The sequence below is a fragment of the Syzygium oleosum genome, unplaced genomic scaffold (genome assembly GCF_021117445.2).
Source record: "Syzygium oleosum isolate NSW1041296 unplaced genomic scaffold, Sole_v2.1 Sole_v2.11, whole genome shotgun sequence".
Classification (NCBI taxonomy): Eukaryota; Viridiplantae; Streptophyta; class Magnoliopsida; order Myrtales; family Myrtaceae; genus Syzygium; species Syzygium oleosum.
The window spans coordinates 11001950-11071359 of NW_026607495.1; the positions used below are offsets into that span (position 1 = coordinate 11001950).

The 69410-nt window shown below is 40.5% G+C and overlaps 8 protein-coding genes and 1 non-coding gene across 11 annotated transcripts in view; 3 read left to right on the plus strand and 6 right to left on the minus strand.

Annotated features, from left to right (window-relative positions):
* The window catches only part of LOC115680538 (ras-related protein RABA1f-like), a 3299-nt gene extending 726 nt beyond the window's left edge, over positions 1–2573 (minus strand). Inside the window, exons 1-2 of the mRNA XM_030604353.2 lie at positions 2059–2573; positions 1–1297 (exon numbers count right to left, since the gene is read on the minus strand). The exon at positions 1–1297 is cut by the window's left edge and continues 726 nt beyond it. Coding sequence (XP_030460213.1) covers positions 865–1297; positions 2059–2279 — 654 coding nt within the window. The 5' untranslated portion in view covers positions 2280–2573 and the 3' untranslated portion in view covers positions 1–864. The remainder of the gene's footprint in view (positions 1298–2058) is intronic.
* Positions 2574–11146: 8573 nt separating this feature from the next.
* Positions 11147–12350, plus strand: LOC115680541 (pathogenesis-related genes transcriptional activator PTI5-like). The gene has a single exon (XM_030604355.2). The coding sequence runs from the start codon at positions 11191–11193 to the stop codon at positions 11740–11742; it is 552 nt and encodes a 183-aa protein (XP_030460215.1). The 5' UTR covers positions 11147–11190; the 3' UTR covers positions 11743–12350.
* Positions 12351–18134: 5784 nt separating this feature from the next.
* On the minus strand, positions 18135–19199 carry LOC115680537 (ethylene-response factor C3). Its single transcript, XM_030604352.2, has one exon. The coding sequence runs from the start codon at positions 19080–19082 to the stop codon at positions 18288–18290; it is 795 nt and encodes a 264-aa protein (XP_030460212.1). The 5' UTR covers positions 19083–19199; the 3' UTR covers positions 18135–18287.
* Positions 19200–22761: 3562 nt separating this feature from the next.
* Positions 22762–22834, plus strand: TRNAE-CUC (transfer RNA glutamic acid (anticodon CUC)). The gene has a single exon. It is a non-coding gene; the product is annotated as a tRNA-Glu (tRNA).
* A 244-nt stretch (positions 22835–23078) lies between these two features.
* Positions 23079–29046, plus strand: LOC115680536 (negative regulator of systemic acquired resistance SNI1). 2 transcript variants are annotated; one of them, XM_056316217.1, is made up of 16 exons: positions 23079–23242; positions 23433–23499; positions 23794–23887; positions 23962–24045; positions 24113–24202; positions 24886–24957; positions 25750–25831; positions 25918–25967; positions 26179–26391; positions 26490–26560; positions 26656–26725; positions 27002–27067; positions 27236–27388; positions 27488–27624; positions 28029–28159; positions 28789–29046. In XM_056316217.1, the coding sequence occupies exons 1-15, from the start codon at positions 23086–23088 to the stop codon at positions 28099–28101; spliced, it is 1479 nt and encodes a 492-aa protein (XP_056172192.1). In that variant the 5' UTR covers positions 23079–23085; the 3' UTR covers positions 28102–28159; positions 28789–29046. The 2 variants fall into 2 exon arrangements, with proteins under 2 accessions (XP_056172192.1, XP_056172193.1); XM_056316218.1 differs by having other exon boundaries at positions 28803–29046.
* A 403-nt stretch (positions 29047–29449) lies between these two features.
* On the minus strand, positions 29450–31648 carry LOC115680540 (uncharacterized). The gene is made up of 8 exons (XM_030604354.2): positions 31493–31648; positions 31314–31405; positions 31079–31145; positions 30950–30980; positions 30663–30803; positions 29841–29866; positions 29676–29734; positions 29450–29568 (listed from the first exon to the last, which is right to left on the minus strand). The coding sequence occupies exons 1-8, from the start codon at positions 31532–31534 to the stop codon at positions 29532–29534; spliced, it is 495 nt and encodes a 164-aa protein (XP_030460214.2). The 5' UTR covers positions 31535–31648; the 3' UTR covers positions 29450–29531.
* Positions 31649–33119: 1471 nt separating this feature from the next.
* On the minus strand, positions 33120–35966 carry LOC115680462 (peroxidase 19). The gene is made up of 3 exons (XM_030604275.2): positions 35535–35966; positions 34852–35052; positions 33120–33751 (listed from the first exon to the last, which is right to left on the minus strand). Exons 1-3 carry the CDS (start codon positions 35940–35942, stop codon positions 33173–33175), a joined length of 1188 nt encoding a protein of 395 aa, XP_030460135.2. The 5' UTR covers positions 35943–35966; the 3' UTR covers positions 33120–33172.
* A 4698-nt stretch (positions 35967–40664) lies between these two features.
* Positions 40665–44613, minus strand: LOC115680567 (glutamate receptor 2.9-like). The gene is made up of 5 exons (XM_030604385.2): positions 44203–44613; positions 42721–43988; positions 42113–42422; positions 41624–42021; positions 40665–41065 (listed from the first exon to the last, which is right to left on the minus strand). The coding sequence occupies exons 1-5, from the start codon at positions 44507–44509 to the stop codon at positions 40763–40765; spliced, it is 2586 nt and encodes an 861-aa protein (XP_030460245.1). The 5' UTR covers positions 44510–44613; the 3' UTR covers positions 40665–40762.
* Positions 44614–50720: 6107 nt separating this feature from the next.
* Positions 50721–55158, minus strand: LOC115680568 (glutamate receptor 2.9-like). 2 transcript variants are annotated; one of them, XM_030604387.2, is made up of 5 exons: positions 54784–55158; positions 52830–54097; positions 52220–52529; positions 51730–52127; positions 50721–51176 (listed from the first exon to the last, which is right to left on the minus strand). In XM_030604387.2, exons 1-5 carry the CDS (start codon positions 55088–55090, stop codon positions 50874–50876), a joined length of 2586 nt encoding a protein of 861 aa, XP_030460247.2. In that variant the 5' UTR covers positions 55091–55158; the 3' UTR covers positions 50721–50873. The 2 variants fall into 2 exon arrangements, with proteins under 2 accessions (XP_030460247.2, XP_056171698.1); XM_056315723.1 differs by having other exon boundaries at positions 52830–53999; positions 54784–54958.
* Between the last annotated feature and the right edge of the window lie 14252 nt (positions 55159–69410).

Consider the following 69410-nt stretch of genomic DNA (forward strand, 5'->3'; position numbering starts at 1 on the left):
GTCCTCTGCACCAACTGTCATAAGGAGTCCTGAGAATCGAGATCCTGTTTTGCTGTCTTCTTTGAATGGTATTTGCGTGGAAGAGCTTTTCCCAACACAACGGATCAATTCAAGCCCTCATGCCTCAATACATTTCCTGTTGGCGCCACATTTCTCCTTCCGAGATTAAGTTAAGCTTTCCAGTTCCTATCATGCATAACTCCATTGCTATTTATTATTTGCTGTAACTCAGAACTGAGGGCCTCCACTGAACGTCTTGTATTAGACAATTTTGTTATACTCCAACTAGCTAATATCTCTTAGACATGTTCTATTATTCCAAACAAAGTTTTTCCACTGCAATAGCCAGAATTCCAGGCTTCACAAACTAATTTCTGACAATCTTCAGAATTTGTTATATCAGTTAATAGAACTAGTGCTAATTCAGGCTGTACACATAACAAAGTGTCCTATAAATGCACTTAGAATAATCACTGATCATGATGATACTTTTAGTAACTGCAGATGATGAACCATACTTAGATTATGAAAAATAGGTAATGCTTTTGAGAAACATGTGTAGAAACCCAACAGAACAAGTTCAAAAGGGAAAAAAACAGGAAGCAAACGATGAGGAAAGAGTATCTGCCATTTTTATTTTTTTTTTGGTTGAAGTATCTGCCAATTTCATTTGTTTTTAAATGCAATCAATTCAGCTAACATTAATATGCTATAAGAGTGTCTAATTTTTTTGTGTACATGATGACTGATGAAATCCATTTTCAGTGTCGCTCCCTCTATTGGAAACACAATGCTATGAAGAGCAAAGCGCGGAAACACAATGCTATGAAGAGCAAAGCACTTTCGCACCCGACCCATGATTTCTCATGACGAGCAACAACCGGCCTTCTTGACAGCCGAGACATCGTCCCTGTTCCCGACGTTGATCGTCTGTCCCTTTGGCAGGGCTGCAGGGTCGTCGCCGACGTCGAGAGCCTTCCTGCTGACCACACGGTAGATCTGAGTCAACACTTCTGTGAAGGCGTTCTCGACATTGAGCGCCTCCAACGCAGATGTCTCCATGAAGAAGGTGTGCTCTTGCTCGGCAAATGCTTTGGCATCATCGAGGGAGACCGCACGGAGATGGCGCAGGTCCGCCTTGTTCCCAACGAGCATGATCACAATGTTGGCCTCAGTGTGGTCTCGGAGTTCCTTTAGCCACCTCTCCACATTCTCGAACGTGACGTGCCGAGTGATATCATAGACTAGTAAAGCGCCCACAGCGCCTCGATAATACGCACTTGTGATCGCACGGTATCTATGTTAAACACAACAGATTATCAGACAAATATTTATCGCCTCAAAAGAAGATTAGATATAATTAAGAACAGAACATGAACAACTTCCTATTCCCAAGCAGACCTCTACTCGCTGTAATGTTACATTAGCCAATAATGATCTCTACCAAACACACAAATATAAAATGCAGAATGTTTCTTAGTTCATGTAAATTCATGCCTGATCAGAAATTCAATCCAACTCTTTGAATGACAAATTTGGGAAGAACCAAACTCTGAATAAACCGCAATTGACCGCACAATGTATGCAGACCGCAAGTTAGCCATTGAGACAGAACTGCTTGCCCGTGACGTGCAATCAACAATGCTAGTGTAAATGATTTCTTCACCCGTTAGGAACTTAAATTCATTGATGACATGTATTAGCTTGCGTCTCAAGATCTGTAATATCCAAATTCTCTTCTCAGCATATACACGAATCAAGGTGGGTTATTCCGTCCAAACATTGTCAATCTTACCTACCAGACATCCACACAAATCCGACATAAACCAGGTTTAAGAAAATCAAATCATTTGTAAACAGAGTTCATAATAAGGATTACATGAGGTTTGCCTAAGATCTGATTAGCAGATTCTGATTTCGAAAAGATAGTTCTTAGAAAACACGACATCCATCTAAGAATGTTAGTCCCAATCAAAAGCAGTCGAATCTATAATTCGTAATGAATGGCAATCCATAAAATGGAGGAGTAGATGTAGATATTGTGAGAATGGCTCAAACCTTTCTTGGCCTGCAGTGTCCCAAATCTGCGCCTTGACAACCTTATCATCGACCCGAATGCAACGAGTCCCGAACTCGACCCCGATCGTGGATTTGGATTCCATGCTGAACTCGTTCCTCGAAAACCTTGACAGCAGGTTCGATTTGCCGACGCCGGAGTCCCCGATCAGCACTACCTTGAACAAATAGTCGTAGTCGTCGTCCGACCGATACGTCCCCATCGAAAACCACAAATCCCAGTAACCAAAAAAGATTGAGGAATTTCTCTCTTGAGTTTGTCAATAACTCGGTTGAGAATTGTCAACCCTTTCTTGGTTGAGATGGAGAATGCCCGGTGAGATTCGAGGAAGCATGAGAAAGAGAGAGGGAGCCAAAGAAAGACAAACCTAGAATTATGGAGGGAAATATATACTAAAGTTGGAAATTACCGAGACGATTAGTTTTGATGGAAGCTATTCTTGGAAGGTGGCCTAAAACGACTAACGAGAATGAAGGGTGATCTTCGTGGCTCGTGATTAGAGACGTGATGCGTTCCCCACTAAGTCATTGAGACGACCAAGAACAGGTCTTCTCGCTTTCTCTCCTGCATGTCTGTCTGAACACTTGACTCAGACAAACAAACGAGTAAAATTACTAGATTATGCGTGGACATCATAGTATATTAGTTAGGTTTCGCTTCGATTTAGTACTCGAGTTTTGATCTCTCTTAGGTCATTTTTTCACCCTCTTTTCTACGTTCAAATCTCCTAAAGCATGATGTCACTGGAAGGTCAATCGAAATCGAGGTGACATTTGGTGAAAGAGGAGCTAGAGTTGAAGTGGTCACGAAGAAAGTTCTTAACATGCTTTTTTCCTTTTTAATGGGTTGTTAGGGATAGCAAAGCCGAATAGAACTCGGTTCTTGACTGGTCTAACTTATACAGGATACAAATTTATTTTTGATTGTCCGTGGCGGGTTTAGGCAGTTGAATGCAATCGGGTTCTTGATTTATCTAACTTATCTAGGATCCATTCTAGCTGAAGCAGTTATCTTGAAACGACTTATTCTCGATCAAGATCTTTTCTTTCGTGACCCAACAATCACCAGTCTCCGAGGAACAGATCCTAGGGATTTCTAGAAATACCCATCCTCAATATATTAAAGTTGAACAGGGTTATTTAGGCAGTTGAATCTAGACCTAATTATATAACTTTAAAATATTAAGTCCCTGGAAGTTGCAATGGCCCAATTCCCTAAAAAACCCCTAACTTTAGCCTTTGTCCCAATTATATCCCAAACTTTTTTTGTCTCATAAAAAACCCCAAACTTTACTTTTGTCCCAAATCTACCCCGTTTACTATTTATCCAATTTTTAATATTATTTTCATTTTTTCGAATTTTTTTTTCTTTTTCTTTTCTTTTTTTTTTTCACCTTCAACCTCCGGCGGTCGCCGGTCCGGCGACTGCCGAGGCGAGGGCCGGCGAGGTCGGCCCGCCGCCGCCGGGCGAGGTCGGCCTCGCCGTTCTGCCGGGCGAGGTCGGCCGAGGCCGAACCTCGGATTCTTTGCCGGGCGAGGCCGACCTCGCCGGTGCCGGCGTGAGCCGAGCCTCGCAGATCTGGCGAGGCTCGGCCTCGCCCTTGCCGGGCGAGGCCGACCTCGCCGGCGGCCGAGGGGGCCGAGCCTCGCGCCAGATCGTGAGGTCCGCCCGCCGGCACTGGCGACGCTCGGCGCCCGCCAGCCGGCGAGGCCGACCTCGCCGGCGGCGGCGAGGTCGGCCGAGGCCGAACCTCGCCGTTCTTGCCGGGCGAGGCCGCCTCGCCAGCCTCGGCCGGAGGCCGAGCCTCAGATCCGGCGAGGCTCGGCCTCGGCTGCGGGCGAGGCGGCCGACCTCGCCGCGGCCGGCGGGCCGAGCCTCGCCCAGATCTCAGTGAGGGTCGCCGGCCGGCGGTAGACGGCTCGGCCTCGCCCGGCAACGGCCGAGGCCGACCTCGCCATCGGCCCTGCTCGGCGGCGAGGTCGGCCGAGGCCGAACCTCGCGATTCGTTGCCGGGCGAGGCCCGACCGCGGCGGCCGGCGGGGCCGATGGCGAGGTCGGCCTCGCCGGCCGCGGGACCGACCTCGCCGGTCCTCGCCTCACGGCCGTCGCCGGCGACCGGCGGAGGTTGAAGGTGAAACAAAAAAAAAAGAAAAGAAAAGAAAAAAATTCGAAAAAATGAAAATAATATTAAATATTGGATGAATAGTAAACGGTAGATTTGGGACAAAAATAAAGTTGAGGTTTTATGAGACAAAAAAGTTGGGATATAATTGGGACAAAGGCTAAAGTTAGGGATTTTTTAGGGAATTGGGAAGTTGCAATAGGTATTGTAGTGCCAGTTTGGCATTGGTTCTAAATCTAGAAAAAAGGAGGATTTGTCACTCTTTCTAGACTTCATCGTTACATTCTCTTCCCAAACTGTAAATTAGGGAAAGCAAATTTCGAGCTGATAAATTTGTTATTAGACTTAAAACGAGGTATAAATCACATCTACATAAAAAGGATTAACGTTCCAAAGCAAGCGTCGCATCCACTCATTGGAGATGGGGCCAAAAAAGACTTGAAGATTGACACACGTGAACAAGGAAACTTCAGGCATGTGCAAACCCTACCAAATTGAGAGTCAAATTCGATTGAGGGTATGATTGTGGATTTGATTGAAAGAAATAGTGAATGTTTGGTCTCTTTTGGAGTGGGTTCATGACCTTATCTAGACATTCTTTATCAAGAAAGAGATTTTCCTTTTTCTTTCTTTTCTTCTTTTTTGGCAACTAAGAAAGTGCTTCATTCGGTAGCAGGAATCCCTGCAGGGAGGATCAGGCTTTGAATTCTCAAATTAAAGCAGAACAGAGAAGATGGAGGACAAGAGCCTAGTCAATGGGCAAATGCCCAGTCGCTCCTGCATCCGAGCAAGCCTTGCTTCATCTGCGGCATTGATTCGATTTGCGCCAGGCGTTGGAGAACCACGGCTCTTCTCCGACTAATGAGTAGAGGCGAGGATGTTGAGTACGCACTAATGAGTAGTTGCTTTAAGCCGAACATTCTGTTATGGATATGAAACTGTCTATGCTAATACCAAGATGATTATAGATGTTGATCGCCTTTTTTAAAAAAAAAATTCTTATCTAGAAAGAAGGGTAAATGATACTAATAGATTCTGAACTTTGGCCCAATATGCAATATGGTCCCTGAACTTTAAATTGATTCAATGCGATTCTTAAACTTTAGCCCAATGTGTAATGTCATCCCTGAACTTTTAATTTATTCAATGTAGTCCATGGACTTTTGGTACATATTCAATTTAGTCTCTAAAATATATGAAAATGTTCAGTGTCGTCCCTGAACTTGAATTAATGGAAGGATAACATTGAACATTTTCATACAGTCTAAGGACTAAATTGAACATATACCAAAAATTCAAAGACCACATTGAACAAATTCAAAGTTCATGGACGATATTGCACATTGAGCTAAAGTTCAGGGACCGCATTAAACAAATTTAAAGTTCGGGGACCACATTTCACATTAGGCCAACGTTTAGGGACTATATGTGTCATTATCCCCTTAAAGGAACCAAGATACGGGTGAGTGCACCCATTCCGGAAGGCACATCTTCATGGGTTGTATAGCTAACTAAGTTAACAAGTACCAAACTTTGCCTAACATTTCCATTGATCGCACAATGGCAGGCGGAGAAACTTTGCTTCGGCAAGACGAGATGAGAAAAATTTGCAATACCAAGCTCAAAGGTGAGATTCAAGAATTTTTAATGAAATTTGATAGGTTATAATACTCATTTCGAGATGAAGACCGTTGCATATTGCTAATCCCTTCCCTTACGTAACCGAATTACTTATGCTCCATTTATTTTGCGAAAAATGAATGATTTGAAAAATATTTTCTTAAAATTAATCGCTTGTATTGCTTGAAATAATTAATCAATTGAAGATGTTTCATTGTCGACAATAATTTATGTCTAAACATTCTCATGTACATGATATAAGTGATCATTTTTAAGAAAATATTTTCTCAAATCATTTATTTTTTGCTAAACAAACAATGCCTTAACAATTATCTTGATTATCATAGACAGCAATTATATCCATCCATGAATTATGCAGGGACTTTTCGTGAATTTTTCTTTTTAGATAGGTTGAAGATGTTAATTTTTCCTTATGAATAGTACCCTTACGTTGCACAGCTGAAAATAATATGTTTTTGGAATAAGTGAATTAGAAGTCCTAAAATTTGTTATGAAAATGTAATTAAGTTCTAAAACTTTCAAAAAGTGCAATTGAGTCCTAAAACTTATCACAAAAGTGCAATTGAGTCTTGTAAATTTTAAAAAGTGCAATCAAGTCTTAAAACTTGTCAAGTTGATGCAATCAAATCCTAAAATTTGTTAAGTTTGTGCAATCAAATCCATCATTCCATTAACTCCATCCAACTTGATAAACGAAAAATACTAACAAGTTTTAGGACTTCCAGTACACTTATCCATAAATAAAATACAAATCTTCATATATCTAAAATATGCGTAAAATATATAAACGATAAGTATTTGAGAAGTAAATTGTTACTTCCAATTAGAGTCAATATCAGTTATTTTTATTCAATATTATATCACTCTAAAGCCATTAAAAGATTGGGCTAAAGAAAGCAATTTCAAATGGAATTGCTTTTCTCACGTGAACAAAGCTTAACATACTTTTATCGTTTCACACTTAAAAAGAATTTACTTATGGTTAATCGATAGAATTTTTCTTCTAAGATCCATTAGTTTTCACCGGTGCTTGAGGATCCAACAATTAGACGCCAACGACATATTATACACATACGTGAGTATTCCCATATATCTCATTAAATAAGATTAAAATTGTCCAAACGAGTGGGCATATTGATTATATAGTAGATATATCCATTTTGTTTCAAATTGGAAAAATAACACAAATAACCCCTAAAATTGGCCCAATGTGTAAGGTCATCTCTGATTTTCTAATTCGTCCGATGAAATATTTGAATTATTCCTAAATGCTCAATCTAAATCATCAACTTTCCATAAAAAAAAAAGTGAAAATTTTTCATAATTATACTATTGCTCGGATTTTAGAATATCTTTTCATTTCAATTCATTTCCAAAATCAACAAAAAATATGGCTGTCTTTTTATTAATTTTTTGGTCTTTACAAATATAACGATAGTTCCATTTAAGTATATTTTAACTTATAATTTAGTAAAAGTAAAACCTCTTTTAGAGTTATATCAAGTTGATACTTGTATTGTAGTAAAACTTATAAAGACCGAAAAGATAAACGGTTAATACCACGAAAAACCTCAAACTAGTACACTTGTAACAAATTTACCCCAAACTATTTTTTTGACCACATAAAACCCCAAACTTGTACACTTGTGACAATTTTATCCCGAACTATTTTTTTGATCACCAAAAACCCCAAACTAGTACACCTGTAACAGATTTACCTCTGTTAGTTTTCGTTAAATTTTACTGTTAAATTGCTAAATTTGATGACACGTGGTAATTGACGTGTACCGGTTTGAGGTTTTACCCTCTATTTATCACAAGTTTACCAATTTGTGATTTTTTATGATATTAATCCAATTTAACGAATACTAACATAGGGTAAATTTGTCACAAATGTACCAGTTTAGAGTTTTTAGTGGTCAAAAAATTAGTTCATGGTAAAATTATCACAGGTATAGCAGTTTGGGGTTTTTGGTAGTCAAAAAATTAGTGTAGTAAAACTTATAAAGACCAAAAAAAAAAAAAAAAAAAAAAATAACCCAAAGATAAAAAGGTAAACAAAAAATGGTATTTTTTTTGTTGATTTAGGAAATGAATGAAATGAAAAGATTCTAAAATATGGGTAATATTGTAATTATTAAAAATTGTTAATAGTATCGAATGACTGATTTGACTTTATTATGGAAAGTTAAAACACTAGATTGAACAAATTATTGAAGGTTTAGGAATTAGATTGAACATTTATGAATAGTTAAAATATCACATTGAACAAATTAAAAGTTCAATTTATAACATTGCTCATTGGATCAAAATTTAAGGATCATTAGTGTTATTATCCCTTCAAATTAGTCTCACTACGATGAAAACTTGTCAGTGGAATGGGCTATGGGGCAAACATATAAGTGAATCAAGAATGGGCCTTCAATGACCTAATGACCGTGTGTGCTCCCCGTTGTTACATAGGAGAAAATTTCACGTATATTTTCACAATTAAAAATTTCCCCAAAAATTTCTATTCATTTTCATTTTAATCTTTTTCTTTAATCTGGTGTTTATATTTGGACCTAATGACCGCCGTGTGTTAATGGTTTTCTTTGTTTAATCCCACCATTTCGATTTTTGTTTTTTTGTAATTTTATGAAAATTGATATCCGTTTTAGCCTATCTCTCTCCTTTCTTTTTCTTTCATATTTGTCTAATTAACATGCTAGTCTTCTCTTGGAAATTGTCAATTTGTCCCCCGAAATGAACAATGAATGCCGAAAAGACCCGTCACCTAGAACTTGCGTTCAATCTACCTCCCGAATCAATTAATATTGCTTGATGCTACCCAACTTGATAATACAACCCGGCGAATCATAGCTCTGCCAAAGCTACAAATTCTCAGATCTGCTCTTGCTATTGAACACGTCAAATGCTTGTGACAACGAGACACTTTTTTTCCTCCAGACGAGGACCGGATCGAGTCATACTTGAGGTAATTTAAGCAAATTCAAGGGGGCAAATTGACATATATTTAGGGGGCACGAGGGATTAAAATAGCATTTTCTGTCCTTTTCGAGGGGTGAATTTGAATTCAACCATCTCTTCATGGCTCCAAAACCCCTCAGCTTCGTTTCAGACACCGTGAACGCGACGCACTGCCTCCTTAAAACGCACCGGATTTCGACCATCTCTTTCTCTTTCTCTCTGCTTTTTGTTTCCATAAAGTCAAACCTCGTGGGGTTTGAATCTTTTCGGACGAACCCTCTTCTGGATTTACGCTAACTTGCGGATGCAAGCCGTTGAAAAAGTCAAAGGTAAAGGACAATGTTGATGGAAGAATTGTCTACAAAACGACAGCTCAACCGACGATGCGAGTGGGGATTATGTCACGAGGGCAAGAAAAATGTGTGACCAGACCAGTCGTATTTCAAATTATGGGTGAAGAAACAAGAGCCCTTATTGCATTATGTATAAAAAAAACCGATGGATTAATCCATAAACATAAGTTTCTAAATTTTGCCACGTGGGACATTAATATCCGTACTTTTTTTCTCCTCTCATCAATATCTTCAAATATGTACTCGCGACTTGAAAAAACATTATGTCACGATTCTGGCCATAACATCCATTTCAAATCGTAGATGACGTTTTTCACGTGCCGTCGCGTCGAAATTCTAACGATCATTAATACTAGAATCGTATCGTCGAGTGCTTTAAGGACGCTTATGAAGCATATTTCACAAGAAACTGTTCGATTTTTATAGTGATTATCACTTCACGATTGAAATTAGTGTACTGAAAAATCTCATCTTCCATCACTCAGCAAGATCTAATTACAAAAGGAAAAAACCACCAGAAAGCCTATAAAAAATTCCAAACTTGTACCTATATAATACATTTACCCTTCATCAAGATTTCGTCAATGAGCATCGTTAAAAATTTGCCTACATGAAAACCGGAATGCTAACTATAATATTGGCATGGCACCCACATGACTTAAATGAAATAAAATAATAATGTTTTGGCTAGAAAAACTTATCTGACTAAATTTTAAATTAAGAATATATGTATCACACAGATATAAGTTCGGGATTTTTTATTAACGGTGGCGTAGTTCAGAATTTTTTGTGACTTTTTTCGTGATACAAATGCTTAATTTTCGAAGGGAGAAAAATCATGTATCGGGTGAAATGGACGTTTCACGACATACTTTCTCTCCAAGGACGAAGAATAGTCTGCTCCTGATTTTCGTGTGCTTAGTAAGTTCACTGCATCGAGACAAGTCGCCCGGTCTCTTTAGCTGGTCAACACCATGACGTCACTTATTCAATGACAGGAAGCCACCTCGAAGATGGGGCGACAACATAAATTGCAAGGTTGCCCAATTGACAATTCCTTTGTTCTTTCCTCCAAGTTTTGTTCATATGCATCAAGATTGTGATGCTTACTTAGCAAAAAGAATAGCCCCACGATGTCAAAATCATCTCTCCTTTGTATAAAGTTTCTCGCCATAATGCTATAATGGATAGTGTAAAGTATTAATGATGTACCAAGTACTTAAGATGTAAAGTGTAACATCAGGGGTTTTGAATCGAATCGGAGACGGACCGAGGAGGCGGGTGTCGTCGCGTCCTTGACTCTAGCTATTCGGTGCTTGATGTGATTGTCGATTATAACTTACAAAATTAATTTCATATAAATTATTATATTCTCGTCGAGGTACGGAAACCGTACCATTCATCTAATATAAGTTTCAGCATATTTCACCAAATACGATGACGTGATTATCAGATGTATTGCTCGCCTTTCTGAATATACCCTTCGCCTAATTTAAGTTTCCGCATGTTCCACTGAATACGATTTACGAGAATCTGCGTGAGCATTTAATTTGAAAAACATATTGGCGTGAAGAAAATTTCACGGAAAGGACCTTAATTTAGTTATCTTTAATTGTCAGCAATTGTAACTACTTGCTTTCTTAAACCAATAGCTTCTAAAATTGTCTTGTGGAATGGATGCTATCAAGATTGTACTTGTCCAAATAACTAGTGTTGTCCTCAAGACGCCTTATAGCAAGATAAAGAAAGAAAGAAAAAGTAGGCAGACTTCCTAAAAACCCTACCAGCCGGTAAGTATCCAAATCCATTCCATCTCCTTATCTGTCTCTCTCTCTCTCTCTGGTTCCTCTCACCTTCCTCTTCCAATCTGTCCCCACAAAGATAAAAAAAAAACCCTTTTGCTCAAAATGAATTTATAGTCATTAAGGCCAACTTGGACACAAACTCTCCCCACACTTCTTTCATCAAACATATATAGACCCACACACACACACAGAGACACACACACAGCCTCCTTGTTGTCTTCCATGGTTCCACCATTCCAGACTGAAGAACTGCCTCTCAACGAGAATGATTCACAGGACATGGTCATCTACCACGTCCTGAACGAGGCCATGTCCCAAAACAACTCGTCCCTCCCGCATCCGAACCGATCCGGGCCCGTGCCGGGCGGCGGCTCCCTCTCGCCGTCCCGGGGCATCGCGAAGAAGCACTACCGAGGGGTCCGGCGCCGCCCGTGGGGGAAGTACGCGGCCGAGATCCGCGACTCGGCGCGCCACGGGGCCCGGGTGTGGCTCGGGACGTTCGAGACGGCGGAGGAGGCGGCGCTGGCTTATGACCGGGCGGCGTTCCAGATGCGCGGCGCCAAGGCCCTGCTCAATTTCCCGGCGGAAGTGGTGGCCGGGTCGATGCCGATGGAGAGGTACCACCCGAGCCAGAGCCGGACCTCCTCCGGCTCAGCCAATTCGGACAGGAGAGGCGAGGCGCATCCGTCGGATTCGGAGGTTGGCGTCGCCGCCGGAGGAGCATCCCGGGATGTGGCCACGGACCACCTTGAGAAGGTGCTGGATGTGTTCTGAGAGGTTGAGCGTCTCTGGTCACTCGCGACTCTTGCGTGTAACCTGTGCCAGGGACTATGGGAGAAAAGGTTTAATTTATTTTCTTGCGACTTAGGATCATTTTTTTTTTTTTGGTGTCGCAGAAGTTTTTCATGAACATTTTTTTGGTCATCTTTATTTTCAATGTGGCCCAATGCGTGGTCCATTTTGTCTAAATGGTGAGCAAATCGGGGCGTCTCTCTCGGGATCATTATATCTCTATCGGTCCCTTTTACGACAACAATCGGAAGGACCCTATTGAACAACTTCGCAAATACAAGGAGCAGCGCAGCTACCTGGAGGTATAGACATTACAAAGACAAAATGCATTTTGGTCCATGCAAGGGTTTTTGGTTTGCTGATTCATATGTTGTAGTTTTAGGTTATTGCACTTTGGCTACATAGTATTGTCAAAGTAATGCGAACAAGTCCAGGTGTAAGCTTTTAATTGGGCTATATATCTTCATGCTCTTCAATTTTTTTGAGCAATTTCTCTTGAATGTACTTCAATGGGTACATCTGATTATCATGTATTTAAGGGGCTTTGATTGTGAAAAAGGAGAAATGGGGATGATATGAATATTTCTCTATATTTGAGTACAAAATCACTTCATTCAGAGGAAAAGTCCTTTTTCTTTTATGATATTCAAAGAGAAAAAGTCTCGTTCTAGATGATGGCAACGCTTCTAAGTGGACCAAACTCGTGACACTCCTAATAGAGAACTATTTTCTCATGAAAATTTAAATAATTTATTTTGGGTATATCTTTTTGCCCTTGAATATTAACTCCATTGTCAGAAACTTCAAATTGTAAAAACAAAGTTAAGAGAAAGAATTATCATTTCTCTATTGATACAATTCGTCTATCATGATCGAGCCGATTTCATTTCATCCTCTACCTCACTGTATCACCTGCTATAAATTTTTTATTAGCCGATATTATTACATTTATCGCATTTAAAAAAGCCGTAATTAGGTTGATTCTCCCCGAAAGGTGGCTGAAAATACCCTTGTGAATTGACCCAAATCGACATCACTTGGGAGATTTTTCTTCACCTCGTGCAGGAATTGGTTCGTGGAGGGGGAAACTGAGAGGGAGGTTCGCACAACCAACATTTAACTGTTCATGTAATTAAAATACAAAGCATAATCCAATTAGATCTTAATTAGATCTTTGTGGGGCACACCCACTACGGTCAAAATCCAATGCCAGCCACATGAATTTTCAACGTTAGCGATGATATATCGATATTGATGGAAGACAAACCTCTCACGGTACTTCTTAATTTGGGTGATGTAACTTAATTAATTAGGATTAACTGGTAGAAAAAAGTATGTTGACGTTGACCGACGGCCCTTTGGCTTTCGTCCCTCTTTGCCCATTTGTTTCGTGGACTCGCGCTATGCAAGTTGGTCTAGGCGGGGTCTAAGTCCGGGTCTAAAATTTTCTATGAAGATCGATCGGGTTTAGACGAATCTCGTTGAAGGGATCGTGTTGGAAAATGTAACGTTCAACCCAAACCGAATTCACTTTTACACTTCGAGCCTCGTGAGCCGGAGTGGTCCGGCGGGCTACGAGGTCCATTGTTGGCTCGGCGTACGAGAGGCCTATTTAATTTAATGGACCCTATTAATTTGATGGACCATTTGGTTTGGTAGGTTTGTCACATATTTAATTTGATGGACCCTATTAAATTAACTATGGTCTGAACTTTTTTTAGATGCGAGCAAAACGGCCTCCGTTGCTATGGACGATGCTCGTATCATGATCGTTGTATGTTCGATTTGTGCAATGAAGAAGAGTTGGTTCTATTTCGTTAGGCCTTGAAAGTAGAAGAGATGGTGTGATCATCATGAATTCAATTATTGAATTTGCCTGAGAATTCAGTCTCAAATTTAATGCATGAATGCAATTCTCAACTTTCAAACTTTGAGAATGTAATCCTAAACCTTTGTGTGAAATTCCGAAGTAGTCTTTTTGATCAATTGCCGTCGGAAATATCTAACATAGCGTGAGTAAACTTGTCCATGTAGTGTGCCATGTAAGATGGCCAACAATGACTGGACGCCACATTAGCAAATTTCCGATGGCAATTCATCGAAAAGACTGCATTGAAATTTCGAGCAAAAGTTTAAAATTGTATTGATAAAATTAAAAAGGTCAGGACTGAATTAATATCAGTACAATAAATTTAGATGAAGGAATATCGTATGTATATAAATAGCATATAAATTCCGTAAATAAGGCCTACTGCAAATTTATTGAGCTTCTCTTTTTGACTTGGCCGCCTTCTTCTTTCTTTTTCATTTTTTATTTGTGACTCTAGATTTTATGCTAGAGTCATTTAAAAGAGATTTTTTTAACTCTAACTTTTGTCCGAAAGTCAATTTTGAGATCGTTGGACATCCACCTAGACATGAAAATCATGTTAGATCTTTTATGTGCACGATCAGAGCTTATAATTGGCGAGCCCCACCGACGTGGTTTTGATGATGTGCACGTTTTCATTTCAACCACATGTTTTTGGGCCATGTTATTTCGTCTCATTCCGACCTCGTTGAGACATCCATCTCTAATCGTGACTATGACTCGTGTTTTATTTTGTCGGGCGATGTAACATAAGCACGATATTTTTCATTCAGGGAAATCGCTGAAGAAGCATTTATGTCCATGCACGTCACACGTATTTAGTTGGACCTATTTTTACTGCAAAAAAAAAAAAAAACATAAGCCAATGAATTGGGTACCGATTGAGTTAGAGTAACAACAAAATGTTTGTGCATCGAGCATAAGAATGCCTAATTGGAATAAGAGTACAACAAGACACGACATCAACTAGCTTGACCTGTTGGTTGGTAATGTCTCGTGTATTTCTTTCAGTGCTTTAAAGCGAGTTATCGGATTGCATTTTGTTTGGAAATTGTTCTAACAAAATATTGATCTTTTCACGGACTTTGCCCTAAAGAGGTCAATTGCCAACTTGTTTATTTAAAAAAAAAATGTGATTTTATGAGAATACTGCTATTTATTCTAAAAACTTAAATCATTAGAGGAAAGCAGAATTTGATAGTTACATATTCTAACAGAAGCATCTCCTTGTGTTTTTTGTCCTTCGACAACTCATCCTTCCTAATCATCGACACTAAGCTTTTGGATTATCTCTTACACGTCTCTGTCTATTCCAACTACTGTTTCTAGTCGCGTCTTGCTTATCCATTCTCAAGAGTTGCGAAAGTTTGAAAACGACATTCTTTAGAAGTTTGCATACCTACAAAATGAAAACGGACGGACAGACATAAATTTGTTCTCGTTATATACTTAGGTCCCGTTCGTTTCACGAAAAATGTGAAAGAAGCTATTTTTCAGGAAAATAACATAATTTTTCAATATTCAGCTGAAATCTGAAAGAGATCCAGAAAATATTTTCCGCCATTTAGTATGAAAAATATGATTTGATTTTCCTCCATGCACTACTTTTAATACTTTTTTATTCTTTTAAAATTGATTTTTAAATTTTTTATTTTTCCTTCTTCTCCGGCCAGTCGCTGGCCATAGGCGAACTCGAGCCTCGTCATAGGTTGGCAAACTTGAGCCTCACCACAAGTTGGTGAGGCGCGAGGCTTGGGCCTCGCCAGACCGCAACTCACGAGGCCTCGAGCTCGCCGATCTAGCAAGGCCCGGGCCTCGCCACCCTCTAGCGACGCTCGGGCTCGCCTTTTGCCAATCGGCAGCCTTCGTCGTGACCAGTGACCAAATAAAGAAGAAGAAAAAAGAAAAAGGGAAAAAACAAAAAAAAATAAAAATTTTAAATAAAATTTTAAATTTTAAAAAAAGTAAAAATGAAAATAATTAAAATGAATGGTGAAAGGAGGAGGAGGGAAAATGATTCCTCTATTTGAAAAGAGGAAATCATTTTCCAACTTTTGAAAGTGTTTTTTTCCATTGAGAGGAAATGTTTTACTTGACTAATTTATAAATGAACGCCGGAAAATTCAGAAAACATTTTCATGGAATTTGTTTTCCGGGAAACGAACAAAGCTTTATTTTCATATAGAGTTACACTTATCGTCAGGGTGTCTATAGTCGAAAAGGCCGTCCCAAAACTTCGGTGCCGCCGCTTGTTCCACAACCACCGGGCTCACGTATGATCCATTTTTCCATTTCATGTACCTGAGAGAGAAATGAGAACGTGACGACTGTTTTTCTCAATTAAGAAATATATACACAAGAAGAAGATGGATGGAGGAATTTTCTAACAAAGAGGAAAACTAGTATATTAACCTGTGCATTTGCATTGAAAGTTCTTACGTACATATTTGATGAAGACAAAGATTTTTATCTGTATAACATCACATCTCTTTGTTTTCACCTGATTATTGTTAGATTTACCCGTTTAAGTTATTCTTATTTTTGTTTCCTATCCGTACCGCCAACATAAGCGTACTTTCGAAATTATAGATATCCCAATTCCGAATTACTCTCGTCCATTCATAAAATTTCGAAGATTTTAACTTCACGATCACTTTTATTTATAATGATTTAGTAAACATTGCACGTGCATTTTACGTGCAACGAATGTGAAATGAGAAATATTTTCCAATTTCTTATGGGCAACCAGAAAATTATTGAGTTATAGTGAGTTATTAACGTGTTTTGAAGTGTTCATGATAAGAGTTTGATCTTTATCCAAAGAAGGAACTTCAACATAGGGAGATTTGTTTATGCATAAAGTTGTTGAAGTTCGAGTGCACCGGGGGATTCCACTTTGAGATGGTCTCCTCTCTTGAGGTCTCGAATTGACTTCTTCTATTGAAATATCACTTTTTTCTGTTCAATCTCATGCCGAACATCTTTAAGAAAACTGCAACCATGGATGGAACTATGAATGACCACCTCATACACTCAGATCGACACAATCTTCTCATCCTCAAAGAGCATGAAGAATCTATCTATCTAATATATATAGAAGAAGAAGGAAATGCCAGCTTCCGAATGAATCTACACTCAGTTTGTTTCGCGAAAGATAAATGGTTTGAAAAAAATATTTTCTTAAAAACGATCATTTATATCGCTTACAAAAATGAATAAACGAAAAATATTATCATTGTCCACGAAAATGTTTAAATATGTATTATTGTCGATAATGAAAACATTTCTTATTGATTAATTATTTGAAACGATACAAGTGATCATTTTTAAGAAAATGCTTTCCAATTCATTCATTTTTCGTTAAACAAATAGAGCCCTAGAGACAAGTAATTTTATAAAAATTACTAAGTTCATATGGCTATGCCACCAAAGCTTTTTTAAGCTTTTGCATCCAATCCACTTTCATTGTGTTCAAGAATCAACCATGTAACACTACCATGTAACACTAAGGGCACTATCATTTGATCATCCTCCGATTAATGATCATTTGATCCGAGTATTCCGGTAGCAGATCGGATAAGTCCCAACTCTGCCCATACTCTTTTTGGTGAGCAAAACCCTGTAAAATAGTTTGTAATAGTTGTAAACTCCGATTTTATCACCTAACAGGAAATATATTGTAAAATTTCAAGGACGGAAAATTCTCAAATTTTAGAGATTAAGGGCACGATAAAAGGACTATGATACTTTAAGATAAACCAAAAGTTATATGACGATTTTTGCTTCGTCGTTACTACAGGTAATTCCGCTACTTGTACCATACAAAAGGGGAAGAAAAAGAAAGTACGACGACCGACTTTCTAGCATTCATAGTTTACTTTTTGTTTTGGTCGAATTTAGCATTCATTGTTCAAGGGCCACGAAATTTATGAAATCGTCGATAATAGATAGCAATAGTTCCTCTACCCTAGTCCGCAACCTCTTGCCCCGATTATCATTCTCCACCTTTATAAAATTGGGTATGGACTAAGGGTGCGTTTGATTTGGCCTTGAAAGTACAAATTCTATCCCATCGACTTGTTTGCTTAAAATTGATACTCAGACTGAGCTCGAGTCAAGATAATATTGTCTAATTTCAAGGTTGAACGTTAGCAAGATTCTATTCTATTTAAGCTTGAACTTAGAAGCCAGGTATAAGATGGAAAACAGATTATACTATCTTATATATATTCCACTTTATTGGGCTTCAAATAGCTTTAGTAAAGTATTTATCAAAGTTGTGATCGAGTTAATAGAGTGCTCAAATTACTCGAGCTTGAAATTAATCGAATCGAGCTGAAGTAATTTACTAACCGAGCTTTACGATCTCCCAAAGAGTTAAGTTCCATCTTTACTATAACACACCATCAGTCCTTTCAAAGTAGTGATTAGTTTTGATCATCAACGTTAGGAATGTAATGCAAGTGAATCAGAAGAACAATTTATAGTAAATATAGCAACAGAGACAATAAAATCTTACAAACATCTCCACCATACAAACTTCCAACTACAACATGGTGCTACTTCAAAAGAATCTGTCTCAATGATGACTAAATTCACCATCTGCTCGTGTACTTTCATCCTACTAGTTTTTTTTTTCCTTTTTATGGCCACCAGTTTATAAACAAGAGAGCAAGCTATCCAACAAATCATTCCCCAAATCTTCAAATTCCACCACATCAAGTTCATCAATCCAGCGACTCTCTTCCATGCTCTCAATCCTCTTCAATGGAGGTCCCTCTTTCATCATCACCCCATCAAATCCCTCCCACTCCCTCGCCCTCTTTCTCGGGTTGATGATTTTCTCTTCGCGACTTGGTAACGCGTGATCACGGCCCCTTCCGGGAGAAATCGTGGCCAAGCCACCCGGAACTCTGTAACGGCAATCCTCGGGTATAGCCTGCGCAACTTGCTCAATTGGGAAGTTTAGATATGCCTTAGGCCCTCTAATACTTAGTGCTGCCTTGTCGTAAGCCAGAGCAGCTTCCTCTGCCGTGTCGAACGTCCCAAGCCAAACGCGGGCCCCGTTTCTCGATGAGTCCCGTATCTCAGCCGCATACTTCCCCCATGGCCGCCTCCTCACTCCCCGGTAGTGTCGCGCAATCGCCACCTTGCCCTCTGAGGAATTCACTTCAGCTTCGGAGCATGAGCCGCTTGTCCTGTCTTTAACATCTGATTGAGCCATTCCAGGGATGATTTCACTTAGGATCTCTTCCCAGGCTTCGGACCCCATTGACACCCACCTGCCTAAACTAGGCAGCCTTTGCAACATCCCCACCGACCCGGTTCTCGCGTCGAGACCAGGCAATCGTTCCCATGCTTCGGGCGGTTCTGATGAACTTTGGCCGATGAAACTCGCCCAGACATTTTCTAGGATTGCTTCGGATGCTGCGCAGTTTAGGTTTTTATCCATTTTTCAAGTCGGGTATCAAATCGCAAGCATTTGTATCTAGGATTGAGAAATGTAGAGCTTTTGAAATATGATATGGACGGCTTAAATATGTTCGATTTTTGGGATTGACTAACGGAGGATCCAGCTGGAAAAGCTTGTGCATCAATTTATTGATCTGCTAAAGTCATGGGGATTATGAGTACTGGGACACTACAGCAATGAAGGTTTACAATTTCTTTACAAGCACGGATCATTCCTTTGACTTGTGTGGTCTATTTAATCATATCTGATGCTCAATGTACGTGCAGATATCATCTTTTGTGTGGAGTGTAGAATATTATTATGCTAGTTCATGATTCAAACTACAAGGAAGGGAGTATCAGAAGGTATTGAAATCTGGGGTTGAGTAAGAGATCAGTCAGTCTGAATTGTTCAAACCTAGGTTTTGCCTCCTCATGCTAGCCAATGGGTTATGATTAAGTTGACTGGATAATTTTTCTTATCTTAGGTTGTGATTGTGTAATCCTGAAAAAGAGAGAGAGAGATGAGTGATAAGCATGTTTTGTGGTCTCTTCAGAGGTACTTTTCTTCACAGGGGCTTTGATTAATGTTATCCTGAGGTCAGGTTTCTTGTTAAGGTTCCAATATCTTATGATGTGCTTCCTTTGATATTTAATTAAACAGACATTCTAAGCTAGTTTTGGTTTTCCTAATTTCAACAATCAAGAAAGGGTGCATGAAACACCATGAAGATATGTTTAAGCCGTCGGTGTAATGCTGGAATAAAAATTAAATATAGCATGAGAGGAAAATTCTACTATTCGGTTTAATAAAAAGACGAATTTTCTTTCCGTGCTAGTAAATCTCTGAAGAAGTTAGGAAGTGTCAGGAAAATTTATGGTAAAACAAGGTATCAGTTACCAAATTTTATAGTAACTTGTTGGTAATTTACCGACACTTTTACAAAATTACAAAGTCTTTTTTATAGTATGCAAATTACAGATTTTTTTGTTATTATTTTACAAACTTTTTATCTGTCCTTCTTATCTACGTTTTAAATTTATCAACTCTTTCTTGAACTTACCAATCTTTATTGAAGTGATTAATGCTTTTTTTCCAAATAAATTACCGACTAATTCCAAGTTACCTAGATTTTTGACACTATAAAATGTCAAGCATGGCTGTGAGCAATCAACACCTCAACTCTTTTGTTAACATGTCACTCACTGTAATGTAACAAGCCAATCATTAATCAATCGAATATTCGCGTGTTACAGTAAATAAGCAATTACTATTTTTGAGTTTCAATATATTTGAACTTTAACGAGCAACACGTGGTATATCCGGGATGCCCACGAAGGTGTAGGTCCCATTTTTGCACGATATCAATTTTTTGAGAGTGCCCACTACTGTCCCATGGACAGGGTAAGACTAAGAGGTGAATGGACACCACATTTGTAACAATTACTGACTCCTCGATTTGAGTTAATTAAGAAACATCGAACATAGATTTCCTAGTACATAGAATAAGCGCACACGCTTTGATGATACCTTAAACAGTGGAATCGCCGGGAAAAATGGTTGGAGTCCGCTTGCTTGTTGCTCAAGAAGAAGTCATCGCAATCCATATATGCGGCGACACACATATTCAATGCATATTGGATTGGGATGAAAGGAAACGTTTGGCCATCGAGCCGGAAGCTATCATCCGAATTTAAGCATGTCAACGTTGTGACCGCGAAAAGTTTGCGGACTTTTACGTGTTCGATTTCTCCTTAAGCACCAGGACGAGATCAGATCCTTGCAAGTCGGAGATGTTTTTGACTTGTACCCCGAGGTTGGCTTAGTGGTTAGGGAGCCTGTATTGGAATGAGGAATACGCTTGGCGCGAAAGAATTAATTTTCTATATCGTCAAATGCCAAATTGAGAGGGGGATAATGACATAAATGATCATTGAACTTTTAGCTCAATGTGTAATGTAGTCTCTGAACTTTAAATTTGTTCAATATGATCCCTAAACTTTAATCCAATGTGCAATATTATTCATGGACTTTTAATTTGTTCAATGTGATTCCTGGATTTTTTGTACATGTTCAATTTAATCCCGGAATCATATGAAAATGTTCAATATTGTTCTTCCATTTAAGTTCAGTGACAACATTGAATATTTTCATACGGTTTAAGGATTAAATTGAACATGGACTAAATGTCTAAGGATCATATTGAACAAATTAAAAGTTCGGGGACGACATTGCATATTGAGTTAAAATACATGGATCACACTGAATAAATTTAAAGTTTAAACACCACATTGCATATTTATACAAAGTTCATGGATCATTTATGTCATTTATCCCAATGAAGAGGATCTGGTCCTTACTCACAGAAGAAACGTGTCTTCTGAGAAATGATGACCTATTTTTGAACACTTGACATTTGCTGGAAATTAACAATTACTGCCAACTTGTAGGAGGTGTTCTTTCAACTTCAATTGCTCATGGCACTAAATGATAATAAGATAGCTCTTAGGCCCAATGGCCAAGTGGGCTCCTTTCTTGGACTAATAGCCTAGGCATTGGCATGGGATTGTGTAAAGAGAAAATAAGAAGAAGAACAACACATAATAACGAGAAACTATTGCATTATCAAGAAACATATAGATCAAGTCCATCTCCATCATTAATTGTGTGGGTCTTATCGCGTTGTCTACATGATGAAACTTTTACATCAGAATTCAAATAATTCTTGTGCATCGGTATGAATCCGTCACAAACGCAATCGTTTCTTACGTGCAAGAGCCTATCGAAGTGCAAGTTAATTAGAACAGCCCGTAACAAGGAACATTAAACTCTTTTGCATTGTTCGACCAAAACAAAAAAACTCTTTTGGATTGAATGTTCAATAAGGGATGTGATAACTGACGAACATCACAGTACACTCTTTTCAACTCAATAAAACAACGAAGTCCGCAAGACAGTAGACATCACAACATAATGTAAACAACGTTTGACATTGCAAGCTTGCTCTTTCACCTCAAGACAGTCACGTGGTTTTTATCTTTCTTTTTCTCAAGACACAGACACACAAGGACTAGTGGACCGCATTAAACCATTCTGCTGGAGAGTTTCTCTTGCTTGCACATGACTAGAAATTCCAGGAGGGGTGTTTATAGACTTCTCTACACCTTAAACAACCAAGTTGTTCTTTCGCACATGAATAGACGAGTATCCACAAATCGACCGGTGCCGGCATTGATTTGCTTCCAAGACTATCTTCGACCTCGACGCCTATTCCTCTGAAGCTTTGCCATCTTGTCTCCGGAAAAATAACTGCCCGTCGATCGGTTCTGTCCATGACATCAAGAATATGCTCGCCCGCTCATTGACTCTCAATGATTCGAGCACGACATTCCATCGAAGCATAGGGAAACTGTTCATCTCCGGATGTGCTAGACCTTCGAGACCACGGTGGTTTTCATTTTGGTCGATCCCCGTGTCTCTAGGCCCGTAAGGACCCCTTGCGTCGTGGCACCAAAGCAGCGATAAAAGCTTTCAGGAGGCATCCCACCATCTCTCCACAAACTTGTCGAGCCAGTCAGATGACGACGCTCCGAGACCTCTTCGTTCTGCAGAAATCTTGGTCACTCTGGGTCCTTTCTTAAGCTGACATATAATACTGATATGACAATCACTTGCGAAATCCGTTGTAGTCTAGTTGGTTAGGATACTCGGCTCTCACCCGAGAGACCCGGGTTCAAGTCCCGGCAACGGAATTCCCTTTTTCTTTTTATTTTTTTATTTTTTTGGTGAAATTCGGGTCGCCAAGCTGGTTCGATCGGGTCGACCCGATTCCATCCCCTTCCGCGCCCCACGCTACGCAAAGCAATGGCGGGAAAACCACGACAAAGCTTCTTCCCTCATTCTTCGCTTTCAGTCCCATCTCTCGTCTCTCTCTCTCTCCCCCGCAATTCTAGGGTTTCAGTCGGAGTCTCTGCAAGCAAGCGAGAAGACCGGAGAACGACCGATGGCGAGAGACGACGACGCCGCCGCAGCCGCAGCCGACGGCGGCAGCGGCAGTAGCGCCAAGAGGAGCGGCAGAACGAGGGCGGGCGTCGAGGAGAACACCCTGGCGATCCTCGACGCCTTCGAGTCCAGCGACCCTCGCTACTCCCACGACGACCGTACGTCTTCCCCTTCCCACCCGGCCCGGAAAGTTCGCGCCTCTGCTTTTTGTTGGATCGACGATGCCGCCGGCGTGTCTTTGAAATCGGCGAAGTTTCTTTTTTTGTTGTTTCGACTTCTTGGCGCACAACGAGGTTCGGTGCTGATGACTGTGGTTGTTCGTTTTCTGGGAATTGGAAATTTTGATAGGGATTGCTTTCCTCGAAGCGGTTCGCGGCGCCTCGGTCGTCGCAGAAAACGGAACTCCTCCGACCAAGTAATCCCCCTCATTGACCCCTCTCTCTCTGCGATTGTCGTTGTGCTGGATGTTGAAATTGAGATGTGGAACGTGTTAATGTTAAGCTAAGCTCGACTGTCAATACTTTCAGTTCTTCGTAATCACCTTTCGGTTCTGTCTGGTGTCGTTCAGCTTGGTATCTTTCTCCGCACGACATTCGCGCTGCTCGTTACTTTTCATGAGTACCAGAAGTTTTGTGTCGATTTAATGGTTTGTTTTTGGCTTCCCTTTAAGTTGATTGTGAGTTTCTTTTTTGTTCGGGGGCGGCAACAGCAAGATGTTGGAGGCTGTCTTTCGGATTCTCAGGACGGGGGAATCGCTGCAATCTGTCATGGCGAGTTTCCAACTTCTTAATGAGTTGGACGAGGTAAGTGGGCGGCTCTCTGTATCGATGTGCTCGTTTTGGGATGACCCAAAGTTCTGATTTTGCTCTGTTTGCAGCGGTATCCTCGCGTGTGCTTGTCTGCTGGAGGTACGTCCGAATCATCTTCGGCTGCTCAACCTGAGCTTGAAGTGCTAGAGGAGGTATTAGTACTCTCTCTCTCTCTCTCTCTCTCTCTCCTCAATTGCTAAGGCTACACTTCTGTAACAGGCTTGGTCTCCCTTGTCTCTCGGTTCAGACAGTGCTTATAGTGGGAGAGCAGCAGTTAACGAAAACCCTTGTGGACCAGTTGACCCCTCCGTGAGTTGAATTTCATACATACTTCGTGACATTCATGTTATAGTACTTTAAAATGATTGGCTTTGTGTATGCTGGCTAATCTGTTCCCTTTTCATTTCTCTGGAATTGATTGATTTGAAAGTTATGCAATGTCTTCGCTTGCAGTAGTAACAATCCTTTTGTTTTGTTGCTCTCAATACTTTCTGTAGGTTTGAGGCGCTAATAATGATTAGTCATGCAACCCGCTTGTGAACTGAAATGCATTTAATGGTAGATATTTCTAGACTTGAATCGTGTAAACGTACATATGAATGTGATAGTTTAAAGCTGCTAGCCGGCTACAGATGGACATAATGGTTATGTTCCAATTTCTCATAATAACGAGGTTCTGGTTGGATGGACATAATGGCAATCTTTCCTTCTGTTTTTCTTTTCTTTCTAAAGCCTAGGGCGAACTAAGAAGAAGAAAGCATTTTTTTCATACTTTATGTAGATATGATAGAAAGTGCTGTTGCACTTACATGTTAGCAAATGTGAGTTCTTTTATCATGATTCCTGGAGGTGATTGAGCTTGTTTCCTGTTAACCTTCCTGGTATTTGTTCAAAGTTTTTTTTTTTTGGTAAAGTGGTATTTGTTCAAAGTTTCTTCTTAAGTGGTCCATAAACCTTGCAATTAGTCAAAGCTCTTCGATCCATCACTGCAGGGTTTTGATCTTCTGATACAAATCCTTTTTACACTGGTGGACGGGACAAATCATCAAGTATTTGATATTGAGGTCTGCTTATCTATTTCTTTTTCAGTGCTATGTTGACTAAACAGAACTTTCTTGCGTTGGTGAATAGATGGTACGCCATGTTGGTAAAGCTAAAGCATGCTTACAAAATTCCATTTGCTGACATGTCTACCGATCATTTCATGTTGGGAAGAGTATGAACTGTGAAGTATATCCATCTGCTGCTCATATTAAATTGACTTAGTTCGATAAAGCTGGAAACCAAACGGAACAAAAAGGAAAAGCTTGATCTATTTTACATCATGTATCTATCTGTTGTTAACTCTTTGGGCTTTTTACTTCCTAAAACCCTCTTTCTGGTGGAATTTTTGTGTGCGAAATTAAAAGCTGAAGCAGTTTGTCAAGCTGAAGATAAATTTACAGATGATCAAGAACTTCTTTCCTCTTCCATCGTCAGAAAATTATGCTAGTTACTGTTAAGAAACTCTGGTTAAAAAGGAAAAATGAAGGTAATTAGTCCAATACGATTTTTAATGACACGCTACACTCTTTCTGGTTAATGTCTCCTATTTTAGAATTTATTTGGTAACAGTCACACTACACTGTAATTTGACCTTAACTACTTATATGTGTTCCAGTTTCCTGACTCCTCAATCCTCTTTGCTGTTTATGCCAGACAACAATTTATTTTTGTTCTCTATGGCTCTACTCCGAGTGTATTTTCTGTATAGAAGACTATCCTTGCATGTTGCATATATCTAACGTGATAACAGCTTCACGATAGCTTGAATGACATCTTGAAATATTCGTTTTCCTTGTCTTATTTGACTGCAGTCTCTGAGAAATATGTTATTGCTCCAATATCTAATCAATTTTCTTGAAGGAGATTTTTCATCTCGCAGCAATTTTTATAAAGGTAAGACATCACGTCTCATCCTAATGCTATTAATTTGTGCATTTGTGCCCCACAATGAAGGTTTAAGAGACTACACGGTTTTGCAGAAACCATGGATTGGACTGTCATAAGGGAGTCTTTGCTGAGCATGCTTTTGGTACTCTCTTTATCTGCTAAATTACTAATTTTCATGGCAAGAATAGCAATGTCTTCATTTGCACATATTCTAAATTGTCTTTTAGAGAGAACAAAAATAGAAAAAAAAAAATCCTCTGTTCAACAATGCAGTATTGGAAAGGGAAGGGATGTTATCTTGTAAAATCTTGTACAAGGATGGTCAAGGTTATTATACATTGTTATCTGTGTAGTGCTCGAGAAGATTCAGCTACAAGAACTTGATGAAGGATTGCCCATCTGTTTTGTGTGGATTGCGGCAACTTTGCACTGGATTTGGAAATGATCTTACACTTCCAGAGTTTTCAGAGGCCAAGTCATCCAAAGTTTGTGACACTTCGTTGGTAATTGCTTCACTTGAAGTTGTGGACAATACTTGCACGGCTCTGCAGAAACTTATGACAATGGTAAATTTGTCTTTATTATGTGGGTACTTAGACCAATGACAATGGTAAATTTGTCTTTACTATGTCTCTACTTGAGGTGCTGACTTGCATTCCTTTAGATTATGGAGCTTGATGCGTTGAAAAACCAAGCAGATAAACAAGGCTGTACTACAAGAGCTGACGGTTTTAGGTACATGTTTCCCATTTTCAATCACCTTATAAACCCCCTTGGTTAGTGAATGCCTTTACCTGTTGAATATGCATTAATCATTGGATTCAGTGCAGAACTCCATTGCTGGAGATAATACTAGATGAACTGACATACAATAAAGAGATCCTGTCACCATATCTTCAGGTACCAATTAGGACTGTCTCTACCTCTCTAATAGGGATGGACATATGGTATTGTGGGTGTTGATTGTGCATAAGCAAATGTAAGGTGTAGAGTAGGTTTGTTTGAAACTTTGAAATGCAAAGTGGAAGGTCTTAAAACTAAGGTGCAGTATATATATTTTGAAACTAGAGGAGGCAAAGTATGGTTAAAGAAACTACAATTCATATGTCTATATAGTGACGTTTTAAATTTAGTGGTTGTTAGAAGATTGTGATTAATCTCATGAATTGATTTCAGGTTTTTAATCAACCAAAGTGGAATCTGGAGCTTATCTTGCAGTATCTCTCTAAGTACACTGCCAAGGTTTGATTTCGACCATAGGATTGCTGCAAATTGTTTGATGAAGTGTTTCTATCTCCCCTCAACGGAAGTTTTCATTTAGATATGCTTTATACATGGAAAAGTTAAGGGGTGAATTACTCTTGTTATCCATGATAGCTGCATGCCCTTTTTCTTTCCCCTGAACAACAGCCTTCTGTTCGTACTCGAAGATCAAGTGATTCTACTGATGACCCAACATTTGGTGGAGTTTTGAAGTGCCTCTCAAACGGGAGTAGCTTGAGAAGCATTATGAAGAAGATTGGTGCAGAAGCAGTCCAGTTGCTCCTGGCTCATGCTTTCCAGGTGAAGGATGTGATCTAAATATGCACTACATGCACTACAGATGTCTTGGGGTCTGCATTATATTGTTTATTTTTCTTTCTTTTCATGGATTTCCTTCAGGCCCAGTTGGCTCTTTCATGCAAATCTCATTCTAGTGAAGGTGTTTTGAAGTCCAACGGAAACGCCGTAGACCACTCCTTGATGGAAATATGCAAGCATATGATCTCTGCTTTTGATGGTTTAAAAAAAGTGGATGAGTAAGCATCTCCTTGGATTTAGTCGCATAAATCCCAATGTGCATGCTTTATTGTATTTGAGTATTTTTCTTTTATTTACTATAGTGCTTTAAAGTGTACTGGATCCACTTTTCCTCCAAAATTTACCGAGTGCGAAAGATCACAAGAGGAGGCCACTTGTTATATGATGAAAATTTGGTGGTTAATCGAAAAGCAATGTTTGAAACAGAGAGAGTGCTGTTTGCCATAGGTTTATGCTTCTTAGGTTCACTAACTTAGTTGAAATAGTTTCCATTTCAATTTTCATCTGCATGCATCTCATGATAAATGAACAGAGGCAAAGTTAAATGACAATAGCACCACAGTTTTTGCTCTCTAAATGCTACAGTCATCCTCATTATCGACTACACATCTTTCATGGACAGGCGGATGGACATCTTACCAATTGGGAAAGAAGCCTTGTTTGTAGCCGCGACCATCCTGTCAACCAAGTCGTAGCAATGAACGGAATTGCCCTGTATCACCCCTTGGACTTTCTGAAGAGTTCCATCAACAGGTGATCTCGCCATTTTTTACCGTGTTCTCGACTCGGAGAAATTCATACAAATAACCTCTCATGTTGTCATGTTGCCTTCTATTTGTGCCCGAATAGTCTATTCCTTATCTTTTTTTTTTCTTTGCATTGTCGGGATTAAAGTTACCGCATACAGCTATATTAATCGCATGCCCAGGTTTGAAGAGACCGATCTTTAACATCCCCTTGAATTGCCCCCTTGTCTCAGTTTAGAGAAGAATCTTGATCGATGGTTTTTGCATTTCAGTCAAAATACATTTTCAGTGTCGAAAGTTTTAAGGATGAAGTAACAAATTGGTCTCTTAAGTAGCAACAATTTAGAATATGGTCCTCAAACTAAATTTTCGTACCCTCACTCAAGCTTATTAATTTTCCTTTCTTTCCCCCCTAATCCAGTCCTTCCATTACATGTCCTAAAAATCTAAAATTCCTGAAATAGGTGTACAAAATTGAAACGCAATCTCGGTGATATTGCTTTATTGTTTCCATAAAATTTCTTTCTAATGAAAAAACATTCTCATCGAACAAATTTCTTTATGGAAAATAAGTCACTACATAAGTCTGTTCATTGGCATATATAGCTGAGAAATCTCATGATATGCTTTTAAAAGGGGATCAACCTCAGGTGTACAGGTCCACATGCAAGTCTCCGGTCCGGCGAGTTGTGACCCAGGTCCAGCCGATAGGCACCGCAATCCAGCAGCCAAGACCCAGGTCTGGCTATGGGGTACTCATGGTCAAGCAACGGGGAAGGCAGATACTGTACCTTGTTATGATTTATGAGTGTGTCCTACGAACTATACAACTAGTAAGTCCTGTTTCAAGAAATGAAAAGCATCACTTTGATGCCTGGGTTTGTCCTTCTCAAACCTTTTGAGTCAACAAACAAGTATACTACAGAAAATATAAATTACATTTTGAGGACTCCCCAACCGGGGGCACCTGCGTCCAGCAGCCAGGACCCTGGCACAGAGGAATCGAATCTTGGTAAACTGAACCGCGGGTACCATACAATATTATGGGGGTGCATGCACCCGAAACACATCACTTTAATGCCTGCGCACGCATCTTAAACTTTTGAGTCGAGAAAGCTACAGAATACAGAATTTACGTGGTACAGCGATTGCCAAGAATGAAGCTTATTGTATTATTGAGTGCATCATGCACTCCACCTATTCTACCAGATAATACAGAGAGAGTTCACGTAATGCCAGACAAAACCCCAGCAACTTCAGCGAGGGTATAGTTTTCATGTGCCAATTGATCACATCGTTACTGCAAATCAATGCGTTACATCCAAATAAGTATACAATTTGAGATTTGTGAGGTTCATAGATATCATGCTCCAACATAACTACTTTCCTGAATCTTCGGCTACTGTCTGAGCATTTCTGAAAATGATCAACAATGACAATGTTTTGTCAGCTTTAACAGCAGATCCTTTTAAGGGGGAATGTACTAATGTCGCTTAAATCACCAATAATTATGTCACATTCACCTCGTTGATTGTAATGAATCGAGCTGCATGGTGACTGGTCCATCGTTAACTAGGTTGACCTTCAAATCATAAGGAGAAACAATACTTAAAAAGAAGCATCCTCCGAAACTAAACAACAATTGGAACGAGGAACCAAAAAAGGAAGAGGAATGCATGCAAAGATACCTTCATCATTGCCCCAAAGACGCCGTCTGTTCAAATCATGGGAGATGGTGAAGATAAATCAGCACGTGAATGGGAAAAAGAGATGGCAGAATATGTGACATCCAACAGCGAGTATACATAGCATACTAAGTGAACAAGAATAACAGTTACATGATAGCATTCAATAGTATGCCCATGAAATGTAGCAAAGGTCCACTGAAATATTGATTAGCTCTCTTTGATCTTAAACATGAGCAGATTTGCCAAGCCAAAAAGTACAATAGCCAAAAAATTAGCCAGCAAATGTCTCACTTTATATATGCTATTGCAATTTATATTAGAACACACCCAAAGTTCTCTGGAGCAGATACAATAGCTGAATGGGGCTGCCCTAGTCAAGAAAAACAAATGAAAAAAAGAGCCTCACATTATTCTTCGGAGATCTGATGGCAACACTACAGTTTAAAAAAAGATACAAGAAAACCAGAGCAACAACCATGAGTAACTTTCGCGGTGAAACATTGCTGTAGACTCATAGACATACATATTTCCTATTCTGATGCAAAGGACATTAACTGTTTTCTTGACACCGAGATGTACATTTACTGGTTGTTTGAATCCCCTTTCATACTTTCATTGATCCATATTATGAAATGGTGCATCCGAGGATGCCCCATTCTCTCAACTTAAGAATTGGCTATTATTCACAGAATTTACCCCCATCAATGCACCGGTCCATCCAGCAATGAAGCAAACAAGTGATTACTCAAATAGAATGAAAGAAGAATGTAGTCCTAATTATTGAAGCTAAGCAAGACAACTAAAGAATCGAAAAGTATTTACCTTTAACGGCATCGGGGCTGTAAGCCTTTTGAAATCTCTCGACCAGAGACTCGTAGAAGGGCTTCGCCTTCTGAGGTGGCATTGCAACATGAAAGTCTGGCTTGTTACCCTTCAAGAACCCATACAACGTAAATTGACTGACTGTAGCATCCACAAGTTACCCAACATGAGATTACTTGCTAATTCTACCTCAGTTGCAGAAAACCCCTAAAAAACCTCAGAATTTTATCTGCAACTAGATATGATATCGGTTAAGCAGAGAACAACGAAATGCGCCGATTGCTTACCTAAAAGAACCCCATAATTCTTCTGCATTACCTGCAATGCAACATCATTGGAAGCACAAATTAGAAGGAAACACAGTCAAATTCATTCCTCTAGGGTTTAAGCGAAAGCAGGATGAGTGAAGAACTTACATTTTGGTCCCACCCTCTCCCTGTACTCTCATTCGTGAACAGTCTCATGTTCAAGACCTTCCGACATCTGCAAAACCCATTTCGTAAAAACCAAGAAAAGACCCTCGAATTGTCATCTCTCGAGCTCGCAATCTCTTAAAAGTTTAACAATTCAATCACCAACAGAGCAAGACAAACGACGATCAGCGAAGTAAAAAGAACGGTTCTTTGGATTAAGGAGACGAGCATTCCGTACATGTAATCGGCATCGGAGTCGGTGTCTGACTCGTGGATTCCGACGAGGACGAGGAGGCCGGGGCCAATCTCCGACACTGTGCGGCCTTCGACCTGCGATGACGCAGCTCACATGAGCCCATGAAGCGCTGAGAGAGAGAGAGAGAGAGAGAGAGAGAGAGAGAGAGAGAGAGAGAAGACCTCGACGCTGGCGGAGGCGACCCTTTGGACGACGGCTCTCATGGCTCTGATTTGGAGGCGCCGCCGCTTCGTGGTTGTGGAACGCGGCGGGTGAACGAAGCGGACGCGACCAGGGAGAGTGGCGGAAGAGCGGAAGGGGAGGGTGGGGAGAGAGGGCATTGCTTCACGTTTTACAATTCTTTTTTTCTTTTCTTTTTCTTTTAAATTTTCTATAGGGCTAATACCACGAAAAATCTCAAACTGATACACCTATGATAATTTTACCCTGAACTAATTTTTTGACTACAAAAAATCCCAAATTGATACACGTGTGACGATTTTACCCCAAATTAAATTTTTAACCACCAAAAACCCCAAACTGGTATATTTGTGACAAATTTACCCTCCGTTAGTGTTCGTTAAATTGGATTAATATCACGAAAAATTACAAATTGGTAAACTTATGTTAAAATCCCAAACTGGTACACCCGCCAACTATCACGTGTCATCAAACTTAGCAATTTGACAGTAAAATTTAACGGAAACTAACGAAGGGTAAATTTGTCACAGGTGTATCAGTTTAGGGTTTTTCGTGATATTAACCCTTTTCTATATTGTCATTGGTTAATTGCAGAGCAGTTCTAAATTTTCTACTTCTTTCAATATAATATCATCACATTTTCTGGCAAATATTGATTTTTGCAATTAAATCTTTCCATAAGTTATTAACTTATTATCAATGGCCGGATCGCACCAATAATCTCTTACAATCTACAAACACATTTCACTTTATAGTCTTTTAAAGATTGAATATTTCGACACATTAGCTGTCGAATTATTCCTATTTTGTGCTAGAAAATCTTAATTAATCAACGTTAGTCCACTCAACCTCGTTGTTTTGGATCATATTCTATTTTTCAACACCCTTTATCTTATACAAAGCATACATAAAACATACCGTCACTTTCTATCATATCCACTTAACTAGCCCATTTGTAATGCATCACCAGTACGGAATAATGAGGCTAACGTTCACCTAAACGAGAACTGGATGTTGATGTTAAATCTGTGGAGTCTTAAAGTCCAAATTTGAATAATGTGAGGAATTTAACAATTGAATGATCTTATCCCTTAGGATTAAATGAAGTTAATCCCAATTAGTTGCAAGAACAAAGTCAAAGTCAACAATCAACAAGTGAATGTGCACAAAGAATGCACAAACTCTCCTAAATTCTGACAACTCTCATCCATTCACAAGGCCTCACCTACAACTCTACAACAACTCCAAACCATCACACTCAACAAATCCCAAAACCCAAATCCCCCCCTCACAAAAATGAGAGATAAATACATTAGAAATCCTAAAACTTATGACGAAAGTGCAATTTAGTTCTAAAACTTTCAAAAAGTGCAATTAAACCTTAAAACTTTATCACGAGTGCAATCGAGTTTTAAAACTTTCAAAAACTTCAATCAAGTCCTAAAACTTGTTAAATTGGTACAATCAAATCATCCCGTTGATTATATTTTTTGAAAGTTTTAGTACTCGATTGTACTTTTGTGACAAATTGTAGGACTTGATTGTACTTATTGAAAGTTTTGAGACTTAATTGCACTTTTGTGATAAGTTTTAGGATTTAATTGCACTCTTTCGAATCAATAATAAGAGATTTGAAAACAAAGATAGAAAAGCATTAACATTCACCCATGGAAGTTACAATCTCTCCTCTTCTCCCCATGCTTCCTCCCCCTCTTGACCCCAATCAACCCCATCTTCTCCATCGCAGCTCCAAAAGCTTGAAAGAACTTCTGCTTATCCTTGGCCAAGTCCTGCACCACGGGCCTTGTCCTCGGGTCTGAGAACAAGGCCTGGTCCGAGGCTAGCAGGCCTAGCTTGGCCTCGAGGTTCGCATAGTACGCATGGTCGAACACGAACGGCGTGGTCACATCGAATGGCGCGATGATGTCCTTGTTCCCCCCGAAGTGCGGGCACAACATCGTCAAGGCCTTCAGGAGCCTTGGGTCGATCATCGGGTCGGGTTGCTTTGTGCCCTTGTAGTCGTAGAGGCGGCTCAAGAATTGCTCGCAATGCGCGAACCCAATCGTGTGCGCACCGGAGAGGACCACCATGTCCTCTAGGGTTAGGCCCTTGGAGTTGAAGAGCTTGAGGAGCTTATCGATGGTCGAGTTTGCTCGCGGGAGGTTAGGTGGCACTTTTGTGGCCATTGAGATCCTCCCGTCCCACCTCCCTTTCTTCACTTGGTAATACGGACCGCCAGACTGCAATCCATGCAATATCAAATTATCTTCTATGCATATATTATACTAAATATTTATCGGCTCTAACGATTAATCTTATATATATATAAGATTTGTATGTGCAATTTGTATTTTTTAAAGCTTAAATTATTAAAAAAATGAAATTAGGAAAAAAGATTCTGATGGGTCTTGTCAAAGAGCAATTAAATTAGCTGGTCTTGTCTTTATGATGCCCTTTCTATGGTTTTTTTTTAAGTGTAAAAAAAAAACCACCTTCTGTCATTATGATGATGCCTAGCTCCTAAACTTTTGGATCCATCCAAATTGGACACAAAAGCCAAGTTAACAAGACGACAACCTACTAATCATAGTCTTGGCTGTTAAGCAAAGTTACAGATTAATAATGACAAAGTTAGGTTCGTATCAATTTAATATCACTCCAACCGTGTTCCTTGGAAAAACATTTATCTAAAATTGCAAGTGAGTCCTTTTCTATATTTTGTCAAATCCTAAGTTAGGTTGAACATAAATTTCGTATGAAAGTGACAGACTACATGCGTTTTGAAATTGAATATTTTCTCAAATTTAAAAATAGAAATATTATGATTGTCCTTTTAGATTGGATAATATTGGGGGGGACCCATATTTAGGAAATTGGATCCGAAATTTCCAAATGGATAGTCCAATGGGGACGAGCATGTGGGGACTGATTCTGGTTCTCCTACCACGAACCTTTAGGATATAAAATCATCGGATTAATTAAAAAAAATCATTAATTTTACTTTGAGTGACAATGTTGGCCTGAACTTTTTTTTATCTCAATAAAAGCACAAACTTTTACTCGAGTTCCAAATCTAGCCCTCATGATGTGAAATTTTCAAATTGTTTAGGCTAGATTTGAGATTTAAATGAAACTTGGTGATTTTTTATGAAATAAAAAAAGTTTGAATAAGAATTGTCATTCAAGATAAAGTTAGCGTTTTTTTTGCTGCTGAAATTAGGCCTAAAACATCACATATTCACAACTTATGGAAGAGTCATCACTTAAAAAAATAAAATAAAATATTAAACAAACAAATAAATAAATAAATAAGCTAAGAAAGAGAGGTCGATGGAAGTACCAGGTGGACGAAGTCTCTGGCAGCGATTGCAAGAATATCAGCACAAGAAACGACCCCGGGGCACTTGTTTTCCACCAAGGACTTGGCTTTCGCGATTGTCTCGAATCCCTCCGCCCTCAAATCTTTGTTGTCAATCGCGTCCTTCTCGGCGAGCTCCTTGCTTCCCGGCTCGCTCGATATCAATATCGACGCGTCGCATCCCTTCAACATCGGCCGTAACTCATGCAGGGTCAGTAGTTTCGACACCGAGAATTCTCGCTATGCTCTAATCGATTAAACGAACGAATGGCGTTCGCCGATAGTAATTTCTCTCGCGAGTTGATAGTAGTTTCTACACTGAGAATTGTCGACTTGTAACTCATTCCCGGCATGACTTTGATAGACAGTGTTGGTGGGCTCGGGGAATGCAGCGATAACGGAACAGGAGATGCTGGCCGGGGGGTTGAATTGAATTTTTCTTAAGCTTAGGGGATGAAAACTGTAATTTCTTATCATTGAGGTTGTACACAGACTCGTTAGTGTGGAAACAAGAATATGCAAGGATTCGGTCACTATATATTATAAAACTTGTTCATAATGTAGGAGTTGCTCAACTGCTACTAGCATTTGCCTAGATCTTAGCTTCGTCTCCTGCTATTGCATGCACGTGAAAGTAAGTTCAGAGAGAGAGAGAGAGAGATAACCTCAACGAAGCAGTCATGGAAGAAGAGCCGGATGGTGGCCGGCCCGGAGACCGGCGATTCCTTGAACTGTTGGCTCGTGACCGCCCCGACGAGTTGCTCGACCTGGGGGCACGACTTGGCATAGTAGCCAAACGACATCTGGCGGTGGCGGCTCGTGGCATTGGCGGCGGCTGTGGCTGCTGCGGCTGCGGCAGAGCGATTTAGCTGGCTGCATATGAGTATGAGGGCGATGAAAAGGGTCAATGAGCAAGTTAGAGGAGAAGAATGAGAAGTGAGGTGAGGCATTGTTTGTTGCCAAGGCGCGGCAGCTTGAGGACAAATCAGTGAGAACAGTGCTGGAGGGACATTGAAGTTATTGATAAAGGTGCAGTGTGAAGGGTTGTTGTCTTGTGGGACAGATTGCCCCATGGGAGAGAGAGAGAGAGACAGAGGGAGAGAATCAAGACCCGTGAAGCACAGACAAAAAGTAAAAGAGCTTCTGCTCAAATTATTATATGAATGAAAGTCATGAGGGATGGATGGAGAGACACAAGAGGAAAAAGTTCATGATGTAGTGCTTGATCATACAGCACATGCTAATCCTAACATAGTACCACTTTGTTTTTTTGGATCGTATGTACGGTATATATTTGAAGTGCTCAAGGGCGAAGTACCCGAAATCGCTCCGTCTACGTGCATCGGGTTCCGGCTAAAAGGTAGTTGACATGATATTTAAGGGTTTGTTTTAGGAGGAAGACGTAATTCCGACCGGGAAATAACTATCTCATTTGCACGAAGCATGTCTAACTGTTCGGCCAACTCTTTGATACGTAATTTATTAAGTATATTCGAATGCAACATATTGAGTGATTATATATGAATTCACTCTTACTAAGAGGAATAACACTTGGTAATATCCTAGTGTGAACGTTACAAGGTGTATCTTCCCTACCAAAACTTACCTGCATGGAGAGAAATTACACATGAAGGTGCTGCCCTCTCCATTTATAATTTTTGAATTTGATAAAAACGTGATATTGTTGAATTCAATCACGGCGATAAGAGAACCATCATATATCAGAGAAACTATTACTGTTCAAGAAGCGATTGTGATCAAAAGCGAGACTCCAGCAAGAATCCAGTCACGGGAAAGGAGCAATCATCGTACCATCATGATTGAGGATCCAGCACATTCTTTGCTGCATTGATTATTTTGCGCTCTTATAAATGATAGGATGTCCGAGACTATTTAAGCAACCATAGCGATTAAACTCGTTCCCTGTCCCACATGTCGCCGAAGTCCGCAGGTCCATTCTCGTAAAACCCGAGAGGACGATCCCGGAAGAATTCACATCGATTCGAACTTAGGTCTTTGCAAAGAAGACAATCACCAAAGGAAATTTCTAATGTACTAGAATATACTGCACACGGCTGTCGCTCAGTGGCTGGGATTTGTGGATTAGTCGATTTTTTTTCTCTTGTCAAACAGTGTCATCCAACGATTGATAGTTAATGACGCACGATACAAATGTCAAATAAGATGGTGGTTTGTACAACTTTGGTTGGCTATCTTGATGAAGTTTGGTGGTGTTTCTAAAATAGAAGGCTGCAGCAGCTGATTGGTGGGCAATGGAATCACAGACAAAAGGGCCATACAAAGCGTGAAGCTTCTTAAATGCAGGACATGTGCAAAGGAAGGACATCACGCAGATCGCGAGATTCTCTTCAATAGTCTTCAAATGGTTAAAGGCCATTTGACTCCATCTCTTTCCCACTGTGCTTCTCTGCCTCTGGTCTGTCTTTAGTGTAAAGTGAGCCTTTCTGTCGTGTGAGTGCAGTTAAAAGCTGAGGAGGAGGACCACCCTTCACATTTTACGATAATATTTGTTCTCTTATGTAAAAAACTGAAATCCCTTTCGAAAGGTAGGTACTCCATGGAAAGTGGAAGTCCACTTACGTATATTAACATTAGCAACCAATACGTTCAAAGAAAAGTTGCAAATTCACGTCGCGTTTGGCTGCCCGGACATGGATTGGGATATGATAGGAAAATGTTGAATTAGAAATTGTTCAAATCGTGGATAATCTCATCCTTTATTTGGTGCCTGTAAGATAAGATTGAAAATCGCATCAAAATGGAAAGGGTATCAGTGGGGAAGCTTACCGACGAAGGCGTTCATGTCAAGGACGACTCAATCTACTAAACTAAATGTAAGACTCCGTTTGTTTCGCAGAAAATGAATGATTTGGTAAATATTTTTCTAAAAATGATTGCTCGTATCGCTTAAAATAATTAGTCAATGAAAAATGTTTTCATTGTCTATAATAATTTATTTCTAAATTTTTTCGTGGACGATAAAAATATTTTTCGTTCATTCATTTTTGTAAGCCATGTAAACGATCATTTTTAGGAAAACGTTTTTCAAATCATTCATTTTTTACGAAACAGACGGAGCCTAAGCCATAGTGCACGCCTGCATATTCCTTTCAACTGCCAATTTTTTTTCCGAAATTCGTGTCTTCATCGTGAAATACCAATGAATATTATCTTCCGTTTATAAACTTAATTTGAAAATTGTTCTTAATTAAATGTTCATTTTCTTTTTTGGTAACTTACAAGTCTGTAGTACCTTGAAGTCTGTCCAGTAGCATGCTCTCGCTTACAACTGTGTTAGAAGTGCTTGTGTTTAGAGATACCCCGCATGTTGGCATGTTAATACGATATCTCTAATCAATAGAATGATCTCATTTAGGAGGATAAATTAGTTCGATGGTACTTGTGATTTGCCATATATACACACGCATTGCACACAAGAGATTTTGTCGGGTGTGCACCAACACAGAGTATAACCAACATGTGTCCCGATCTCGCAACGTGCACGATCTTAACACAACCATAGGAGAGGATCCTACTCTTTTGTTACATTCATTGTCTTGCTTTCTCGTGAATCATTACAGCAAAAGAGTTGAAGGTATTAGGGGTGAGCATCGGTCCAGGGTTGACCCTAGACTGACCCTAGACCGGCCCAACCCTACCGGTCCTGGTCCGGTTCCCAGGGAGACTGGGTCGGTCCTTGGTCCTGGGATCCCTGGACCAGCACTGTGTGGGTTGGTCCTTGGTCCATATAGTTTAGGGTCGGTCCAACCCGGACCAACCCGGACTATATATATTATATATAATATATCTGAAATATATTATATATATTATATATTTAATATATTATTTATAATTTTTTTATGTAGAGAATCCAATTGAAATTGTGAAATGCTGTGAAAAACTGACCAAAAAAGAAAAGGTGGGAAACAACTCTCAACCTCTCACGTGTCCAAAACGGTGTTACACTGTTACTCACGGCGTCATCCTCGACAACTTCTCTCTTTAGTCTTTTTTGTACAGTCTCAGAGTCTCTCTTTAGTCTTTTTTCACGCCTCTCATGCGTCCAAAACCCTCGGTCCTCCTCTGGTAGTGGTACTGACAACATCTTCTTATCTTCTCTTTAGTCTTTAGAGTTCAGACTCTCCATTTTGCCAAAATCGAAGAAAAAAACTTCACACTCACCCTGTTTGGCGCTCGCCTCTGGCCTCTCGACGCTCGCCGCTCGCCGCTCGTCGCTCGAGCAGGTGAGTCTTGACTCAAAGGGTGAGTCTGGAGTTTATGGGTTGAAGCGCTCGCCGCTCGTCGCTCGAGCGGGTGAGTCTTGACTCAAAGAGTGAGTCTGGAGTTTATGGGTTGAAGCTGGTTATTTTTGAGTTGATTGTTGGGGTCATTGATTGTTGTTAAATATGTAATGGTATTTATAGTTTGGTTGCACAGCGCTGCATTGTCAATGATATGTAATTTGAAATAGTAAGTTTTCCTTTTCAAGGAGTACAAAAAATAAAACAAAAAAATTACCGGTTGGTCCCGGGTTGACCCTGGAACCGGACCGAACCTATTGGGTCGGTCCGGTCCTTAGTCCCAGGCTCAATATGGTCGATCCTCGGTCCCAAAAATTGAGGACCAACACTGTGTAGGTTGGTCCTACGGTTAGGGGGTGGACCGGCCCAACCTGGACCATGCTCACCCCTAGAAGGTATACTTTTCGTAGGTGATATCTGATGATTATTCATAATCATAGACATATCTTGAAGAGAATCTAGAACACCAGCATCCAGTCACATGGCGTAAACGATCCATTTACGTGTAATTTGTCATTTTGGACAATACAAAAACCTAGAAACTGCAAAACGCTTGTTTGGCCATTTCACATGCCTCCTTTGCGCTTTGTTTATCAACGGAAAAATGGATTTTGTACGTCTCTTGAAGACGCAGCTAAAGAAAGTCAAAGGTGATGGGCCGTCGATTCGAAATGATAAATTATTTCTTGTTTTGATCTTTTACAACCAAGGAAGAACAAAGTACAGCAGAACCAAATCCCACTTATCTTATGTAGCCATAACAAAGACAAGTGTACGTCCGTACCAGAGAGAAGCTTTAAAATGACTTTGATTTGTTTCTCATTAGCACCAATTTTGCACAAAACCCAACAATAGTGAGCCCGTTCATGTGACTCATTAAAAGCCTCGTGGCGAAGAAGGTTGATTCCTAAATCAAAGATTGCTAAGTTACTAACAAATTACCTAGAAAAAGGTCTCTAATCATTCTTTTATCACTAGTTTTTTGACACTCACAGGCGCTGATTAAAAATTGACCAGCACGAGAAAAAAAAGTCCGCATCTGTGGGCACAAAACACTAGAATTATGCTATTTTAACACTCTCTAATTGTACCAAGTACTATGAGTACCTTGCTTATTTCGAATCGCTATCAGCTCCCATGCTATGAAGCTGTTGTTGATGTTCTGGTGTGTATTTTATGAGTCTATCTTCGATAGCTTATGCAATAGCCTAAAGTCCCAAAAGCTAATTTGAACATGATTTTTTGTTGTATGTTCAATAACTTAAGCCTCAAAGCGAGGACCAACAGGCTCGTTTGCGTCAGTTTCCCCCTTAGCTGCTGTAACCGATCCTACATTCCCACACACAGTATAATTTTTGGAAGAGAACGAACAGAGTTCAAAGCTGAATCCGTGAAGAAATGAGCGATTGGCAACTTAGTGAGCTAACTACAGAACCCTTTTCTTCTTCAAACATGTGTTTGCTAGTTTTCATGTGCAAGAAGATTCAGCTTTTGAATTGATCAAGATTCATGAATAATGTTCCCCCCTTCACTATCGAGCCTAAAACTACGCCACTGTACATTCATTTACACTACAGAATACTCATCTCTGTCACGCTCATGTTGTCGCCGGCGCTTCCTTGTTCATGGTCCTGGCGATTCCTTCTTGTGCAGAGGCATGCAAAGAGGAAACAGCCCGTGGAAGTGGCGATGGTGAGAGCATAGAGCGCCCAGAAGCTGTTGAGGCCCAACCGCGGTGTCTCATTGGTGAAGTTCCTCATCGTACACTCAGGAGGGAACCACTTGTACTCTAATCTTTTCATCTCACCGCTCTCTGAAAGCTCCAAAATGGCCTCGGAGAAATTTGCAGCTAGTCGAGAGCCTTTTGGGAACACCTGCATATGGGCAGGAAAGGAGAGTCAAGTAACAAGGAAGATCAATTCCATAGCCACTAGTGGCTGATTAATGTTCGCACAATCCTTTCTTTTTTCTCTTTTTGGCTATAGTAACCCCAGGAGACGTTTGGTGGTCGAATATCGATTCTGGTGCTCTCACTTGGGAATTTGTATACGTCCTGCTTCTGTAGTGGCAAGTAATTTGATGCCACTGCATTAATACCTGGTTCGCAAGCTAATAGACTTAAGTGTAATGTCGATAAATACTTGGGGGGGGGGGGGGGGGGTCGTCCTAAAGTTTCGACTCCCTCTATACCATTTTTATGAACTCAATTTGAAACACATGGATCAAATCATTCACTGAGGAATATTCAAGTGCTAAGTGGGTTTCAGTTTGTATATCAGTCCACACTCTATGTCACTCTGTTGGGATTTGGTATGGTAGTTTAGTTCTCAAGCCCCTTTTTCTTTTTGACCTAGCCTAAAGAGATGCAACACTCAGGATCTATTAACACTCCGAGAAATGAAGACTACGCAGAGTAACTGGATCGTACTTACAAAGCCAAAACCGCCAAATCTGTAGTTTTCTTGAGTGGCAACATATCCATAGCAATACTCAGTGAAGAAAGCTCTCTCATATGGGTATTCCAGAAAAAGAGCGGCGATGTTGCCTCTTCTGAATTCATCTCCATAGCTGGAAGTGTTGCTTATGCCGACAATGGCTTCCTTCGAGAAGTTTAGCGTGTGAGTCAGATAGTCACAAATGAAAGCATCGGGGTCACAACCCACTCTTGCTTTAGAAATTCTCAGCCATTCCATGGTGGTCACAGTCGGTTTGAGCTCCTGGAGAGTGAGCAACGAGGTGAGGCCGGCCGTGTAACTCTGCGTCAAGATCAATGCTACAAAGAACCAAATCACCAGCACGATCCGAGTGAAGTTGCGGTAGACTCTCTCCCCTGCAAAAGTCAGCAATGCATGTGTAATTGTCGGAAGTTCGGGCCCAAAAGAGTGTACATGGACTATAATCAACAAAGGGAAGTTACTTACTATGAGCAAAGAAGAGAGAGGAGAAGGTGAACCAAAGAGCAGTCGAGAGCTGATTTGTCCAAGGGCCTCTAAATTCCGGATTGATTGGACGCTCCAAGAACCAAACTACCAACATTGTGTATACAAGGATGCCTCCAGAGGCAATCCACATTGTTGGAGTGAAAGGCTGCATGAAGATCAATGCCCTGTCTGTGTCCCGTTTTGCTGGGACTATCATTGTAAGGTCTGATGCTATAAACGGTTGTGTGAACTCAACATACTGTGAGCGATTGGCCAGAATAGTTATGTCACCGACTGCAGCGTCGTAGGTCTTCCATTAATTTCATAACATGGAACAACATCAAAGTGACTACTTTAGAAATTGATACTGAAAGTGCACCATCAGAGCAGAACGTTAGTATTAACAGGGTGCGAGGCTTTGACAGTCTATTAATGCAAAGTGATACAATTTTGTGAGTGAAAATTGGTATCTGTGCGAAATGAACGTGTTGCTTGGGTTAATTTATTCAGGCTCTGATGGTTTGTGTATCCAGAGAAAGTAACAGTTGATATTCTATGATGCGATCATGCAACAATCATGCAAGAACAGAGATGGTGTGGTACCATACCTTATCACGAACTTTGTTAACCAAGTCCTCGTATGTTCCATCGTGACGAGAAAACTTATAGTCGAAACGTTCAGGAAAATGAGAAACAACCTTCTCAAAAACATCTATGCAAAAGCCAATGTAGTTTGCTTTCCCGGTTGTGCCATCCATTTCCTCCTTCACAAACTTATCAAAAGGAGTTTTACCGGGAACTCCAATCACCATGGGCTTGTTCTCACCAGAAGTCTGTCCTTCTTGGGTCTTAAATCTGTCTGCAATTGCGTACGAATTTCTTCTTGAACTTTGTTTTGCCACAAAACTCCCAGAGAAACCGAAATTGGGAGACCAAAGCTTAAGCTCTCTATATTCATTTCCATTAACACTTACGAGTTGGAATTTGGGTCGATGTGCCAACTGACCTTTCTCAAATCGTATTGGCCCACTCAAACCCGTGAGTCTAGTGCGCAATATTCTATTAAGCAAAAACCCAGGCATAATATCATGGTTTGGCACTGCATCTACCGCATTTTTAACGGCCATAATGCAATCGTATGCTCGAACAGCATCGATATCTGGCTCGAAATTGAAGTTTTCTCCATACTTGTGACGGAACATATTCAAGAATTTGGATTTGAATTCTCTATATGCCTGGTTTTCAGGACGGTAGGTGATTACTCCTATGGCGCCTTCAACAGTGGAGGAGATTGCTGATTGTTCTGCTGAATTTAAGAGATTGGCAAATGGTTTTTCAGCAAATATCCATATTGAATCTGCGTAGAAGAGTCCCATCTTCTTTGCTTCTTTGAGAAAATGAGCACTTCCCGGTGACGACAATCCTAGAACAATAAAGATGGGAGATGCCTTTCCCTTCAGCTTCATTAAATTTTCTTCCAAAGAAACTTCTGCTCCGGTTGGAGATGAGAATGCTTGAAGAATCAGCTGGTCCTCTATTGTCGAGCCGATTTTTCCAAGCTCCTCCGACAAAGAATTTAACAGCTTGGAGTACATAGTATCGTATGCCCCAGCCTCATATATTATTGATACTCTTCGCCTGTTATAAGAACTAACTACATCTACAATGCATTTAATTTGGTCGGATTCATCGGTACTCATTCGAAACAGTGAAGGCCATAGAGTTTGCGCCATCAATGTCGGTGTTACATTATCTCTGGCAAAGGATATGACTGGTACCTGAGATTGATTAGCGATTTCGGCTACTAAAGTTGCTCCCTCCCATGTCTCCAAGCCAATAATAACTTGCACATTCTTCCTTTTGATCAGCTTTTCAGCTGTTAAAAGAGAAAAAAAGGGGAATTCAATATACTAATTCAATATGCTACACATGCAGTCGAGAAAAAAGTAACAACAGGTTCATATCTCAAAGCAGACATGGGGTGGTTTTTTTTGTTACTGCTCGTGGCAATTGACATGTTTGCAACAAACAAAGCAGAAATTATTGCAGGCTGCAGGTACCAAACTGAGGAAGGACAATGATTGACTAACCGGCCGAAATTGCTCGAAGGGGCTTCGCGTGGGAGTTTATGTAACGTGGCTTTATGTAATGACTTCCGGATGATGAGATGCTGTTCGCGTCTTGGCATGCTATTTCGATTGCCATACGCATTTGGTCGCCGAGACGTGAGTCCAAATCAAGAATCACGCCCACTTTGAACACGTTCCCGGCATCCATGGCTCTGGTGGCTGCACCGGAGTAGCTCGGGAGGAGGAGCGGCGAGAGCAAGAGAAACAGCTTCGAGATGGACAAAATGTGTCTTGCACTTCTGTTACATGAGCTTTGAAGAAAACCCATCACAAAAACCTTAATAACTCCTCCCCACAAAGCTCAAACAAGTGTTGAACTATATTGCTTTGCAGATAATGGGCGTGTGTCTGTCGTGGAAGGGACGATCCATTTGACAATTCCTACATACTTATGGTGAAGGGAGAGAGAGGGGCATACGTAAGTGCGAAGGAAGTGACTTTCCAAGAAAAGGGAGCAAGGAAAATGATTTGCATGCAAAATTTTTGTCAGTCCGTGGTGCTGTCCCAAAAAGTCAGTGTTGATTTGGTCTTTCAAGTACTAAAGTTTTTTTTTTTTTAATTTTCCCGGAAAGTCTTTCCTGGACTGCAGCGAAGAGTCCATGGTCAGTATTCATTCGGGGAACACGCCCCGATCCTTCTAAGATTCGAACTCTCGTGGACTTTGACGATATAGACCAAGTCATCGCCTGTTTTGATGGCATCAGGATTCCAATGTACCCATATTTGCAAAGGGTGAATTCACTGAAAAACCCTCCAACTTTAGGTCAAGTCCCAAATCTCCCTTGAACTTTTTTTTATCTCAGAAAAAATCCCAAACTTTAGGTCAAGTTCCAAATCTGCCTCGAACTTTTTTTTTGTCTCAGAAAAAACCCAAAAGTTTAAGTTCAGTCCCAAATCTGCCCCGAATTTTGTTTTGTGTAAAAAAAATCAGCAAATTTCAATTTATTTTCAAACATATACCCCCATGATCCAATCTCAACTTGACTTGACACTTCCACGTCGATAACAAATCCACATTAGCAAAGTAATGGGGTGATTGGTACAGGCTGACGTCGCATTTCCACTTCGATAACAAATCCAACTCAATAAAAATTGTTGAAATTCTCCAAAATAAAACCATTCTAGGATATGAAAGCCAGCGACGATAACAAATCCACCCCAAAAAAACTTTTTTTAATTTTAAAAAAAAACCATAATTTTTAGGTTCAGTCCAAATCTACTTCAAACTTTTCTTTGTCTAACAAAAAGCCCAACTACTTTGTTGATGTAGATTTGTTATCAAAGTGAAAGTGCCACGTCAAGTTAGGACTTGATCATGGGGGAATATTTTTTAAAATAAATTGAATTTTGGTGATTTTCTTTTATACAAAACGAAATTCGGGGCAGATTTGAGACTGAACTTAAAGTTTGGGGTTTTTTCCGAGATAAAAAAGGTTCAGGACAGATTTAATATTAGATCTAAAGTTTGGGGTTTTTTTTTTAGGAAATTAACCTTATTTTAAAAGGATAGAGAGTCTTCTCTTCCTTAGAGCCTTCATTCGCGTTCAAGAATGCTGTGGAATGGGTCCAACTTTTCAGCGATGTGGTAGATTCCTTCTACACTAGAAGATAAAACGGCCCTTTTCAGTGCCTTCTAGATTCATCTCAGTCCTGTCAATTCAAATTGGTAGAATCTTGGAGCGGGGGCACGTAGGGGTGTCCCATCAAGCACCCGAATTAAAGAAACCCCCTCTTCTCTCCTCCCTTCTATCTCTATCCTCTACCCCAGCCAGCAGATGGTCCAACGGCGACCTCGAGATACACAGGGAGCTCCGGCCGCCATTGTTGCACAGCAGCCATAATAGCCTCGAGCTCAAGTGGCCATAGCTCGTGGCCATGGCGTCCGCGAGTACGAACTCGACTGATCTTGGGCGCCGCGAGCATAGAGTTAGAGCTCATGACTACAGTAGTCGTTCTAGACCTCTGTCTCTCTCTCTCACACACCATAATTTTGCTTCGTGGAATGGCACATCGGATTTTTAACATCTTTGGACGAAAGCCTAAAAAGGACCAAATTTGGGTACCGCTCATATTTTTTTATGAGACAAAAATTATTCCGGCCCGAATTGGGTCATTATCTAAAATTGGTGCTTTTTAAGGGAATTATGATATCTCTTATTTAAAAAAAAAACTTTTCTTATCACTCATTAAATATTTACCTTTTTTTGAAGTGGCTTAAATTTATCAACTACTGTATGAAATTATTAACCTTTAGTTGTGTGAATTATGAACTTTTCTCTGATTAAAGTACAATCTAATTGTTGGTTAACAACTCTCTATAACATTAAATTTTTATTTAAAATTATTAATTATTCTATTGAATTATCACTTTTATTTGTCTAACTTACCAATTTTTTAAATTCACCATCTCTTTTTATAAATAACCAAACTCAATTAGAGTGATTACCAACTTTTTTTCAATTAATTTACTAACTAGTTTTGCGTCACCAATTTATTTGGCCTTTTGCTTTAAACTTCTCTTATCTCAAAAAAAAAAAAATATTCCCATATCTTTCACCAACTTTTACTTACCTTTCTTAGCTAAGTTTTAAAAGATGATGGTCAGATTTAACTCTTGGAAGTACTAGAACTGTCGGATCAGCAAATAACAAACGCCAAGAAAGATTACATAATGTTCTGTTAAGGCACTTGAATACCCTATTATATTCATTCCACTTGGGCCCACGCCATCTAAATTTCATTCCCACCCAGCGAAGATCAATTAGACGACATCTGTCAATCTGCTCTCTAAATCTTGTACATTTTGCAACATTTACTAGTGCACCTCTTTCTTTTCATCCAAAAAGGCGACGTCATCAAAACCACAAGTGACCATTCAAGGTTTTGTCATTGTAGCAGCTATCTGTCCATGATGATCCCTTAATTGTGCTTTAGCTAATTCATCTGGTTTAGCATAGATAGCAGTTAAACACTAGCTTCTATTACCCCGATCTCTAACTTGAACGTGAATAAATTGATCATCAACTTGGACCGCATCCATAGTAAAGGAAGCATCACGTCATAATAACCAGATTTCCCCCAAAAAGCCTTGTGCCTCAGAATGAGTATGATTAGGAAATTGAAGTTTTTTTATTATTTCAGACGCTTGATCTCCACTCACTCACGGTTCAACAATTATAAGAAATTGACTTCTATGCAAACAAATCAAGTCCTTAGCCGTTACTAAAAACTTTTCACTCCCCGAACCTCGGCAATTCCACACTAACAACCGCATTAAAAAGAAAGTTTGGAAGAGAGAAGGGTGCCACGGCTAAACGGAGCCATCTAGCATCACAGGATTCACCATATCAATATCCTCATCAGGCATCGGATGAGTTGTCTCCTCAAGAGAATCTGGAATCTCCGACATAGTTGAATTGACGTCCCCCAATCTACCAATATCATTAGGTGGTTTTGGTGGTGCTTCTAGGACATCCTTTGAAACCTACGGCACATTTTGATTTGAGGAGAGCTCTTTACTAAAGAGATGCATAAGGGGAAGCGCAGTTTTGTCAAGGTGCGAATTTAAAGAATTAAGTGGCAACGTGGATAAGTTGTCTTGAGTAGAAGAACTTTGTTGGAAGACCCTGTTTATGTCTTTCATAGGGAAGAACTTTGTTGCAAAACCCTGGTTATTTGCTTGCGAGGTTGAGACAGTCCAAAACTTTTGTTTTCTGTGAACAAGCCCTTATAATCAAAACCAACAACTTCACCTTTCTTTTTGTCTTCGGTTCTAATGGTGTTTTCCTCCTTCGAAATATGTATCTCTTACTAAGAAGGACCATTCAAATCTTCAAGGAAGTTTTCTTTTCGACTATCAGCTGGCGCTTTTTTCACTTGTTGTCTTCGGACCCTTCGGGTTTTGTGCACAACCATCCACGGGCTAAATTTATCTTGGGGCTCCCTTTGAACTTCTTGTTGTTTTACTATGTTTATAGTAGGAGAATCAGGCATAGAGTTACCATTCCCAATTTCTTCTGCCACTTTACCCCTTTTAGACCCACATGCATCTCATCCGTGGCCATAATGACCACATTTTAAACTGTTAGATTATTTTACATAGTCTAAATTCTCAAAAAAATTGACTTACCTCTTGTAGAACAACAAGAGAATTGCTCAGGAATATAGGTTAAATCACCAGTACTTAATGGACGAATTCACAACTGCACAATGGTCTGAATATGATCACTAGGAAATATTCTTGTTTAATAACACAAATGCCAATTATCTTCTCAAAGCAACAATAGAAGCCTTCATACAATGAGTTCTGTATTCAACATATTTTTACAGAGGAGAACATATGCCTCTTGTAGATAGCGGATCATAGGAAGTTACAAATGAGATGGTTGGAAGTTACGAATGAGATGGTGGGAAGTTACAAAAGAAACTACTCCCACCTCTCCCGTGATGGGGGAAAACTGCTCCCGTCTCTGCCCATCATGGGCGAAAACTGCTCAAATATAACAGAAACAAATCAGATGTATACCTCCATACTCCACACGTCTAAGTATTCCTTCAAGAAATATCAAAGGCGTAAAAGGGTGTGTTATATCAACTTCAACACAAAGACGAGCATACTTCCCTCTAGTAGCTAGCACTGTAGTAGAATCTGCGCTCAATGGTCTTCCAATCAACAAACCAATTTGCATCAGAAAATCCTCATCAAAATACTCAATAGAGATATTGGGAAACTTGACCCAAGCCGTAACCTATCAATTGTTGCCTCGTCTGCGTCGGAATTGGGATGCCATCTCTTGATGGCCAAATAATGATCAAAGATCATCCAAGGTCCTTCCCTAAGCACAAACTGATAGTCCTCTGGCAGGGACAATTTTGCAATGAGGAAATCATTACCCAAATCAATCACAACTAATTCTCCTTTTGGGACCAAACATGCAAAAGTTTCTTATAAAGCAATTTGACAATTAGAGATTGACGCAAAGGTCAACGCAATCTTTCCTTTTCCTCCTTGCTTGCCTTCATAATCAGGACGTCCTCGAAACCCGTCGGTGGCTCACCCATGGCTTCATCATCTGAGACTTCGAAATATGAATCCTCTAACATTGCTTTGGATCGAGTTTGTGAAGCGCTGCACCCAAAAGGGATTCTTGGTAAGAGGATTTGCGAGTTAAACCCACAACCGACGGTCGAGAACATTTGATACCTTGCTGAAGAGGAGGATAATCCCTTCCATCATGATCGTAGTGTGAAGGAGGAAGAGCAGGGTGGATAGCCTCAGGATTCATTAGCAGAGAAACCCTAGCAGAGAAAAAACCCCAAGCAACTATTAGGTAGAAAGGTGAACAAAAGTTCGTGAAAAGAAAGAAAAGTTGGTAATTAGAAGAAAAACAAATTCAATAAGTAAGTGAAATGAGAGTTGATAATCAAAATGTAGTTGGTGATTAATCAGAGAAAAGTTTGTAAGTCAGTCTAATTAAATGTTAGTAAATAAATTGGTAAATTTAAAGTTTGCTAAAAAATGCAAATAAAAGTTTACAGACGATAAGTAAATTTGGTAAAATAAAGAAAAAAATGTCAGTAACTAACTCAAATGTGAGTTAATAATCTAATACTATGTGGTAATTTAATGGGGGAAAATTAGCGAGTCATGCTAATTTGGTTGGTAATTTCTTGAAGGAGTTAGAAAATGTAAGAGATTGTTAACAAATGCAAATAAAAATTGGTATATTAGTCAAATCAAATATCAGGAAGTAATTCACATGAGAGTTGGTAACCCAAAGATACTTGATAATTTTATTTGCCAAAAGTTGGTAAATAACTAAGCAATGGTAAATTATGTAGATAAAAATTGAGAGTTAGTACAAAAGTTGCTAATTTGCATATTATAATAAAAAGTTGGTAATTCCAAAAAAGTATTGAAAGTTATAAACAAAAAATCTAAAAAAAAGTCTCCGGTCATTTTTACCAATTGCTTTCTGACACTTACTAACGCATATTAAAATTGGCCGGCACGAAAAAAAAGCCATATCTCTTGGCACGTACCGTTAGAATTATGCTATTTTAAACCCTCTAATTGTACCAAGTACTGTGAGTTCCCTACTTACGTTGAATCGATAGTAGCTTACATGCTATGAATTTATTATTGATTTTCTGATGTAAATTTTCTAAGTCTGTCTTCAATAGTTAATGCAAGAGCCTAATGCCTCAAAAGCCTAATATGAACATCATTTTCGTTCCATCTTCAATAATCTAAGCCTCAAAGCGAGGATCGATAGTGCTTGAATGAATCAATTGTCCCCATAGCTGCTGTAATCGATTCTACATTTCTCACACAATGTATAATTTTCGAAAGAGAAGGAACAGAGTCCAAAGCCGAACCCATCAAGGGTCCCAAAACATGAATCGTCTATGGATCTCAACCATTATAGCGTTGTTTCGGTGGAAAAATGAGCACACATATCTAGCAATTGGCAAATTACTGAGCTAACTACAAAATTCTTTTCTTCTTCGAAGATGTGTTTGCTAGTTTTCATTTGCAAGAAGATCCAGTATCAAAAGCGATCAAGATTCAAGAATGCTGTTCCCCCTTTGTTGTCGAGCCAAAGAACTATGCCACTGTACATGGAGTTACACTACAAAATACTCATCTCTGTCGCGCTCATGTTGTCGTCATTGCTTCCTTCTTCATGATCCTGACAATTCCTTCTCGTGCAGAGACACGCCAAGAGCAAACAACCCGTGGAAGTGGCGATGGTGAAAGCGTAGAGCGCCCAGAAGCTGTTGAGTCCCAACCTCGGTTTCTCGTTGGTGATGTTCCTCATCGTGCACTCAGGAGAGAACCACTTGTTCTCTAATCTTTTCATCTCACCGCTCTGGGAAAGCTCCATAATGGCCTCAGAGAAATTTTCAGCCAGTGGAGAGCCTTTTTGGAACACCTGCATATGGGCAGTTAAGGAGAGATAAGTAACAAGGAAAAGCATTTGCAAGGCCACTATTAGCTAATTAATGTTTGTACAATGTCTTTCTTTTTTCTCTTTCTGGCTATAGTAACCCAAAGCGAGTTTGGTGGTCGAACATTAAGCCTTGTGCTCTCACCTGGGGAATTGGATATGTGCTGCTTCTCTAGCGGCTAGTAATTTTGTGCCACTGCATCAATACCCGGTTCACGAGCTAGTAGACTTAGCAAGTGTAATGTGGACAAATACTGAGGGGTTCATCCTCGAGTGCCGTTATTCCCTCTATACCATTTTTATGAACTCAGACTGAAATACATGGATCAAATCATTCCCTAAAAGGACTATTCAAAGTGCTAACTGCGATTCTGTTTATATATCAGTCCTCAACTTATGTCATACTCTGTTGTGGTATTTTAGTACTCAAGCCCCTTTTTCTTTTCGACCCAGCCTATAGAGATGCAACACACAAATTTATGATGCTATTAACACTCCGAAAAATCAAGTCTATTCAGAATAAATGAACCATACTTACAAAGCCAAAACCGCCAAATCTGTAGTTTTCATGAGTGGCAACATATCCATAGCAATACTCAGTGAAGAAAGCTCTCTCATATGGGTACTCCAGAAAAAGAGCAGCGATTTTGCCTCCTTTGAATTCATCTTCATAGCTCGAAGTGTTCCTTATGTGGACGATGAGTTCCTTCGAGAACTCCAGCATGTTAGTCAGATAGTCACAGACGAAAGTATCTGGGTCACATCCCACTCTTTCTTTAGAACTTCTCAGCCATTCTATGGTGGTCACAGTTGGTTTGAGCTCCTGGAGAGTGAGTAATGAGGTGAGGCCGGCAGTATAACTCTGTGTCAAGATCAATGCTACAAAGAACCAAATCACCAGCACGATTCGAGTGAAGTTGCGATAGACTCTCTCTTCTGCAAAAGTCACCAATGCATTAGTCTTTTGTCAAAAGTTTGGGCCGAAAGGAGTGTACATGAGCTATAATCAAGAGAGGGAAGTTACTTACTATGAGCAAAGAAGAGAGAGGAGAAAGTGAACCAAAGAGCAGTCGAGAGCTGATTCGTCCAAGGGCCTCTGAATTCCGGATTGATCTGATGCTCCAAGAACCAAACTACCAACATGGTGTATATAAGGATGCCCCCAGAAGCAACCCACATTGTGGGAGTGAAAGGCTCGATAAAGATCAATGCCCTGTCCGTTTCTTGTTTTGCTGGGACTATCATGGAAAGCTCTGATCCTATAAACGGTTGTGTGAACTCAACAAACTGTGAGCGATTGGCCAGAATAGTTATGTCACCGACTGCAGCATCGTAGGTCTTCCATCAAGGTCATAATATGGAACAACATCAAAGCAATGCAGTTTAGAAATAGGCACCGAAATTGCACGGTCGAAGCAAAACTATAGTATCAACAGGATGTGAGACTTTGACGGTCTATTAATGCAAAGTGATACAATCTTGCGAGTGAGAAAACTGATATCTGTGTGAAATGAACTTGTTGCTTCGTTTACTTTATTCAGGCTCTGATGGTGTATGTATCAGAGAAAGTAATATTTGATACTATATAATGCAATGATGCAATAATCATGCAAGTACAGAGATGATGTGGTACCGTACCTTGTCATGAACTTTGTTAACCAATTCATCATATGTTCCGTCGTGACGAAAAAACTCATACTTCAAACCATCAGGAAAATGAGAAACAGCCTTCTCGAAAACATCTATGCAAAAGCCAATGTACTTTGCATTCCCTGTCGTGTCGTCCATTTCCTCCTTCACAAACTTATCAAAAGGAGTTTTACCGGGAACTCCGATAACCAACGTCTCCTTCTCACTTGGAGTTTGTCGTTCTTGGGTCTTCAGTATGTCTGAAATTGTGTATGCATTTCTTCTTGAAATTTGCTTTGGTACAAAAATCCTTGAGAAACTGGAATTGGGAGACCAAAGCTTAACCTCTCTATATTCATTTCCATCAACACTTACAAGTTGGAAATTGGGTCGATGTGCCAACTGACCTTTCTCAAATCGTATTGCCCCGCTCAAACCCATGAGTCTAGTGCGCGATATTCTATTAAGCAAAAACTCGGGCATAATATCATGACTCGGCACTGCATCTATTGCATTTTTGACGGTCATAATGCAATCATATGCTCGAACAGCATCGATTCCAGGCTCGAAATTGAAGTTCTTTCCATACTTGTGATGGAACATATTCAAGAATTTGGCTTTGAATTCTCTATATTCCTGGTTTTTGGGACGGTAGGTGATTATTCCTATCGCACCTTTGACGGTGGAGGAGATTGCTGAATGTTCTACTGAAGTTAGAAGATTGGTGAATGGTTTTTCAGCAAATATCCAAACTGAATTTCCATAGAAGAGTCCCATCTTCTTTGCTTCTTTAAGAAAATGAGCACTTCCCTGCGATGATAATCCTAGAACAATAAAGATGGGAGATGCCTTTCCCTTCAACGTCATTAATTTCTCTTCCAAAGACACTTCTGCTCTAGTCGGAGATGAGAATGCTTGAAGTATCAGCTGGTCCTCTACTGTCGAGCCGATTTTTCCAAGCTCTTCAGACAAAGAATTTAACAGCTTGGAGTACATAGTATCGTATGCCCCAGCCTCATATATTATTGATACTCTTTGCCTGTTATAAGAACTAACTATATCTACAATGCATCTAATATGGTCGGATTCATCGGTACTCATTTGAAACAGTGAAGGCCATAGAGTTTGCACCGTCAATGTCGGTGTTATGTGGTCTCTGGCAAAGGATATGACTGGTACCTGAGATTGATTAGCGATTTCAGCTACTAAAGTTGCTCCCTCCCACGTCTCCAAGCCAACGATAACTTTCACATTCTTCCTTTTGATCAGCTTTTCAGCTGTTAAAACAGAATAAAGGAATTGAATATACTAAACTTCAGCATTCAAGGCAATTTTCTTTACGAATGTCTTCTACTAATTGCACTTATTTACCCCTATTAATTGGGTTTTTGGAAGAGATTATTGCAGTTATACGTTCATTATGTGATATACATGTTTAGATTGAAGAACGTCAATTTACTATTGTGATAACAACCGTTTGTGCAAAAGCTTAAGCTCTCGGTCATGGATCCACAATGTATACCAAGTATTATTTGGTCAATATGGATACTCTGCTTATTATTCGCAAAAAGCCCATTTTCTGCATGGAATATCGAACGAAATGATCCCGTAGTTTCAATAAATAGTTACTAGTTTTTCCGTGTGAAATTGCAAATGATTCAAGAAGTTCCATAACTTTTTTACTGGTTGATTTCACATAATCATTGGGTCTCTTAAATACCGAAAAGGTTTCTGCAAGGGTTTCATTGTGTATTTGAAATATTACTGAATGTAGAACTTCTAGTAAACATTCAGCACATGCAGAACAATTGAGAAGAAAACAATAACAGATGTACATGATCTGAAAGCACACTTGGGGTGATTATTTATTACTGCTTGTGGCAACTAACACGTTTCTAACAACAAAGCAGAAATTATTGCAGACTGCAGCTACCAAATTGAGGAAGGGCAAAGAAAGACTAACCGGCCGAAATTGTTCGAAGGGGCTTCGCATGGGAGTTTATGTAATGTGGCTTTATGTAATAACTTCCTGATGATGAGATGCTGTTCACGTCTTGGCATGCTATTTCGATTGCCATACGTATTTGGTCGCCGAGAAGCGAGTCCAAATCAAGAATCACGCCCACTTTGAACGTGTTCCTCTCATCGATGGCTTTGGCGACTGCACTGGCGTAGCTTGGGACGAGGAGTGGCGAGAGCAAGACAAACAGCTTTAAAATGGACAAAATGTGTCTTGTACTCCTGATCAATGATCTTCGAACAAGACCCATCTCGGAGACCTCAATAACTCCTCCTCAAAAGCTAAACTGAGTGTTGAACTATATTGCTTTGCAAATGGTTGTTTTGTATTTGTCATAAAAGGGACCCATTTAAAATTTTTTGCATATTTATAGAGGAGAGAGAGAGAGAGAGAGAGGAATACGTAAGTGCAATGAAAGTGATTTTCCAAGAAAATAGGTATAGGATGATTGTACAGAGAGAGGAAGAGAGGGGTATACGTAAAGTTTATGAGGTTCGCTGACCAAAAAGTCAGTGTTGATTTGGTCTTTCCGAGACTAGAGTTTTGTTTGTTTTATCGCAAAGTCTCTCTTGGACTGAGGCGGAGAATCAATGGACAGTATTCTTGCGGGCTTCCAAGATTTGTATGTTCCTCGACTTTGAGAATAGACCAAGTCAGTGCTTTGTTTTGACGGCATTAAGATCCCACCGGACCCGAATTTTCAAAGCACAGAGTCTTCTCATCCTAGAGCCTTCATTCGCGATTTAGAATGCTGCGACTGGTTCCAACCTTCGAGCGATATGATTTATTCCTTCAATACTACTTGATAGCGGCTCTTGTTATTGTATTCTAGGTTCATCAGTCCTGTCAATTCAAATTTGTAGGATTTGAAGCGGGCACGTAGGGATGTGGGGTACTGTTACACGCCCTGTGACCCCAAACTCTGATGAACAGTTGGATTAACCCCGGATGTCCATCAAACACTCAACCCAGAGAAACCCGCCTCTCTCCTCCCTTCTATCTCTCTCCTCTACCCAACCAGACGGTTCCAAACCCGACCTCAAGATGTACGGGGAGCTCCGGCTGCCATTGCCGCGCTCATGCAGCCACCTCGGATCCTCGCACCATCAATCCTCCATCCGTCGGTCAGAGCACAGTGTATCAGCCTAAGGGATAGAGGAGGGAGAGGGGGAAAGCGCGAGATGGAATGGATGGATGGATGGATGGATGGGATTTCCTCTATACCCACTTGCACTTCTTTCGTAGTGTAGACAAGGAATACATGTAGGAGATACAGTAGCTAGGTAAAAACAAATTTGTGGCTGTTCTAACAATTTTAGAAAAGTATATATACAATAGAAAGAATTTGAACCAGAACTCTTTGTTATATCAGTCTCCAAATGATTATTATGAAATGTTCTGGCAAGCATTGGTAATGATTATGAACCAGAACTGTTTCTTGTCTGCTGTCCGTTATTAATAAAACGTTTTAAGGTCCCGTGCAACAAAACAAGCAGTAAAATAGGGGTTTGAAAGTAGAGTAGAAAGAGGAGAGAGAGAGAGAGAGAGAGAGAGAGCAGGATGGTTGGCGGCTGCCACCATCATGGTACCACTTGGAAACGTGGCCTCGATGGCTTAATTATTATTCCCATTGGCTACCGTCGTTCTCTCTCGAGTTAAATCTCAAATTTAACCATATTGATCTCGAGTCACAAGTTTGGAATGGAATAATATCCATAAAATTCTGTCAGGCAAGAGAATCCCGATAAGGTTATTGAAATTACAGAAAAATAGGGGTCTCCACCTTTCTCATGCTCTATTCCTTAGCCTAAAGCAGAATTATAGTATTCTCTGTGCATGGTAATTTCTAATATGATCAGTAGGATTTAAATCTTGTTGGTAAAATTGTGTAGCTGCATAGTGATTTATTGGTCAAATACTCTGATAGTGTAATTATCTACAACGTTAGTTATTTATCAAAGTTGAATGCAGTAGTAAGTTATAGAGTAAATAAATAATTCTGCATATAAGGTAGTAAATTACTCACATCAACCGAAAAAAAAAACGGTTACTCACAAATTAAGAATTAACAACTTCGAGTGGAATGTAAGTTATCTACCTAAATTTTGTTACTTAAAATTAAATGTAGCAGTGAAATTAGTTGCTCACCAACATAAGTCTGCTTGCAAGTTCATAACTTACCAACAAAGTAGGAAGCTATTGGAAATAAAGTAGAAGTTGGCAACTTACAATTGAAATAAGTAAATCCCGCTTTTTTTTTTATTATAGCAAGTTAGGACCTGAGTATGTCCTAAAATCGCTTTGTTTGAACTCTGGGACGTTAAAATTCGGGAGTATTCTCTGGGGAGAGGAAAGAAAAAGTATCTCTCCAATTAGGGGGCTAGGTATGTGGGCACTGATACGTTAAAATAAGAAATGCAGTCATTTCAGCTCGTTAGATATTTACACCTAGACAGGCGGTGGTTGGCCCAATTGCAAGCGCAAGCTTCCCCTGCTTTGGTGAGGTAACCTCGGTAACAACACCAAGAATCCAAGGCAGGCTTCCAGTTTACCGAGGTAAATCCTCGATAAATCCCGCTTTTATTATAGCAAGGTACCCACAATTTGAGGAATGTACCAATGCCAAATGCAATGTTAAGCTGTAAAAACTTTGCCATGGAAGTTAGAAACTAATAGCTGATCAAAATGTACTTAAGTGATCTATGCCTTCGGTCACTACACTGGAGACGCTATGTATGACAAGCGACGAGCAAGAGAAAGAGCTTCGAGATGGTCGAAATGTGTCTCGTACTTCTTCCGCTAAATGAGCTTTGAAGAGAACCCATACTGCTTCGTGTTGGTCTATGAAGTGATTTTCCAGGAAAATAGGATGCGAAAATGGCTGCAAGCAATGTACGTGTAACGAAAAGTCGAGTCGATTTGGTCTTTCTTGGAATGAGACGAAGACTAAATGACAGTGCTCCGAGGGCAAGGGAGGGTAGAGTAGTTATTACACGCTTGATGATGTCAGGAATTACGCATGTCCCGTAACGAGGTATTTTCCGCTTTGATTCGTAGGTCTTGAGTTTTGTTCTTATCAAAATGACTCTCGTGAGGTGAGGGGGTGAGTCCTTGCCATAATCATCCTTTTGATTACGGGATTGTGAGAGGGAACGATAAGTTCCACGTTGATTGAGAGTAGGCTCATCACTTTCCTCACGAGGGAGGGCCCTTTTGATAAGGACAACATCGTGAGACTCACAGGCCGAAGCGGACAATATTGCATGATAAGGCACATGCAAACTCTGATATTATTAAATACAGAACTAAATTTGAACCGTCGTATCTAGTGAGACATATGTGAAACAAACATGAGACTAACTAATATTTAATAAGTCATAATTCTCACTCAATAATTTCTTGACACGAATAGGCGATGGGGCCAAAGGGCGCCCGCACCCTACCCATTTTATTCTCTTTTTGTATTATAAGAATGTCAATAATTACATTTAGTGTTCGCTTGAGAAATGAATCTTTTGGCAGCCCCTCAATCAAATCTTGGTACAGACACACTTTCATCTATACTAGGTAATCTCAATGAATCTTTTGCCCCCCCCCCCGCCCAATCATTCTTGGTTGGTACACCCTTTCATCTATACCGAGTAATCTCTCTCTCTCTCTCTCTCTCTCTCTGCGCGCTTGTGTCTTCTATTTTCTTTTCCATTTTAGCAGCAATTTATTATCTAAATAATTAGCATGTTGTTATATTTTGTAGATTATGACATTTGATGATTCTAATAATAATTCCATTTATCTATCTTCAATCAACTTATCAAGTGTAGAGTTCTCTGATAATTTATTCTTGATATGATGTTAATGCAATCTGTAAGCTACTCTCGTTGTGTCTTGAAGAAAGGAAAGGAAATTTTTTAAAAAAAATCTCTTTATCGGTTCAAATTAGAATTTCACCTCCCCCTTTATTGTCAATACTCGCTAATATATATTTTTATTGATCCTGAAACGTTTTTTTCATGGAGTGAAGCCTAAGCCAATGAAAAACACAGCTAAATTTCATATTAAACTCGGTGAAATAAATTTTAAACTCATATTATGTATGAGAAAGCATTATTGTATGGGTAAATGTATAACGAAACAAATTTAATTTTCCATTCTATGTATTTTGAACGATTGATCGATATTGTGTTGTGGCTTCCTCAAGATTCGACTTTTAAATCCATCCCTGCCGAGGGTAAAATGATTATGTGAGAGTGATCTACGTCAAAACACATTCAATTCATCAGATATCTGATACATTTCACTTGACACTCATAATATCGGACAGTCCAAATGCATTTTAACGCATATATTTCATTCATATGGTAATTTATTATTATACGAAGCTTCCAAAATTCTCGTGGACTTTGAGAATAGACCAAGCAATTGTTTGCTTCTATGACCCTAAGATTCCATTGCCCTCAAATGTTCGAAGTACGCGGAGTCTCCCCATCCTAGAGCTTCGTACACGTTAAAAAGATTTGATTGCAAATTTTCAAAGATTTTATTCAAGATAGCAACTTGACTTTAGCAAAAAAAAAAAAAAAAGAACATAGCGGCTTGATACGATATTTTAAAATTCACCGGTCAGTCGTGTCACTTCAAGTCTCTTGAATATAGAAGTAGGTAGATTGACTCACCATTGACCCCGCTAAAAAAAGGGTATTTCTCTTTGAAATGTCTTCTCAAAATGAGACTTTTGTTTTCCTTTTCTTTCCAAGCTTTTCAAATTTTGTTAACCGGTGCACTTGTTAAACACATAGAGAAAATTTGTCAATAGTAATGCACAATCTTTTTCTCATATTATGTATAATAATGAATTGAAAATGAAAATATTTCTTTATTAAGTATGGTTAACTACTGTCTCGAGCATACTTATTGATAAGACCATTTTCATTTTTAATGTACTTAAAAAGATATGACTTGACAATTTTGGGATATAAATAAGGGGTAGTGACACCAATGGTCTCTATAAATAAGGAATTGTGAATTATATGGACTGAGCCCGTGAGGAGTAGGAAAATTCGACAAAGCATGAGGGAACAGTGGCGAAAATCACATAGGAAAATAGAGATTCTGTGCTTTAATTGAGATGGGCTAAACCCATATAATTAGGGCTGGAATTTATTAAAATTTTTGGGCTTAATTGAGCCCATCAGTGAAATTAAACTTGGCCAATCCCACATGGAGCTAAGTGGCAAAAAATTACAAGGAATAAGAGGAGGAATTGAGCTTTAATTAAGATGGTTAGCTCATGTGAGCTGGAATTAATGAGAAGGCTTTAGTTTTAATGAAATACGACCCGTTAATCCTTTGATAAGGCTGGAATTAGGCCCGTTCAAGACAGTTAAACCTAGTTCATAACATTATAAATAGATGTTTATGCCTCACAATTGAGGGGTCGGCAATTGAGAATTGAGAGCATGTATAGAGAAAAACACATAGAGGAGAGAGAGAGAGAGAGAGAGAGAGAGAGTCTCTCAGCCAATCCCTTGGCCGAGATCTCCAACTGTCCGAGCCATCGGTCGTCGCCCATCGCCGCCACTCCTACCTTGCCATCCTGTGCCACTATCTTGACTGAGCCAATTGCACCGAGCCGTGATGGGTTGTTGCTCTCCCTGCCGATCGATGCAGTTAAGCTCTCCCTCTGATAACGACAATGCTGCTTCCTGTCTAACTGCGACCTCAACTAGCTGAGGAGCTCCTTCTCGACATCTTCTCTGCTCCAGCTCACTATGTTTCTAGCCCGCACTCAACGGCTTGTTTCCTTCTCCGCCTGGCGACGCTACTGTTTTCTTGATCCGAGCTGCGATGACCCCTTCACGTGAAGTTGCTGTCCGCAACAACAAGGCCTGCACTAGCAAGTCCTGCACCCTCACCGACGCTCTTGTCTACGACTCGACCTTACCACTACTGCTTCCCTGCACCACGACCCTTGCACTGTGATGATGAGTTGTTGTCCTTACGTTATCGGTCCCTTACCAAGCTAAGTGGTATAATTCTCTGTTTGTGCAGGCTTCCTGGCGAGACATCACTGTTTGCAGCCTTCCCGACAATCCTTGCCTAGCCATAGTGAGCCATACCGTCGATCACCAAGATGACGAGCAATCGAAGCTTCACTGCGACGATCCCTCCTTGATCGAGTGCCACCGAGAGCCACCGAGAGCCCCTCACCAGTCGCACCACCACCGGCCACCACCAATCCTCCAAAATAGGTGATAATCCTTATTCGATTTGAATTACACATTTTGTTGCCTATTTTAATTGGATTGTTATCCAACTTGGATTTTCAAGATTGTGGGCATTATCCAATTAGGATTATTTCCTAATTTGACAACGTGCACATGGTCGGTAGTTTGATCTATAACAATGAGATAGGATTATTGACCGCACAGAAAATCGGAAGAGTGTCGGTTTTATTTGTCAGCAAATTTGAGTTGATTAGAATCTCCAATGCTTATCTTTTGCGATTTGGTGCTTATCTCTTGCCATGAATGTTTATAATGTTTGATTTGTATCAGTTCCAAAACATACCAAAAAGATTATATAAGATCAGGATAGATCTTAGAATAGATTCTAGATAAGACTCCGTGATAGATTAGGCTATTTTTCTAGATAGAATGCATGCTAGGATAGGGTTTATCTAGTCAAGATAGGTTTCCATTCAAAATAGGATTTAACCTAGTTTATTTTCTAGTTTGAATTCGATAATATCGCACTCTAGATATTTTTTTTATTAATTATGAATTTTAATAAAAAAAATTACAAAAATAACATGTTCATGTCATATAGATTTAGTTGCATCATCCATTTGCCGTACCATCTATGCCATGCCATCTTGCTATGTCATGCCATGTCATAAGCCCGTCATCAATGCTTGCCATGTCACATGCCATGTCATATGCACGTTGTAACAGCCCGAATTTCGACGTAATTCCGGGATCAATAAAATTGACAATATTTCGCATTTCATTTTAGTAAGTCTCGCCCAGAGCTGATCACTCTCGGGATACTAACCAATGGGGTATGGCTAACTAGGAAACGGTACGTGGACCAGGGACTCGACAGTGAACGGGACACCGATCTCGAGATACGATGAGTGAATATTTCGGGTCAACGTGGGCCGATCTTAGGAAAGGTGATGGATTTGGTTTGGCCAAGGCCAACTATGTACAATCGGATTGCAGGTGATTCTGCAAGACCGAAAGTGCACGTGTCCAACCAGTCCTGAACCTGAACCGAACGATCGTGACCTTTGGAACTAATGATAATTTCTCATTCTCTCAATGATCGGGACCGTCGTAATTTGAATAACCCTAGGTCGATACGCGTATGTCCTAAACAGCCGCCCGTTAGCCAGAGACCCTGAAATTGAAACTCGAGCGAGTTTTGATCACGAAATTGGGCCCGGATTTCGATGTCGATTTTCGAAGGCTTAAGAGACTATTTTTGGGAATCTGACGTCATATTACGCTGGCCACACACGTTTGGAGTTAGTACGAGTAAAAATTGGAATTTCGGTCCGGGGTGAAAAATTACGATTTTGCCCCTCGGGATGCCAGCGTTGCTTTTCGAGGCCAAATGAGGTTATTTTTCGAGGCCGGCGCCATTTTTGGGTGGCCACGCATACCAGGAGTCGTTATGGCAAAAAATTGGAATTTCGACAAAAATTGAAAAAATAATATTATTTTATTCCCGAAACTTCGCAGTCGATTTTCGAGGGTTTAGAAAGTGAATTTCGCGATTCCGATGCCACATTATGTTGGCCACGCTCATGGAGGGTTGGTACGTATGAAAATTGGAATTTCGCCCCGGGACCGGTAAAATGATGGTTTTGCCCCTGGGCTATTTTCGGGTCCGAATTTTTGGGAAAATTTTTGGGACAATTATGGATGATTAGCAGCTCAATTATTGAGGGCCAAAGACCATTTTACCCTCCACTTTTTGGATAAGAATGCATAGGAACCATTGGATTAGGGGCATTTTAGTCATTTTTGCGGATGGGCGACACTTGGCGCCCCTAGTCTACAATGTTTGACCAGAATTAAACCCTCTCTCTCTCCTCAGCTCCCCCATTCGGCAGAACCACCCAGAACAGCCCCCACCAGCTCTTTCTCCTCCATTTTCTCTCTTTTCCTCTCTTGTTTGGCTCGCCGGAGCTCGTTGCCGGCCACCGGAGCACCGCCGCCAACCACCGTGCCCCGCCGTGGACCACCTCAGCCCCCTCAGCCTCAGCCTTGCCCTGGCCGACCCTTTCTCTCTCCCTTTCTCTCTCTTTCTCCCTCTTTTTCTCTTTCCCGTCCGGCAAAAAGGGCCGCCGGAGCTTTGACGAAGCTCGGATCGCTGTTCCGTCACCACCCAGCTGTCCAGCCTCGCCATACAACGCGGCCGTACCTGCCCGTACAGTATCAGTACGGAAGTTACTATAGCAGTCCGTACGGAAGTGCTGTTCATCCATCCGTACGGGTCACTGTTCACGCCGTCGCCGGGAATTCCGCCGCCGGTTTCACTATTCACTAGTGATCGGCCGCCGTTCCCCGTCGTCGTGACCTCGGATTAAGTGAGTAAAATTCCTAAACCAGGATTAGGACTGTTAATGCGTTTTTCTGGACTGGTTTAGGTATTATCGGTACATTTTGGACTGGCTTAGATAGTGTCAGTGTGTATTTCAGACTGGATTGAGGACTGATTAGTGGAAATAAAATCCGAAAAATTTAGTGGGATTGTTATGGACAATTATTGGGCCCGGATTGAGGAAATAGCGGCTGTCCATGTTTTTTAGGAATGTACCGGATTATAATGGACATCAAGAATTATTAGCTGAATGGCCGGGATTACCCAGAATGATTGGCTATTGATTGATTGGTGATCAATTATGTTTAATTGCGAAATGCTATATTGCGTGCTTGTGTGGCTGAATCGTGCGGAGTGTAATTGGCCAATTGATGGCTTGAATTGTGTATTTGGAATTGGGCCGCACGGTATTAATAGGCCAAGTAAGCACGTGGCTTGTGAATTATGCACTGTGGAATGATTCTGATTGAACTGTGTGCCTGTGCCTATGTTATGTGGATGCTCATGTTGCATTTCATGGCACGCATTATGAATGCCGAGAATGAGGCTTGTGATGAAATTGTGTGAGACTGCGTACCTGTCATGAGCATGTGATCACCTAAAATACCCTGTTGCATGTTACGCGGGGTTCAGATAATAATGGGTTGTGTGATCACCTAAGGGCCTTCGGGTAGTGACCTTCGGGTCGATACCGTCCTCATGCACTTTGAAGCAGGACGATGCCCGGTACGTCCGGAAGACGACCATCCTCATGCACTTTGAAGCAGGCTCTGGTTCGTAAGGACATCAGTGTTGCGCCTCATGCACTTTGAAGCAGGCTAGACGCACCGGGCCGTGAATGTTGTTGACTCGAGTCGTCGTAATAAATAATAAATTGGGCGATTGCCAGTGTGGGCCAGTGGGCCGGGAAATGTGCGTGACCTGTCGACGACATTTACATGCATGAACATGCATGGACTGGCATGCGAGTGTGTGAGACTCGGTGCATGAGCATGTGATTGGCGTACGTGTGATAATGTGTGCCACGTACGTGCCGTGATTATTAATTATTGAACTGCCTAACCTGCAGGGTCAGAGAATTATTTGATTGTTGTTACATTATGATTTCAAATATTTATTTCTGGTCAGGAGATTGCATGCTAGCCTAGCCTAGGTTTAGGGGTTGAACTCACTGAGATTCGTCTCACGGTTGTGTAAACCGAAACTTTTCAGACCCCCGACCGTAAGGATGGAGAGACCACCGCCTCTTTTTGGGATCCCTCTGCAGATCCGGCAGTATACTACTACCTACCCCTCAGGAAATGGGGAGGCTTTTGTGAGATATCGATCTGAAGTAGTTGTGAATATAGGCGAGTACTTTTACCAGAAACAAGAGTACGTGGCATGGTGCCACCGGGATGCCAACGGAAATGAGGGAGAGCCCCTTAGGACCTTTGATATCCCGATCGATGATACTGGGTTGATGCAGCCAATTATAGCTGCTGGTGAGGTGATAGACCCTGAGGCCACGCCCAAGTGGATGAGGCGGGAGGAAGAGATGTATGAGGAGGCTGAAGTACTAGCGGAGGACCCCGAGCCTATGGATGAGGAGGAGGATGACGAACCCGAGGCCATGGAGCAGGACATAGAGGAGGACGGAGAGGTTGCAGAGCTGGGATCAGACGAGGAGGGGTTCGAGATGTACCTGGACCCGGAATTGGAGCTGGACTCCGAGGACGAGCGAGCTCAAGCCATGGATTCGGAGGAGTCGGGGACTAGCGAGGATGCCTCCGAGGAGCTGTCAGATGATTCTACTGAGTCGTCTGATCCTGACTGGGAGCCATAGAGTCGCCCCGTGTCCTTAGCTAGTAATGAGGGCCGATACTTTTTGGATTGTAGCCCTCTTCCCAAGTTTGAGCCTAACCTCCCTAGCCGCTTACCAATTTTTGACCAAGTGGCTACTGATCTTATGTGCCTTTTTTGGTTTGTACTTGTAAATATTGTACAAATGTTTTTTTATAGTAATATAAATGTGTAATTATTTTCTTCGATGTTTTTTTTTTATGATGTATGGCTATTCTTGGCTCATATTGTAGTTGTCTGGGTTTGTTTATTTTATGCTTCCGCTTGTGTTTGATCTCTGTATGGGTGTGGGTCGGCAACGCTTCCTGGAACGTCGCAGTCAAACGATCGAAGGTGGGATGCTCGCGTTTCGTGGGGTACGGGGCGTGACACACGTCATCAATGCTTGCCACGTCATCATGCCACCACATCATCAATGCTTGCTATGTCATTATGCCATGTCACATGCCACGTCATTGCAATGTCATGTGCCATATCATTTGGTGATGTCATTTTTGCCATGCATTTAGTGATTGCATGTTCAGGGTCATTTAATGCATGTCATTTTAGAATAATTTCATGTTAATTCTTGCCCGCCATGAGAGTTAGGTCATGTCACGTGTCATCATGCATGTTTAACCTAGATTAGAATTTCATATAGTTTTCGTAAATAAAGAAAAAACCCAAAAATAGTTAATCCAGATAGCATAGTTATTTAGAAAATCATGGTTAGGCTAGGTTTAGTATATTTAGAATCTTAGTTTAATTCTTGTGTTTAATTCTTGCTTTTTTTTTTTAGCAAATTATGTTTTTGCTTTGATTATTGAGTGTTATTTTTATTGACTGCGCACCTGTATGATCACTCATTATTGGGAAAATCCCTAGGTTGTTTTGATGATGACAAAGACAATCAAAGGCTACTAATGAGTGTATTGATTGAGTATTACCATGTGATATATACATAAGCTGAGATGTAGATGTTTGTCATAAACAGCACCAGAACATTCTGATACGAGAAGTGCTCTGCCACTGTCAAGATGCTTTATTGATATCTAAGATGAATAAGACATTGGGTAATTAAAGATGTTTACAAGCTGGAAGGATCTTCAGATAAGGTGAATATTTGGAAAGACCTTGATCGAGGGTGAACAAGCCAAGAAGAACGGATGTTCGTGATGGCTTGAAGGTACAAAGATAGGGTGAACAGTTGGATGGAATTAGTGATGGTGAGTAAGCCTAGAACGATGATATTTGGTAAAGCTTGGAAGGACTATGAAGATGAATAATTTGGTAGAATTGAAATTGCTAATATGCTTGGAAGGACCAAGAAGATCAGCATCGATATCGGGGTGAGAGGAGCTTCCTTATACAAATGAGATGGAAAATTGTGGTGATCTTTAAGGACGGCATGATATCCATAGTGTGATCCATTGGGAGAAGATTGCAAGACGTCCTGGTACGTTATTCTGTAAATAGCACCAATGGACCTAAAGATTAGCTGTTGTTGATATTTGTATCGATACTAAGACATCATGTCATTGGTGATGTTTAAATATCGAGCATGTGGGGATGTTCGAGATTATAGCCGTTGAAGGGTGAAAATGTGCAACGGAAAGATAAGGAAGTCTATCGAGGAACAGGAGTAAGCGTCTGTCAGAAATGTTAGAGTAGTCAGCGTCGGGATAGTAGCTGCAGGACCTATTTCCGAGTAGCCTGCAAATGTTCAAGATAAAGTACTTTATGTGCAATATCATCTTTAGACAGCAGCACCAACCGATTTCTAACGGCTAATTGATCTTCTGAGCATCTCCAACAGGAATATTGAAGATGGCTATTTAAGAGAAGAGTTTCTAGGCCAAAATGTTGGAAGCACAATGTAGAATTCGAATATTTGCTCTGAGTTGCTTTCTCTGTTGATATTGTTTCGTTCTCTTGAAAGATCTTCACAGCGGCAATCTTGCCGTATAGTAATAGTGTGAAAGATTAAGTGTACAAGAGTAAATGCACTAGCTGAATCCTGATAGTGTGATCTATCATTTGTAAAGGATCATCACTTGGCAATTGTAACTTGTTGAGCAGATTACTAGTGCAATCCAGCCCGTATTGTGGCTGGTAGTATGAAGAGTTGATGTAGGCTTGGGGATAAAGCCGAACCACTATATATCTGTAACAGCTTGAATTTCGACGTATTTCCGGGATCAATAAAATTGACATTATTTCGCATTTCATTTTGGTAAGTTTCGCCCAGAGCTGATCACTCTCAGGATACTAACCAATGGGGTATGGCTAACTAGGAAACGGTACGTGGACCAGGGACCCGATAGTGAACTGCACCCATCTCGAGATATGATGAGGGAATATTTTGGGCCAACGTGGGCCGATCTTAGGAAAAGTGACGGATTTGGGTTGGCCAAGACCAACGATGTACGATCGGGTCGCGGGTGATTCTGCACATCCGAAAGTGCACGTGGCCAACCAGTCCTGAATTTGAACCGAACGATCGTGACCTCTGGGACTAGTGATAATTTCTCGTTTTCTCAATCATCAGGACCGTCATGACTCGGATAACCCTAGGTCGATACGTGTAACCCCTAAACAGCCGCCCGTTAGTGAGAGACCCTGAAATTGGAAATTTAGCGAGTTTTAGTCACGAAATTGGACCCGGACCTTGGTGTCGCTCTTTGAGGGCCTGAGAAGCTATTTTCACGATTCTGACGTCATATTATGCTGGCCACACACGTTTGGGGATAGTACGGTCGAAAAATGAAATTTCGACCCGGAAGTCAAAAATTACGATTTTGCCCCTCTGGACCCCGACGTCGATTTTGAGGCCGTATTGTCACGCCCCGTACCCCACTGGAACGCAACATCCCGTCACGGTCGATTATGGTGCAACGCTCCCAGGAAGCGTTGCCGACCCAACACCAAAATCAGAGATCAAACACATACGGAAGCACGTATATAAATATATATATACACCCGTACAATAAAACACATGAGACCAAGGTAGCACAACCATCAAATAGCATATTTAAAAACACATATATATTGATATTGACAAAGAAAACTTTTTACAATGTTCGTCTATACAGAGATAGTGGAAAGCACACATACTAGCAGCTACTACTCGGTCAAAAGGGGTCAGTGGCAAGGTTTACTAGATAGGGTCAAGGCGGGCTTCAGTCAAAAAGGTACGACCCGCTCTATCTAAGACTAATGGCAACCTAAGGAGTCCAGTCCGGAGCGGACTTAGATGATCCACTTGACAGAGTACCCTGAGATTCGGACTCGTCGGAATCCATGTCCTCTGCTCCTATCTCTTGATCGGATCCCAACTCTGCGACCTCTCCGTCCTGCTCCCGATCGACCTCCATGGCTACTAGCTCTTCCTCTTCGTGATGGTCCAAGTGTTCTGGGTCAGCGTATAGCACTTCGGGCTCCTCAGCTTCCTCGACCATGGCTGCAGGTCCATCCACGGTCTCGCCCTGACTACTCCAATCAGGCGAAGTTGGAGGGTCAGAAATCTCACCACTTGCCATTTGCGGGATCATAATACCATTTACGTCCACAGGGACATCAAAAGTTTTGAGCGGAGGTCCGATCACGCCATCAGTTCCCCTGTAGCACCACGCCACGTACTCTTGGGTATGGTAGTAGTCCTCTCCCACGTTCACAAACAGAACCGAGTAATATCTTACATAAGCTGCTCCGTGCCCACAAGGATGTACACTCGATGACCGCTGAATACGATGCGGTATACCAAAAAGAGGCGCTCTCCTCGGCATTCTACGGTTGGGGGTCTGAAAAGTTTCGGTTTACATAACTGTGAGACGAATCTCAGTGAGTTCAATCCCTAAACCTAGGCTAGGCTAGCATGCAATCTCCTGACCAGAAACAAATATTTTAAAAACCATCATTCAACAACAATCAAATAATTCTTTGATCCTACAAGTTAGACAGTTCAATATATAATAATCACGGCACATACGTGGCACACATTATCACACGTACGCCAATCACATGCTCATACACCGAGTCTCACACACTCGCATGCTAATCAATGCATGTTTATGCATGCAAATGTCATCGACATGTCATGCGCATTTCTTCGGCCCACTGGCCCACACTGGCACACTTGCCCA

Excerpts from the sequence above, each read along its gene's own strand:
- LOC115680541 (XM_030604355.2), top strand. The coding sequence starts at position 11,191 with ATGGTTCCACCATTCCAGACTGAAGAACTGCCTCTCAACGAGAATGAT.
- LOC115680537 (XM_030604352.2), bottom strand. The coding sequence starts at position 19,082 with ATGGATAAAAACCTAAACTGCGCAGCATCCGAAGCAATCCTAGAAAAT.
- LOC115680536 (XM_056316217.1), top strand. The coding sequence starts at position 23,086 with ATGGCGAGAGACGACGACGCCGCCGCAGCCGCAGCCGACGGCGGCAGC. Across the intron at positions 23,500-23,793 it reads AACGGAACTCCTCCGACCAA|CAAGATGTTGGAGGCTGTCT; the intron begins GTAATCCCCCTC and ends GGGCGGCAACAG. Across the intron at positions 27,625-28,028 it reads GGTTTAAAAAAAGTGGATGA|GCGGATGGACATCTTACCAA; the intron begins GTAAGCATCTCC and ends TTTCATGGACAG.
- LOC115680540 (XM_030604354.2), bottom strand. The coding sequence starts at position 31,534 with ATGAGAGCCGTCGTCCAAAGGGTCGCCTCCGCCAGCGTCGAG. Across the intron at positions 29,867-30,662 it reads CAGCCCCGATGCCGTTAAAG|ACGGCGTCTTTGGGGCAATG; the intron begins GTAAATACTTTT and ends TGATTTGAACAG. Across the intron at positions 29,569-29,675 it reads GATTCATTACAATCAACGAG|AAATGCTCAGACAGTAGCCG; the intron begins GTGAATGTGACA and ends GATCATTTTCAG.
- LOC115680462 (XM_030604275.2), bottom strand. The coding sequence starts at position 35,942 with ATGGGGCAATCTGTCCCACAAGACAACAACCCTTCACACTGCACCTTT. Across the intron at positions 35,053-35,534 it reads TCCATGACTGCTTCGTTGAG|GGATGCGACGCGTCGATATT; the intron begins GTTATCTCTCTC and ends CCGATGTTGAAG. Across the intron at positions 33,752-34,851 it reads CCAGAGACTTCGTCCACCTG|TCTGGCGGTCCGTATTACCA; the intron begins GTACTTCCATCG and ends CATGGATTGCAG.
- LOC115680567 (XM_030604385.2), bottom strand. The coding sequence starts at position 44,509 with ATGGGTTTTCTTCAAAGCTCATGTAACAGAAGTGCAAGACACATTTTG. Across the intron at positions 43,989-44,202 it reads CCTTCGAGCAATTTCGGCCG|CTGAAAAGCTGATCAAAAGG; the intron begins GTTAGTCAATCA and ends CTCTTTTAACAG. Across the intron at positions 42,022-42,112 it reads CTCTCTCTTCTTTGCTCATA|GGGAGAGAGTCTACCGCAAC; the intron begins GTAAGTAACTTC and ends TGACTTTTGCAG.
- LOC115680568 (XM_030604387.2), bottom strand. The coding sequence starts at position 55,090 with ATGGGTCTTGTTCGAAGATCATTGATCAGGAGTACAAGACACATTTTG. Across the intron at positions 54,098-54,783 it reads CCTTCGAACAATTTCGGCCG|CTGAAAAGCTGATCAAAAGG; the intron begins GTTAGTCTTTCT and ends CTGTTTTAACAG. Across the intron at positions 52,128-52,219 it reads CTCTCTCTTCTTTGCTCATA|AAGAGAGAGTCTATCGCAAC; the intron begins GTAAGTAACTTC and ends TGACTTTTGCAG.